Source organism: Solanum stenotomum, chromosome 11 (genome assembly GCF_019186545.1).
Source record: "Solanum stenotomum isolate F172 chromosome 11, ASM1918654v1, whole genome shotgun sequence".
Taxonomy (NCBI): Eukaryota; Viridiplantae; Streptophyta; class Magnoliopsida; order Solanales; family Solanaceae; genus Solanum; species Solanum stenotomum.
Genome location: NC_064292.1, coordinates 41,757,017 through 41,824,987, shown reverse-complemented (window position 1 = coordinate 41,824,987; position 67,971 = coordinate 41,757,017). Strand labels below are relative to the sequence as shown.

Sequence of the window (67,971 nt, the reverse complement as noted above, 5' to 3'; positions counted from 1 at the left end):
TTGATTTTTTCAACAATTTTTTTTTTAATTGGAAGTTGGAAGAGAGTTTTGGAAAATGTTTTCCTTAAGTTTTGAAGGGAAGTCATTTTCCTTAAATTTGAGGAAAATGAGTTGATTTGAAAAACATTTTCCGAAAAATGTTTTCCTTCATACCAAACACACCCTAGTCTCTCTCCGTTTTTATTGTTTGTAAAAGAATTAGCAATACACTTCTTTTTAAAAAAAGAATATAGTAGAATTTATTTCTTTCCAAATTTTCAAAAAGTCGTGATGTGCATGGGTTCCATGTTTGTTTATAAATTTATTTTTAAGTGATATTAAAAATGAAATTTAATTATCTCATTAAACATAAAATAAATACCTAATAAATATTATTAATATTAATAAATTTCAAGTGGTATCGATTAAATAATTTAAATTTTTTACTTTAAATATAAATTAGGGATAAGGGTCTGAAAAATATATACTTCAACTTTGGTCGAATTTGCTGTTGCGATACTAAACTTTTATGAGGACCTATTACCTCCCTAGACTATTTAATACCGTATTTTTTACCCCCTGAACTATTTAATAGTGTATTTTAAAGGTATATATGTGTCCACGTGGACACATTACTATTTATAATTTTGCACTATTTTTTATGTCCACGTGGTAAAATATATATGTTTAAAATACGGTATTAAATAGTCTAGGGAGTTAATAGGTCCTCATGAAAGTTTAGTATCACAACAGCAAATTCGACCAAAGTTGAGATATTTTTCAGACCCGTATCCCTATAAATTATAATATACATTTGTGTGATAGTAAATCATCTTATTCTTTTTTCGCGCAAATTTAATGTGAAGAGGTTCATTGAGATCGATGTTCATAATTAAATTATGATTCTTTATTGATCGTTGAATTTTACTCAAAATAGTTACAAAATATACACAAATATTACCAACATTCAAAATAATAAATCTATAACTAAAGAATATGAATTTAAAACTAAAATTCAAAGTTAAAGCGAGTCCATAATTGCGAAAAAATTGTACACTAATCAACTTAAAGTAAAACAGAAAAAAAACAATTTTAAAACATTTTAAAAAAAATGTCATTACTAAACCAGACACATTGACGGCCTCAAAACTCACTCTGATATAAAAAGAGAAAAAAGGATCATATTGCAACCGGAAGTAACTGCAGAGCACAAATTAAAGTGATCAAAATGAAACTGCAAAATATTAATTAATTCTGTTACTCAATACTTCTTTAATTTCCTTTGCAATAACATTTGACCTACAAATTATAGTCAAAATGAAACTTCTTATGTTAAAAGTTGCTTTAAATGAAACTTTATATAATATCACACTCCCATTTTTTACTCATCCATTTTAATTAATCCCTAAAAAATGGCTCAAGGAAAATACTTGTCATCAACAACACTTATATTTCTATTTTTAATTTCTCATAATTTTTTGTTTATTATAGCAGAAGTTGTACAACCAATTGTTTATTCTCCAAAAGATAAAAAAACTTATATTGTTTATACTAATAGTTCTGATTATGTCAAAATCTTAGCCTCAGTATTGGGAAGGTTCATTTTATATATATCTATATCATTTTCTTGTTAATTCTTCTTATTTTAATTAATGTCATTTTTAGTGTAAACTTACATTTTAAATATTTGTTTAGTGAGGAGGCAGCAGAACAGGCAATATTGTATACTTATCATCATGTAATAAGAGGATTTTCAGCTTCATTGACTCTTGCACAAGCTGCTCGTTTATTAGGTAAATTTGCATTTTTATATTTTGTGTCATTTTATTTAATACTTAATTTTGTTGAAAAGAGGAAATATATACTTACACTTTGTATAGATGGTTGTTATCAGTTGTATTGTATTGCTGATTTTAATATCATGGTTGTTTTGATTGTTAGTTAAATTTTATTGTAACATATTATTTAAATTCGTCGTTAGATAATCATGAAAAGTCTCATTTTGTGTAATGATCAATTTGGTATGATCGCATTCATGTTACCCTAATATTATTTTTCCTTATTTAGTCTTTACTTATTATTTAGATATTGAAAATGGTGCATGCACCAACTAAAGCAACATTTTAAATTTGCAGATCATGAAGATGTATTAAGTGTTAAAGAAAGCGCAACATATCACTTGCATAAGGGATTTGAAGGTCCAACCAGCAATTAACAAAGAGATTTGTCAAATGATCAATAAGTTTTTGAAAGAAAATTATAATCTTGTAATCTTCTAGACATTGACAAAATAAAGAAGAATTTTTCAATTTAATTTGAGACAGTCACCTCCCCTTTTTCTCAACTCTCAAAAGAATTTTTCAATTTAATTCAAACAAGATTTTCGAACCCCATAGAATTGTAAAAGAGGTGCTACTGGAGGCTCATGATTCCAGCTTCAGAGTAGCCCTCCTCCCTTCCCAATGTGCTTGCACATCTTAATTATGTCAATAAGTTGTTTGTTACCTTGAGGGCTAGGTCAATATTCCCTTCAAATTATCCTCTCTTTTTTCCGACTCCAAATATTTCGAAGCTATCTTAATTAAAGGCAAATACATAAATATGCCTTTTAACTTTACCTTAGTTTATATTTATGTCCTCCAACTTTGAGTGTGCACAAGTAGACACTTAAACTTGTATAAAATTGAACAAATAGACACACACGTCATATGTGACATCCTATATGACAATTTGCATCCTACGTGGTGTCCTATGTGTATTGTGCCACATAGGACTAATATGTCTACTTGTTCAACTTTATACAAGTTTAAGTGTCTATTTGTGCACACCCAAAGTTTGAGGGTATAAATATGAAATGAGGCCAAGTTAAAGGGCATATATATGTATTATGGCTATAAAATTACACCAACATAAGCATAACCACTAAAATAATTAACACTCACAAAAATAGTATACTATGAGGCAAATAATGTATGTAATTTAGGAACATCACCAGCGACCTATATTATATTGAAGAACCAAACAAGAAAAAAATGAAACGAACTAAATATATTATGACATGGCATTCAATATATACTATCGAAAAATCAAAAAATTGAAGAGCTAAATTAAATTTTTGAAGAACTAAACGTTGATCTCTTCAGGGACTGCACATCTGAAAAAATTAGGATGTATAATTTTAAGAAATTGATATAATAACATAATTAAGCGAAATGTAGAAAACAAAAAACTAAATACTTTTTCTATTTCAAAATAAGTGAATTATTGGGATATTGCACACCATTTAAGAAAGAAAATATTAAGGCACTAATTACATATTATTTTCCATTTTTACCCTTTTTAATCATTTTCAAATTACTCTTTGGAATGACTAAACATTAATTGTGATATCTACTCCCAATACTAACTAAAATTTTGATTTATTTCTAATACAAAATCCAATACGTGATTCTTAAAATAACTAAACAATTTAGTTAAACTAGTTTTTTGGGGGTAAAATCTTAACAAAAATTTAGACTCCTTCGTGATAATCTTTATTGATGACATCTTGATTTGTTCTTAAAATAAAGAGGAGCTTGAGTATCATTTGAGGATAGTGTTGGGTTTTCTCAAAGAGAAATAACTTTATGCAAAATATTTAAGTGTGAATTTTTGTTGCCTTCTGTGCCCTTTTTTGGCCTTGTAATTTTAAAAGAATGGGTTATGGTAGACTTGCAAAATATTGAGGCAGTTAATAAACGGACAAGGTCTACTTCTTGATTCAGATTCATAGCTTTATGGGGTTGGCTAGTTATTACTATACGTTCGTGAGAAGATTTACCTTTACTCTTTTCTCATTTAATCGACCTGACTCAGAAAGAGGCATCGTTCCTTTGGTCTGAGAACTTCTAATAGCTCAAGACATTGTTAACTACCACCTATATTCTTGCTTCGCCACTAAAGGGTGGGGATTTTATTATATACTTCATTTCTAGTTTAGGTATTGTTTTAATGCAAAAAAAAAAAACAGTTATCACATATGCTTCTAGACAATTGAAAGAATACGAAAACATTGTCCTACTAATGACTTGAAGTTGGTTGTCAAGATTTTGCACTTAAAATATGGAGGAATTATTTGTATTGAGTTTTTTGTGAAGTGTTTACTAACCATCGTAGCCTACAAATCTTCACGTAGAAGGAGTTGCACTTGAGGCAATGTAGATGGATGAAACTATTAAATGATTATGAAGTCACCATTCTCTATCATTCAGATAAGGAGTGGATTGAGTATAAAGGCTAAGAGCATGGTTGCTTGACTTGCTTCGCATTTACCAGACATCCATTGGCTAGGAAAGTGCAGGCTTTGACCAAAGTCTGATTCTACTTGAGATATCTGAAAGGGGTGGATTACTAGCTAGTATAGAAGCAAAGTCTATATTACTGGATCAAATTAAGGCTGCGCAATTTAAAAATGTAAAATTGAGTAAGATTTGTGACAAAGTTGTGCAAGGAGAGGCAAACGAGGCCATTTTTGATGGTGATATGTTTTGTGTATCAAGGGATGAGTTTGATTGCCCCATGTTGGAGATTTAATACCTACGATTCTTGTTGAGGCTCATAGATTGAGGTACTTTGTACATCCTCGTGTGTGTGATTTGAGGAAACATTATTAGTAGGGTCAAATGAAGCGAGACATAGTTGATTTTGTGGTCAAGTGTCAGAGCTGTCAGTAGGTTAGGTTAAATTCAAATATGAAAAGACTGATGATGCGCTTCAGTAGATGCCCTTTTCTGATTGAAAGTGGAAAATGATAGTTATGGACGTTGTTGTTGGATTTCTCAAGACCTTAGGGAAGTATGATTGGATATGAGTTATTATGGATAAGTTGACTAAGTCTGCACATTTCATTCCGGTACAGGTAACATATAACATGTAGAACTTAGCTAAGGTATATCATAAAGAGATGGTTAGGTTGCACGGGGTTCCTATTTTGATTGTTTCTGATAGAGGTACGTAATTTACCTTTAACCTTTGGGTAAAACTACATGAGAAGTTGGGAACTAAATTTAATCTTAGCTCAATAGTTTACCCTCAAACTGATGGTTACTTCAAGTGGATGATTCAGGTATTGGAAAACATGTCCCACTTGTGTCATGGATTTTAGGGATTTTTGACCAAACTAAGTCATTATTTAAAGTAATTCACCAAAATAATACGTTTTTAATTTTTTTTTACTAAACTAGTATAAACGTATTTCTCAATAACGTTTTAGGGTCAGCTATGTGGTATATTGTAAGTGACAGTGTTAAGTATAGAAACGTTACTCATAGTAACATTTTTATCCTAATATGTTACTTTGAGTAACGTTTTATAATACATTATTATGAGTAACGTTTTAGGTGTAAAACGTTACTCAGAGACACGTTTCTTAAGAATTCACTGGACCTGCAAATTTAAAATGTTACTCGTACTAACGTTTTACACCTAAAATGTTACTTACAAAAACGTTTCTTAAGAATCCAATCACGGGCCCTCGAATCCTGTAAAACATTTTTTTTGTCGAGCAGTTGAATAGGTTTAGCAATGTATCTACATAATGTGTTGAACTTGAGTCTAAGACATAACACAGCCAAAAAACCACTTTCCAAACACTTTTTCTCTCTAGGAGACAGACCTCTCCTAGGGATGGTCGTGCCACCACACCAAACCACTGGATCTCCGACCCCCCGACCACCAGATCCACCAGATGTCGATTCTTGCAAGAGAGAGGAAAACTACAACCCCCACTCCTTCAAGGAAATTCTGATCGATAAAAGCAAAAGTCTTAACCAAACATATGACATCCAAAAGAGCTCAGTACCCCAACATATGGATGAATGTCCCCAACAAGATGTCATACAACTAACTGAAGAAGATAAACAAAGGCTTTACCAACCTTGGTGCTCATCTGTCATAATCAAAGTTTTTGGGAAAAAGTTATCTTACGCATATCTCAAAAACAAATTGATAGACACATGGAAACCAACTGAGCCACTCATTCTAATCGATCTAGGAAGCGACTACCATATCGCAAAATTCAATATTTCGGCAAATACGAACAAAGTACTACATGTAGGGCCATGGTTTGTAGCTGGGAACTTTGTATCAGTAAGGAGATGGGAGCTGAACTTCGTCCCGTAAACATCCATGCTCACCTACACCACAATTTGGGCTAGGCTTACCACATCTACTAACAGAATTCTATGAAAAAATGATTTTGGAACAAGTTGGACAAAAATTGGGAGCCCTGCTCAAAATTAATGCATGTACCTCACCAACCCTAAGGGGACGATACGCTAGAATATGTGTACAAGTCCCGCTGGAGGTATCGATGAAGAGAGAAGTAACAATCGGCACACACAAACAAAATGTGGTGTACGAAGGGGAATGAATCATGTGCACTGGTTGTGGAATGCTAGGCCATATAACCAAAAATTGCCCACAAGTCCTACAATCTAAGCACACAAAACAAACAACGACCAAGGAAGGTGAGCGTAAAGAAAAGCACGCAAATAATGGCTGGCAAATCGTCAACTTTCCAAGAAGGACCAATGCGCAATCCAAAGACAAAGCGAAAGGCATAGGGAATAGACAACAGAGGAATCCACCCCAGCTAAAGGCGTACGACCCACATTCAGGTAAGTTTCTTGGCGCCACCACCCCAACCCAATCACATGGGGATGGATGGATTAACGGAAAAAATGGAAAAAAGGAAGGCCATATAAAAGAAAATAGGAGTTATAAGAGTGGACCCGGAGCTCAAGACCCTAAGCTCCAACGCTCAGTCGTTAATGCCATTAATAACATTAATATTCTTCCCACTAAGCTAGTTAGTGGCGGTAACCAGAAGATTGAATTTGGATTTGGAAAATCCATATACCCATTAGTCTTTAATGCCAAATCCTTCGGTGGCCCCATACCTCAACAATACGCAGCCACTCTCTCATTACCTCCATGGATACTCTTCCAATAACCTTCATCTCCCTCCTCCCCTCCTTCCCGAAAAAGATAATCATCACTCCTGCGCAGTTGATATGACTAAGACTGTCACATCAACTAACAATCACATTACTCACCCGCAAGGAAATGGGAAAACCTCCTTAAAGGAGGCATGAAAGACTCCACTTGAACCTCCAAACAACAACAATGGCGTCCACACCCACCTTCTCCCAAAACTCGGAAACTCGCCCACTAACCTTCACAACTGTACCACTTCCCCCCTTCCACATTCTATCATCCTGGCTGGAGCTAGCACTACAGGGCAAACAGCTAGCGTTCCACATGACGGTAGGAACACGACTAGTGACCTTAATAGTCCAACACCCAACATATCTGACTCAGATAGTCAAGGAGGAAATGAACCACGCGATAGAGAGCTTGGGTACAAATATGGATACAAACTCTGAAGAAAGCACAACAAATGGGATGCATCAAATCCATGCTGATGCACCAAGTTAGCAAACTGATGGAACAAACCTTCCAAATGCTACCCTTCTTTCCTTTCTTCCCATACCTCTCCAACACTCAAGGACTCAAGTTCATCCCTTTATACAACCCAGAGGAAAAGGGAAAGAAACACCCAGCAAGCGAGGGACCCTCAACCCACGAGTTCCTAATATAAAACATCATGAAAATGGAACAAATCCTAACAAGCTTAGGAGAACAATGTCATGAAGTAGTGACCCTGGAGAAACTGCTCCTAAAGGAATTCAAGAAGATGGACATTACGACATTCATTGTCCAATGCCCACAACACATAACTTCGTTTTCACTGAACTTGAGAAACAAAAAGAAGACAGTGCCGACTGCAGTAACATTGAACCCACCGAGGACATCCAAGAACCTACCCCCAACTGAGAAAGGGAAGGAACCACAAGAGACTCCAACCAACCCACTAATCATGATGAACTTCATCATCTGGTATGCACGATGAGCCAATAACACAAGCTTTAGGCGTCAATGTGACGCCATGGTGAAGGCCCACAAGCCTGCACTCCTAGTGTTGCTGGAAACAAAGATGACTAAGCACATACATCTTACTGATGAGCTTAAGTTTGATTCTCAAATCCAATCTGCTGGTAATGGGTTCTCTTGAAGAAATCGTGATCATGTGAAAGGAAGACATCCTAAAGCTTGAGAACATCAGTGTCACTCTTCAAGGAATTCATGTCATGGTCAAGGTGCTCTGAACTCCCAACCTTGGTTCTTTTCTGCTATTTATGCTAGTCCCGACTTCCCCACTGGGATACAACTCTGGAATGAACTCTGTAGCCTCTCTCATAGGGTTGGTGGAGAATGGCTCATTGAAGGGGACTTTAATGAAGTCCTCCATGCCAGAGAGAAGCTCGAATGCAGCAACATCAATAACTCAAGAGTTAGCCTTTTTTGGGATTGTCTCAATCAATGTAAAATGGTTGACCTAGGATTTAGGGGTTGTAAATATACTTGGACTAATAAGCGACACAGAAATAGAAGACAACTCATCATTGAGAGACTCGACAGGTATGTCGCTAATGACTCTTGGATAAAGCTCTTCCCCAACTCCCTCGTAACCCATCTCCCTAGGACCAAATCTGACCATTGTACTCTCTTTGTAGAACTAAATAGCCAAAGTGGTAGAAATCCAAAACCCTTCAGAATGGATCCTATGTGGTGTGGGCACCCATCCTTTCGAAATATTGTCAGCCAGTGTTTTGAAGGGACAAACAACCTGGTAGGTTCCATCCACCTTTTCCAGAAAAAAACCTCCACTTGGAACAAAACAACCTTTGGAAACATCTTCGTCCAAATGAGGAAAATCCTGAATAGACTGTTCGAAATCCAAAACTCCCTAAATTACCATCGCAACCTCTTCCTCCAAAATCTCGAGTCCAACCTCCTCGAAAGATACGACAGTCTCCTCAAAGCTAAAAATGACTTCGGAAAGGTCAAGTCTAGGATCAATTGGCTAAGCGAGGGTTATACAAACACCACATTCTTCCACACCTCGACCATTAATAGACTAAGAAGGAATAAGATCACCTCAATCAAAGATGAGGTAGGCAACTTATATGAGAACCATGAGAGCATTCAAAAACATATCTTTAACTTATTCGTGGAACTCTACACCACCAGTCACACCCACTCTAGCATGACTGACCGGATCATCCCTAATAGGCAAAACAATCTCCTTATCGTGGCTCTTAAAGCCCTGTCTGACCCGCTTCGTGATACTGAGATCACAAAAGCACTCCACTCCTTCAAGCCTCTCAAAGCCCCAGGGCCAGATGACTTACACCATATGTTCTACTAGAGGTACTAGGACATTGTGGGAGACAAGACAATAACCTTCTACAAGGGGGTCTTTGAACCCTCCACAAGAGCTTCAGACCCATTGGATTGTGCAATACTATCTATAAGCTTGTAACTAAGATTATAGTTAATCGCATTAAGTCCATCATTCCCACTATTATAGGTCCCAACCAATCTAGCTTTCTCTCAAACAGGAGAGCTTCAAACAATGTCATTATTGTACAAGAGTACATCACCCACTTTGGTAAAATAAAGGGAAAACAGGCCAACATGATTCTTAAGATTGACTTAGAAAAAACATTTGATAGAATTGAGTGGGCATACATTAGGGAAACTCTAACCTTCTTTAGTTTCCTTAAGAAATTGACCAAACTCATTATGTCTTACATCAACTCTAGCTCAATGACTATAATAGTAAGTGAGGGTCAAACCAATACTTTCTACCCCTCTAGAGGCATCAGACAAGGAGACCCCATGTCCCTTACCTCTTCATCATGTGTATGGAGAGGCTCTCAAGATCTATCGACAATGCAATGACATCTAGTGAGTGGACCCCAATCAGGACAACCCCTAGAAGACCCAAGATCTCCTACCTTTTCTTTGCGGACAACCTTACTCTCTTTGCTAGAGCAACACTCGGAAACTGCTTAACCATCACTGGAATTCTCCAAGAATTCAACTCCCTTTCAGGCCACAAGGTAAATCTTACCAAGTCTAAAGTTTTCTTTTCTAGGAATTGCCCCATCAATGTGGCAGCCCAATGCTCCAACCTACTCGGGATTGAGAGTTGCGAAACCTTCGGGAAATACCTTGGGTTCCCTTTTTTCCATAAAAGACCCACCAACGTAGACTTCCAATTCCTTATTGACAACATGAGGAAAAAGCTGGCTGGTTGGAAAGCCAAAACACTCAACATGAATGATAAGATTGTATTGGCTAAGGCCACCCTTTACAGCATCCCCTCTCCCATGTAATGCATTACATCATGCTTCCTGTTAAAATCATTGATACCATTGATAAGGTGCAAAGAGATTTTATATGGGGAACTACTGCTAAAAAAAGGAAGCTTCACCTGATAAACTGAGAAACAATCACCAATAAAAAAGAATAGGGTGGACTGGGAATCCATAAGGCCGAGATAAAAAATAGAGTCAGCCACACAGCTATCGCGTGGAGGCTATTCCAAAACCCCACCAAACTTTGGAGTAAGGTGCTCATTAGCAAGTACTATAGAGCAAACACACCAAGTAGCTCCATAAAAACTGTGTCGAAAACCTAGGGAAATATCCAAAAGGGATGGACAGATTGTGCTAAAGCCACTAGATGGGTAGTAGACAAGGGTGATAAGGTGAACTTCTTTGGAGACATCTGGATACCCCACTTTAATACCATCCGACAGAATATTCAAGGCCCCATCTTAAAAGAAGAAGAGGCCCTTAAGGTCAAAGATGTCCACTTCAATAGTCAATGAGATCTGGGGAAACTCTTCATCACCTTTCCATCGAGGCTGGAACACATCATCATGGGCATATCCTTCACTAACAGTGGAAACAAAGAGGACAACCTCATTTGTGGCCTAACCAACAATGGCCTCTTCTCCACAAGCTCCGCTTATGACCTCATCTCGGGGAGCAACTCCTAGAGCCACCATACTAACAATAGCAAAGGCTTCTCAATTCTTGGAAGGCTAAAACTCCCAACAAAATCAAAACCTTCATTTGGCTGTTTTGTCATGGTCGAACCCCCACCAGTCACCACATTCACAACATGGGCCTCCTTATCAACCTCGACTGTAACATCTGTGACTTCCCTAGGGAAGACACCAACCATATCTTCTTCCATTATCCCAATTCCTTCATTCTCTGGAATACACTCACAAGCATGAGTCTACAACCCATAAACGCTGACATTGGAAGTGTCAATATAGATAATTGGATTGAGATTTGTAAAAACTACGGAAAAACCAAGATCAATAATTGGGTCAATTGGGGGACACTCATCCCTTTTTGGAAACTCTTAAAATCCTGTGTGTATAATAGAGAGTCTTGGAAACTCTCCTCCAAGTTACTTCTTGTGGTTGCCATAAAGGGACGCCCACCACCATAGCCACCCTCAGCCAAGCTGAGGGATTGCTTTAACAGCTACTTAAATGCCACAAAGGGCCAGTCGTAGCGGTCAAGTGGCCGTCATAGCATACTTCGAAAATCACTTAAGCCCTTGTTTATGATTTTTTACCCTAGTTTCTCCCTAACATCCAAATATCTTTCCTTAGACTTGAGATATGCGATTTTCCACTTACTAGATTTTTTTCTATCGTCAAGTTAAATTCATTATTTGCTTCGAATATAGTTTAATCGTCTAACTCATATGATCATTAAAATGGAGAATTCTTGGATTCAGACTCTAGGTTCATGATTAATAAGAATTACTCATGGGTACTCCTAAATGGGTATAACAATAATCCTAGGTTGTTAAATTGTACTTTCTAGCATAATATTTCTTCTCTTTAACATGAAATATAGGGAAATTGATGAGTGAAAAATTCTAACTTGATGGTTTAAGTTATGAGGAAAAACTAGTAGGATTTATCCCTAAGGCCAAAAATTGTAGAATAAGTGATTGAATATTGTATTTTATTTATTTTAGACCGTAAATGATATGAAGCTTTGAGAAAAGACAAGACTTTTACGGAATAGGTTGCATCCAGGCTCTTCATTCAAAGTAGATTATGATTTAATTGGAGTTTAGACTATCCATATGTGCACTTAAGTGAATGCTTGTTAAATGGTCTTTACACATGACTGTAATTAACAACGTCAAAGCCTAAAGAACTAAGCACATCAACGGCTAGGGTTTGCAACGACGACAATGGTTAGACAACGGCTAGGGTTGTGAATTGTGAGCATTTGATATATTTTTACTACACTAAGTAGATTTTTTGTGCACAATGAGTAATTTGATTTCTCTCTTTTTTATTTCGCATCAAATTGTTGGACAAGTCATATATTTGTTGAAAGCATTTTCTTATTGGTTAAATCGAAACCAAACCGTTAAAGACTAAAAACCGATAAACCGAAAACCGATAACAAATATCTTATTGTTTGTTATCGGGTTAGCATATTTAAAAACCGAAAATCGATAAACCGAATCGATAATATTTAAAATTGAACCGAACCGAATCGACCAATACACACCCCTAAATGAGACCCTCTATTTTTTATTTAGCTTTGGACATTTCTATTAGACTTGGTTTACTTTAGAAGTTCTTGTACAATGACTTGTTGTTCCTAGGGATTTACTTAGATGTTGATTTATTTCTGTATCAAACTAAAATATCTGCGTTTATTTATAAACTTAATTGAATATAAATATTGTTTTATTTTTTTAATGATCTTAAATTGCCTAAATCTTGGATTTGATGGTTTTCTCCCACTAAAAGGTTAGTGTGGGAGCTACTCACGATCAGTTGAATCGTGAAAGTTTAATTTTTCTAGAAAAAATAATATATGAAAATTTGTTCAACCATTTTAATTAACAACAAAATATAAAAATATGAAATAATAAATTTAATAAATATAAAATTGGGCCAAATGTGAGTAATATAAGGGAGTTTAGAAGGAGGGTGGTCCCTAGATGACTGTAATTAGAGTGCACAATCTCCATCACCCAAATCAAGCGGTAGCGTACGTGTTTGATCGAAATCAGAAATAGTTAACACAAGAAAACAAGCCTTTGCAGCTTTTTAACAGTAGCTGAACTGTTAGGCTGAAACTCCAACTCTCTCTCGATCCCTCCGCCCAAACCTTAATAAAACCCCCAATACCAACACCTCTCTTTTCTCAATTTCTTCCATTCTTCTTCAAGGTATGCTTCCTCTTCTTCTTCTTCTTCGCTGCTCCACACATGGATGTATTCACCAGTAAATTGAATTATAACGGCTGCCTCCATTTCTTTTTTTTTCCAGTTATTGTTAATGGCAACTAATGTTTAATGTGTTGCTAATTGGAAGGCTAGAGATTTGATTTTCATTTTCTTCACCTGCATTTTATTCAATTTTTATTGAAGCAGTTTGAACTATCGGTTAAATTGTTTGAGCTTGCTAGATTGTGAGTGTTAAGTTGTCATGATTATTATTTTTTTTCTTGTAAAATTGGACTCGATACAATTTAGGAATTGTAGCTTAATTTGTTTTAGATTGTACTGCGCCATTTTTTTAAGTAATAAAAAAAGTGGAAAAAAGGAAAACAAATTAGGATTAGTAAATAACCACATCTCTCAACCATTAGGTAGTTTTTGTCTCAATTTGAGCACACCTGTTGATATGATGGTTATGTTTTTGCGGAGTATTTGTTAGATAGAGTTACTTGGTACTACTTGTTGTTGTTGGTAGGAGGTGACATGTATCCCGTCGAATTGCTGTTGTTTCTGGTGGGAGGTGATGGGTATCCCGTCGAATTGTTGTTGTTGCTGGTGGGAAGTGACAAGTATCCCGTTGAGGTGCACACAATTTGACCCAGACACTATACTTATAAAAAAAGAAGTCTAAAAAAGTTTCCTTTTTATTTTTCTTAATTTGTTCTTGCTTGCTACCAAATGCATATCTTTTGATGATTTCCCTTTAGAATATAAGAATGGAAAAGGAGGACAACAACAACAACAACTACATACTCAAGGTAATTCCACAAATGGAGTCTGAGGGGTAGAGTGTATGCAGACCTTAGAGAGGTACAGAGGCTGTTTCTGAAAGACCCCCTGCTCAAGTGCAGCAAATTAAAGTATTTACGAAAAAAGGGAATACGACAATGGGGAAAACATGTCAATTAGCAAAGGGAGCAATACAGAGCATCAAGGGAAAGGAAGCAGTAACACACCGAAATAATGTGGTAACGGAAAGAATGGAAACGGAGGAAGAACTCAAAATATGACAAAATATCTGACATTGTTGAATTGCAGATGTTCTTGGTCTTTCTTGTTCTTCCTTGTTGCAGGGGGAAGGAATTCATGTCTGTAGTATAATTACCATTGCGAACCTCTTTGTTGTCTTCCCTGTCTCCTTAGATGATACATATAATTCACTTCCAATTTTAGGGGCTAATTATTTTAGAAGTTATGTTGCATATTTTGGTAATCATTTTAATCTAATTTTTGATATTCTTGGTTTAATCACTCTCAAAAACATTAACCAATATCTGCAACCAGTCTGAGACAGTGTATTTTTTGCTTTTTTCAGGGTAAATTAGATGGGGCCTTATGTTGCTGGTGTTCTTGTTCCTCTGGTAGTAACTATTCTCCTTCAGAATAGAAGAAGTCGAAAAAAGCGAGGCTTGCCTGCTGATGTTGGTGGTGAACCTGGCTATGCTATCAGAAACAGTCGGTTCACTGCACCGGTAGAAACAGCATGGGATGGAATCACAACCCTGGCAGAGCTTTTTGAGTATTCATGCAAAAAGCACTATCACAAGAAGTTACTAGGAACTCGGAAACTGCTTTCCAGAGAGATGGAAGTATCTGCAGATGGAAGGTCATTCGAGAAACTACACTTGGGTGATTATGAGTGGTTGAGTTATGGTCAGGCATTTGAGATTGTGTGCAATTTCTCCTCTGGTTTGGCACTACTTGGGCACCAAAGAGAAGAACGTGTGGCCATTTTTGCTGATACATGTGAAGAATGGTTAATGGCATTACAGGTACATATCTGTTCTGTTCTAACTGAACAAAGAGGTTTCTTTTGCAGTCTTTGTTTGCACTGAGGACCATTTGTAGATTTGAGATATACTCCAAGAGACAATATTCTTTTTTACTAGTTTATAGACGACTAGGATTCTAGTAATATCCAAATCAAGTTTTTTTTTTTCCATGTCAATGAAATAACATTGAGTCACTTTGCTTACACCAGAGTTGCTTCAGACGCAATGTGACAGTGGTTACTATTTATGCATCACTTGGTGAAGAGGCCTTGTGTTACTCACTAAATCAGGTCAATTATCTCTCTTGCTCTATCTTTCTTCCTGCTTCTCTCTTTTTCTCTCACTCACGAATCAGTTCATGCATACAAAACAGGTTCAAGAATAGTGTTTAATGCATAAGAAAGAGATCATACTTGGAGACTTGTACTAGTGACACCACCATTTTGTGCCCAATCCTGGATCAGATGTAGTAATTGGAACTGTCTCAATTAATAAAGAACAAAGAATACTTTTATAATGTTGGCCTGAGGTGAATTTAAATGGAGAAACATGGTCTGCAAGGATTTATGCTAAAAATACTTTTCCTAGTTATGATAGAAATTGAAGATCTCGTCTCGTGAAGTGACATGCAATTTCAAGATTATCAATGTACAACTTTAGGATAAAAGATCAGGTATGGTAGAATGATAATCATATTCACTAAAACCTCGAAGTCAGTTATCAGATATGACCTTGATGTCATGTTAACTTGTTCTTTTAACTGATATCTGTTGTCAAGCACTGGTCTGACTTGCCTTCTCTACTTTCTTCAGTTTCTGTGGATTATTAGATCTTCATTTTCGACTGGTACTGTCCACTTAAGCGTGTGAAGCAGTTTGAAATGAAATATGTTTTCTTCCATACCCCCCATGTAGGTCAGAATCTGCTTTTACTTATATAACTTCGTTGAAGTTCTATAGGAGACAGTCACACAAGGAAAGCCTTAAAACATAGAAGATATTAAAATACTCTAGACAGTGGTATTGTAAAAAAGGTAAATTGATAAATGAAGTATTGTAAAACAGGTAAATTGATAAATGAAGTACCCACGCCGATGAAATTGTTTGTTTCTGGGTGAAACTGATAATCTCTGGCAGAGCCCCACATTAGATTTGTTCTTTTTGGATCTATTTGAGGGTGTCATAATCTCTTCAGTGAACCAATAGCATGCTTCTGGCTGAAATTAGAAAAGCACAGCATTCTACTTTTACAGCTAAACTCTGACTTATCCATGCAAGGTTTTTTCTTGTAAATCAGTAAAGGGTAAACTTTATTTAAAAAATGTTAGCCAGTACCAATATAGTACCGCAGCAACTCATCCATTCAAGACCTAAATTTCGAGAACTTGAAAATTGACAATTTGCCTCCATCATACTTCTATTTTAAATTCCTTTCTTTCAGATATTATTGCTGTGCTGGAAAACAAGCTATGGGAACCTTAATCTGATACCTATGTATTGCTCATTAGATATTTCTGTGTTTTCTTGTACTCTTTCAAATGTTCATTTCTGTTCTTTTCAAGTGTTGCTACATAGCTTGTTGTCAACTAGCTCTCTTCTCCAGACAGAGGTTACTACTGTCATTTGTGGGCAAAAGGAACTAAAGAAACTTGTAGACATTAGTGGACAACTTGATACCGTCAAACGTGTGATATGCATAGACAATGAGATTCCATCAAGTGCCATCGTTGCTGCAGGGAGCAACTGGGTATTGAAGACCTTTTCCGAGGTGGAAACTCTTGGCCGAGGAAACCCTGTTGACCCAGATTTACCTCTTGCAGCTGATATTGCAGTGATCATGTATACCAGCGGAAGTACTGGTCTGCCCAAGGTTAATTGCGACACTCTCAATCTTCTGCTTCAAATTGGTGAAAATAGTCTTATTTTTTTCTTGGTTGGAAAATTACGTTTGCGCCTTAGCCATTGGAGGAACAGGTGATTGCCAGTATACCCATAAAAGTAGATGAAAGAACTAAGATAATAGTATAAAAGAGAGAAAAACACATAGAAAACATGATAATTAAATATAATAGTGACTCGGGATTTTCTTACTCTTGTTTTAATTCAAGATCTTCATGGTAAAGGTGGAAATGCTTAAAACGTTTGCCACTGTGTAGTAGCAAAATTAGATTTTCCTAACTTTATTCCATCTTTTTCTTCCTCATGCACCTGGATGAGTCAAGAAATCTCTAGGAAGAAAAAATTACAGTCATTACAAAATCACTAACATTTTATCTGGTACACAGGGTGTGATGATGACACACAGGAATGTTCTAGCTACAGCTTCTGCTGTTCTGACAATTGTACCCGGTCTTGGAAGCAAGGATGTTTACTTAGCATACCTGCCGCTTGCTCATATTCTCGAGCTTGCAGCAGAGGTAATGTACCAATTTTGACCAAATTTGTTGGGTGTATGATTTATTCATGTCTTTACTTTCTTTCTATTAAATTAAAAATCTGATATTTTCTGCAGACCATAGTACCTGGGATTGGTGGTTCTATAGGATATGGTTCTCCTCTGACCCTTACTGATACTTCAAATAAGATAAAGAAAGGAACAAAAGGAGATGCCTCTGCGTTAAGCCCAACTGTGATGGCAGCTGTCCCTGCCATTCTTGATCGGGTTCGAGATGGCGTGCGTAAAAAGGTTTAGCTGAGGACTCAAAATATATATTTTTTTAGTTCATTTGGTTGCTTCTGCATACATATTACATGTTGTTGGTACGTAAAACTAACATTGGTAAAACTCAGGTAGATGCTGCAGGTGGATTATCCAAAAAACTGTTTGATTTGGCATATTCTCGTAGACTGTCTGCAATTAATGGTAATTGGCTTGGAGCTTGGGGCTTAGAAAGACATTTCTGGAACCTTTTAGTGTTTAAGAAGGTTCAAGCAATTCTTGGCGGACGTATCCGTTTTATCCTGTCAGGAGGAGCTCCTCTCTCAGGTGATACTCAGAGATTTATCAACATATGCCTTGGGTGAGTAACTCTGAAATTATTCCCCCATTTCTGATTGTGGTAATTTTGACCTCTCACCCCAGAAGATGATGATCTAAGGGATTCACTAGTTTAATATCACATGAAACTAATATATAAAGTTCGAATTGACCTCTTAGCATGATCCATAAGCCATTGAGTTGATGGTCTAAAGTGTTTTGTTGATATACACAATGTATAATGAGTTACCCACTTCTGGAGATGAGATTTCAGCAAGAGTAACCTTCTCAACTTCAATACCACCTGCTTCTTATAGTCTCCAGGTTGATCTGGCTGCACATAGTATCTCTTTCAACAATCTAATGCATACATGAAATCTCACCACTTTGCACTTTTTTACCAACTGTCTATAAACAACGTACTAAAGAGTTGGGTAGTTATTGTGGTGGAAATAGGAACTCTTGTTGCTGTCTTGCCGATGAGAGTTTTATTCCTCTCCTTAGGTTGTAGTTGTCACTAACTGTCCTAATATAAAGTGCCCAAAGAACACTTGTTGATGTTCCTCAGGGGTTTGTTCTACCGCTTAAGTTCTCTTTGCCATTGTTTCTGAAATAATGTCCAATTTATAAAAACTTCAACGTAACGATTGTTCATGTTTGTCTATCTGCTGTTCTAATGATGTAAATCTAGAAGCTGATGACTTGAAAATATATATCTGCCTTACCTGTTTGCTGGATTGTAGGAAGAGAATCCTGAGAAAACCTAACCTTTAGACTTTTAGAGTGGCCATTTATTTTCTTGTGTTCACCCTTTGTTCTAATTAATAACTAGCATAGTGAATTACTTGAATGAAGAAATTCAATGGTAATTAACAAAAAGTGTGATGCTTTAATAAAGGAATCCACTTCCATCAAAATAGACATGTTCTGGTGTGGGTTAAATTGATACTTAACTAAATTATTGTCAACAATAACAGTGGCAAATAATATGCAGCTTTACATTGTTTTCTCTTCTTGCTAGCATCTTTTTTATTTCTGCAGACTTCTCATCTTACTTGGTTTATTTTCCTTAGTGCTCCAATAGGCCAAGGTTATGGTCTTACCGAGACCTGTGCTGGTGGAACATTTAGTGATTATGATGATACTTCTGTTGGACGTGTTGGTCCTCCACTTCCTTGCTCGTACATCAAGGTAAAGAAGAATAAGCAGAGTCAAAGCGTAACATTCCTCTATATCCGTGTATACTGCTATAGTTATTACTTCATTTGTCTAACCAATTATGAGAATTACCCCATTTTCAGGTCAAGAATTATGCATTTCAAACTTTAAGAAAGCATTGTAGTAATCTTATTACTTACATCTCTCACATTTATTTGTTAAATCCTGTGGTTTGCATTTTATCTTTTATGTAATGCTCTTGTTCCTGTGCCTATCCTTATATGGTTTAAGTTTCAGATGGTTCCATTGTAAGTTGACAAAGTAGTAGATAATTATGCAACTAGGAAAAAATTACCCCATTTTCAGGTCAAGAATTATGCATTTCGAACTTTCAGAGAGCATTGTAGAAATCTTGTTACATTCATTTCTCACATTTATTTGTTAAATCCTGTTGTTTTCTTTTCATCTTTTATGTAATGCTCTTGTTCCTGTGCCCATCTTTATATGGTTTAAGTTTGAGATGGTTCTATTGTAAGTTGATAGAGTACTTGATCATGATCCATCACAACATCTATCACAATGTTTGTACTTCAAGGGTGTGTTTGGTACGAAGGAAAATGTTTTCTTGAAAAATGTTCTCCGGGAAAATAAGTGGTTTCTTACTTGTTCTCTTGTGTTCGGTATGTAACAAAAAGATAATTATCCTAAAAGCATTTGTCTATAATCTAGACAAATACTATGAGGGGTGGGTAGTTTTGGGGATGGGGGCTACTTGGGTGGGGGTGAAAATGAGGTGTGTCACAATCAATGTGGAATGCCATTGGTGGAGCTTGTTTTCTTACTTCCACTTGGGAAGTCATTTTCCTCATTTTTAAGGTACTTGTTTTTCCTAGAGAAGGTGTTCTCCAAAACTTTGACCAACCGAACATGAGAAAATTGAAAAATATTTTCCTCCATACCGAACACACCCCAAATATCTGTTCTTCCACCCCCCTCTCATTACATTATAATCATCTTGCTTTCCAAACTTTTTTTGCTGTTCAAGTCATGAGAAACTGTAACAGCTCTCTAATTGCTTCTGAATCAATTTTTTTTAGCTTTCACCAGATAATACTCTTAATTAATGTAGTACTTTCATCTGTAGTTGATAGATTGGGCTGAGGGCGGATATCTAACAAGTGATTCCCCAATGCCTCGAGGTGAAATTGTTATTGGTGGACCAAATGTTACCGTTGGATATTTTAAAAATGAGGAGAAGACGAAAGAAGTGTACAAGGTACTTACTGCTCTAAAACTGTATGCTCCGATGAGTATTTATGTTACAAATGTGACTGGTCGATAAATTACAGTTTTTTTGCTGTACTAAGGTTGACGAGAGAGGAATGAGCTGGTTCTACACAGGTGACGTAGGGCAATTTCATGCAGATGGTTGCCTTGAGATAATTGACCGTAAAAAAGACATTGTTAAACTTCAACACGGGGAATATGTTTCCTTGGGGAAGGTGCGATCTAGTATTTTATATGGTATCTTTATTCTAGCATATGAATTATATGCACATTGTTAGATGAATTTGTCCTGGTTTCACTACCGCAACTCCCCACTTTTCTTTTTTCGTTTACTCATGTGGGAGTTGATATGTCATGTGCAGGTTGAGGCTGTTCTTATTGTCAGTCCCTATGTTGACAATATAATGTTACATGCCGATCCTTTCCATAGTTATTGTGTAGCTATAGTGGTGGCCGCTCAAGCTGCTGTGGAAGACTGGGCTAGGAAGCACGGAATTAACTTTGTCGATTTTCAAGAGTTATGTCAGAAGGAAGAAACTATCAAGGAGGTGTATGCTTCCTTAGTGAAGGTATTTCTCATACATGCAAAGTTATTGAGCTTCTTTCTGTTTTCAGTTGTCATAAGCGAAGATGTATTTTCCTAATTAACCATTTGTCTGCTAACCTTCACATTTGTTGGATTAACTGGTTTTGGCATATTTCCGGAGTTAAATCCTTTGTTGTGTAGACTGCAGTTTGGTGAATATTATGGTTTCTCTAATTCATTGAACATGTGTCTTGTACAGGCAGCGAAAGGTGCTCGTTTGGAGAAGTTTGAGATCCCAGCGAAGATCAAGTTGTTATCGGAAGCATGGACACCAGAATCTGGGCTTGTGACTGCAGCCTTGAAGCTGAAGAGGGATGTCATTAAGAAGGCCTTCTCACAGGAACTAGCTCAGTTATATTCTTCATGAATGATTGATTTTACAGAGATAGCAGCTCTTTTCTTTTAACTAGACCCCCACCCCCAAGTTTCTTCAATAAATATTTGTAAAACTATTATAGCCTTTTTGATATTCGTTTGTTTTTGTTTCAAGTATTCTTTTGAGCAAATGCTCCATCAGTTTAGTGAGTGAATGTAGTAACTGATATAGCAAAAAAGGTGAAGGTTTGTTTTTTGTCCATCGCACAATCTGGGAAGATACAACTATAGCATGGCAAATGAATTCCAATTTGAGGAGAAGATCACACCCAAGTTGTCAAGTCAACGAAAAGTATCAAAATGACACAATTCAATCTTACTTTAGGTATTCAAAATATACAAGACTTAAAAGATATTTCTCAAAGTGAAAAGTATTGCCAACTTTAGAAAATTACCCATGAATTCCTCCAATTTTTATTTTTAATCTGAAATTAGTTGAGTCAATGAATAGGATTATTGAATGGTTTAGTAAGCAAATACTCCCTCTGTCTCTTTTTAGTTGTTCACTTTAGAAATGACACACAAATTAAGGCAACAATGATTAGCACAGTGAAGTTACAATTTTACCCTTATGACAACTTTTCACTTTAAAATTATAACCACTTCTTTGAATTCAAGTGAAATAAATTGGAGGGAAACAACATACACTTTTACAATTTTCAAGAAGTGTAAATAAGGGTATAATAGGAAAATTATTGTCCTTTCTTGATTTGTCAAAATGGACAACTAAATAGGAACAATTAAAAAAGGAAATATGGACAACTAAATAGGGACGGAGGGAGTATGAATTAATGGGATGATTAAACAAAAAAACTGACCATTTCTTATTTCACATTTTGGCAAAATGCCAAAACCGAACTGGTAAAGCAGGCATGCAACCAACGCGTGGCAAAGTCCTCCAGCTGTAGCCTGCAGCAGAGACAGGGCCATTGTTTTTCTTTTCTGTTAAATAAAAAAGTTTCAAGTGCCTCACTTTGCTAAGATTAATTATAACCTTGTTAATTATTATCAAGAAAAGCAAAGTGATGCAGAAAATCCAAATCATTTTCTTGGTTTACTTTTTTGTTGCAGCAATGACAGATTCTGAACCACCATCCACAGAAGCAAAAGTGTATATTGTTCATACTGAAAATCCTCAAGATCAACAACCTGAGGAGTTTCATATCAAGACCTTAGCTTCTGTTCTTGGCAGGCAGGTTTTTGTTTTCTGTCATTTTCTTGCTTGTGTAGATTTTGATTCTTACTAATTTCATGTTTGGACTTGTCTTTCTTCTTGTACTTTCATTTGCATAAACCTTTTTGGGCATAGACAAACACATTCCCCATTAATCTTGTTAATTTTGGCATGTTGTAAGTGGTAGAAAAGAAAGTGGATACACACTTATTCTTGTTAATTGTGTTAAATATTGCATTTTTGTTGTTCTGACGCTTCAATTCTTGATATCTTTAAAGTTTTGGAATTCTACGGCCAAATCACACACACACACACACATATATATATTGGTGTGAGATATAAGGTATAATTATCCCAGGTATAAATGCAAGACTATTTTATCATGCGTTTGCGTTTGGTTGGAAGTATTAGGCAGTCCTAGAATAATTTATCCCACCATTTATACCTAGTGTGATGACTTGTTTCGGGATAATTAATCCCGGATAACTTGTTCCCAACCGAATAACCTTCTGATGTGGACTTTTGATAAGTTAGGTTGTACAGTATGATACCTATTGAAAACTAATATACTATAGTAATATAAAAAAATCATCTATCTAGATAGAGGTATTCTTTCCTGTAGAGGTTCCCCCACCCCCCAAAAAAAGAACACAGTTTGTGCAATTTGAGCTGAGGGTCTTTTGGAAACAACTTTCTACCTCCACGAGTTAGTGGTAAGGTCTGCATATACTCTACCCTCTCCGACCCCACTTTGTGGGATTTCACTAGGTATGTTGTTGTTGTCAAATAGTACGAGACCGTCGATAACTAATATATTAGTACCATCAAAATTCCTGTAACTAGATATGTATATTTTTTCCTGTAAAGACTAAAATCTGTTGGGTTTTAAAAGGTGTGAATGAAAAATGAAGAGTTGCGACTTTTATGAAGAGTTGCGATTTTGATGAAAAGTTGCGACTTTTATGAAGAGTTGTGATTTTTATGAAAAGTTGCAACTTTTATGAAAAAATTGTGACTTTTATGAAAGGTGGTGACCTTTCCGAAAGATTGTGACTTTTCCAAAGGTTTGTGACCTTTCCGGTAAGGCACAATAAGAACCTTTTCACACTACCCTTTGTTTTCTATAAATTGAGGAATTTCCTCTCATTTTAAATATAGATTTTTTCTGGACTTCTTCTACTACTAAATCTAGTATCCTAAGTGTACTTTACTGTCGTTGTTCAACGGCTCGCTGACACCAGTGTTTTGGGTATCAATACACTGGTGATTGAGATCATTCTATCCTGGGAGGACATATTCCAAATCAAACCTCGGATACTAGAGGGGAATAATTTCCTTAAGGGGACACTGTGCATTCAGTGGGCTTGATCTTCTTTCTGTTTTTCTAGATTCTGGTATGTGTTACAGATTTTAGATTTGTGAATTAATTTATGTTCTTCACTGGTTCATTAAACTTTGGTAACTTCGTGTTTCTGCAAAGTTTGTTGGAATCAGTAAGATTTTTTAAACACAGATTGACAACAATTCTTCTTTAAGAAAAAATATTTCGTATATTTTTTCTAATCTGTTTCTGATTCTAGTTTCTCTACTAGTTTTAATTTTCTAGTTGTGAAAATGTTCTTAAACTTTATTGTGTCTTACCAAGTTCTTCAAAATTTTGTTCTAAGTATCTTGGGAATACAAGATGAACAACAATCTTAAGGAAATTACTATACTGTTGGTATTTCTTGTAATCTACTAATTGAGAGAAATAGATCATGGAAGTAGAAGATTAACGCAGTACTACTCCAGAATTCGGTGCTTTGTTTAGCAAGGTCGAAGTGAGAATATACAGAAAAAGTGGTGGTATTTCGGTTAAAGATTACACCAGGTAACCTTCTTATTATTCTGTCTAAGGAGGAAAACAGTTTCTAAGAGTTAACAACTTTGATTTTTTATCATGTGTATCTTTGGAAAAAGATCTGCAAACCATATATTGTGGAATGAATTTTGCTTGGCAAATAGTGTTGCCTTTAAAATTATTTAGTTTGCAAAATGAGAGATGCACATTATTGTTTGATAAAATAGTATGTCAAAATGTTATAATTGGAAGACTATTTGAAAAGAAAAACATTTCTATGTGATAAAGAATATGTTTAATTATGTTTGGAGACTAAAAAAAAAAAACTTTTGTAGTTTTGTACTCCACGTGAAATTTGATTGTGTCTGATTTTTGTAGGCTAAAAACTTTTGTAGTTTATTACTCTGGATAAATCAGACTATGCAATTGGTTTGAAAAATTATGAAAACTTCACATAATAAGTCAATGTTGTACTTTTGACTTTCTATAAACTCACTGTTATATAGAAACAAATTGTACAATTTTTTTTGTCTTTATTGTTAGTATTCTAAATACTAAGTGGTATGTCTATTTGTGATAGATGGAAAAATACCAGTGACTTAGAGTTTGTGATTTTGTGCCTCTATGAATGAACTTTGACACTATGTAAATATTGTCAAAGAGAATTGAAGCAATATAATTCTTTTGTAGAATAATATTTCCAAAAGAGGTTTCATAGTGCCAATGACATTTTGATAGTCTGGGAAAATATGTGAAAAAATTATTTTCAAATACTTGAAAAATATTTTTGAGATCATATTTAAAATGTGGGGGTTCTTTGCTTATGATAAAGATAAAATTAGACTTGGTGTCTAATTTAATTTTGGAGCAAAAGATATGAAATTCAATGATACTTTTGTATTATGTTAGACCCACAAAATTCTTGGAGTATATTCGGTATTGTGGTTGTTGAGTTTCTCTATTACTAGTATATGATGTGACTAGTGTGAAACTACCAAATTATATATACACTTGTTCAAAATAATTGTGTTCTTTTATGAAAAAGTGTCACTTAAAATGTTGTGATTTTTCATGAAAATATATGTCTATTATAATAAAAGTATTTGCATAGACATGAATATTGGTGAATAGTTATTCGTTATGTTTTGTAAATGAAACATTTGGATTATATTGCCTTTATTGGACCTGATGAAACTTTGTTCACGGGTCGTTCTATAACAATCAAATTGAAAGTCATGAAAAAGTCCTGCTGAAAAGGACATTTATATTGCCTTTATTGGAACTGATGAAACTTTATTCACGGGTAGTTCTATAACAATCAAATTGAAAGTCATGGAAAGGTCCTGCTGAAAAGGACATTTGACAAGGTGATGACTGTAAACAATGTTTGTGTCATACATAATTGTAAAAAATAGGAACAAATATCTATGAGAAAAAGCTACCTCGCGGAGAGCTTTTCAAACTCAATATTTTTATTTGTTCTTACTTGCTTGAGTCAAACTGTTTGTGACATGAACACTTGGGACATGTCAATTACAAAACCTTGTAAGGAAAATTGATCAACTTAGAAGTTTTGTCTAACTTTGAGTACAATAAATAAAAAATGTCAAGTTTGGTGAAATCTAAGTATGCTGATCATTCTTATAAATCTGTTGAAAGGAATTCTAATCCCTTAGAATTGATTTACACTGACATTTGTGATATGAAGTCAACACCATCTCATGGTGGAAAAAAGTATTTCGTAACTTTCATTGACAATTGCATTAGAAATGACTATGTCTATTTGTTGAATGGTAAGGATGAAGCAATAGAAACATCTAGACAATATAATATTGAAGTTGAAAATCAGTTGGGAAAAAGATAAGAAGTAATAGGGATGGAGAGTATAAATCTCATTTTGCAGAAATATGTTTGAAAAGTGGAATTATCCATCAAACTGCTGCCCTATTCACCTCAATCTAATGGGGAAAAAAAAACTGAACTTTGAAGGAAATGATCAATGCATTACTTATAAGTTTTGGTTTACCACAAAACTTGTGCGGAGGAACTATCCTTACTGCCAAAGGAAACAACAAAAAGTTTTGCCTTTTCATAAAGAAAGCAATGGAAAATTTTGTTTTTCTAGGACACAATCTATTCCATATGAGAAATGGAAATGAAGGAAATCCAACTTGAAATATTTCAAAGTGTGGGGGTGTGTAGCCAAAGTCCAAGTTCCTATTTCTAAAAGGATTAAAATAGGACCTAAGACAGTGGACTCTAATATTAGACTTGAGTAGTCTAGTGAAAGGTCTAAACGACCTTGGAAAGAATAAAAGGAGAATGTACTTAATAAAGATATTTCGAGGTGTAGTAAATGTCAAAGGACATCTACTTTCTTCGAATATGATTTTGTAACATTTCTTGTGTCTTCTGTAGACTCATCCTTTTGGACAGATGGTGTTAATAGTGAGATTGGTTCAATCTTGAGCAATCCTATTGGAAGTTGGTTGATCTCCCCCAGGAAATAAACTTTTGGGTTCAAAGTGAATCCTCAAAAGGAAAATGAAAGTCGATGGAATTGTTGACAGATATAAAGCAAGACAAAAACAAGGTCTTGATCTTTTCGACACATACTCGCCACCAGTAACTAGAATTACATTCATTTAGATGTTAATTGTGTTAGTTGTGGTATATGACCTTCAAATTCATCAAATGAATGTAAAAACAACTCTCTTAAATGGAGAATTGGAGGAAGAAATTTACATGGAACAACCCAATTTGTGGTTCCTGGTAAAGAAAAGAAAGTGTGCGAATTTGTTAAGTCACTTTATGGACTAAAACAAGTGCCCAAACAATGACATAAGATATTTGACCAAACTATGTTGGTAAATGGATTTAAGAATGATGGAAGTAAAAAATGTGTTTACATTAAAATCACTAGGTCATTGTTTGTTTGTATAATTGGTGATATGTTGACACTAAATGCTACTAAACGTATGCTAGAAAGCAAGTTTGGAATGAATTTTTTTGGAGTTGCTGATGCGATCTTAGGTGTAAGAATCCTTAGAACTCCATAATGTTTAGCATATTCGCAGTCTCATTGCATTGAAACGGTATTTGACTAGTTCAAATATTTGGATTTCAATATTGTCAAGTCTCCAATAAATGTGAGCTTTGCATTTCAAAAGAGTGAAGGCAAAAGTGACTCACAATTGAATTGTGTTAAAGTATTGAGAAGTATGATGTATATCACGAAGTGTACGCGATCAGATATAACATTTGCTATTAATAAACTAAGTCGGTGCACGAGTGATCCCAATTGAACTCATTATATGACAATGAAAAGAGTTTTGGAGTATTTACAAAATACTTAAAACTATGTCTTGCATTTTAACAATATCTAACAGTATTGAAAGGCTATAGTAATGCGAATTGGATCACTAGACAAATGAAGTGAAATCCACGAGTGGATATGTATTTACTCTTGGTAGAGGAGCAATCTCTTGGAAATATTTTAAAAAAAAAAAAAAAAAAAAAAAGACATGTATCGTAGCTCTACAATGATCTCTGAGCTAGGTGCTCTAGATAAGGTCGGTGAATAAATTGAAAGACTCCGGAATTTCTTGATAGATATTCTTTTTGGCCCAAACCTTTGGCATCAGTATGCATACACTTTGATAGTCAAGATGCAATAGGTAGGGCATGGAGAATGATGTATAACGGAAAGTCTAGTCATATAGGACATAGACAAGATACCGTTAGAAAACTACTCTCTAGTGGAATTATCAGAATTGACTATGTAAAGTCAAAGGATAAAGTGTCGGATCCACTTACAAAAAGGCCTAACTAGAGAGAAAGTTTAAAGATCATCTAAGGGAATGTGTTTACGGCTTAGGACAAGTCATCATGGCGGTAACTCTATCTAGCAGACTGGAGATCCTAAGAGCTAGATTCAAGGAGAAAACAAAGTTGTGATTGATGGTTTGGCGTTGTCAACAAACTCAATCCATTCTCATGATGGATACAACATTAAGGCTTGTTAATGAGTTACTAAAGCTTAATGTTTTTAATGATTTGCTAAGTTTGGCAGATTTGACCAAATAGTGTATCTACGCGATAACACGGTTAGAAATCACCTATGTGGGTGTGAAGTGTAAGCCGCTTCAAAGAGAATTATTGTCAAAAGTTTATTCTCTATACACTCATGAAATCAGGAGGTGTTCATGGCTGAAACGAACACAACCGTAAGAACCATAAACGGTAAAGGGTTAATTGTGTGACATATGGTTGTCTAGGTATACACCAAAGCTCGACGGTTCAAAGATATCACATCTACCGATTGACCGAGTATATCCGACATATGTTCACTACGGAAAGTCCAAGGGGAAACCTACTTATTCGGATGCAATTAATTCTTGCTTGTAAAGTACACATATTTGTCTGTTTCTTTGTCTTGGAGTCATTCCCCATTCATGCGGGGGATTGTTGGGTTTTAAAAGGGGTGAATGAAAAATGAAGAGTTGCGACTTTTATGAAGAGTTGTGACTTTGATGAAAAGTTGCGACTTTTATGAAGAGTTGTGACTTTTATGAAAAGTTGCAACTTTTATGAAAAAATTGTGACTTTTATGAAAAGTTGTGACTTTTATGAAAGGTGGTGACCTTTCCGAAAGATTGTGACTTTTCCAAAGGTTTGTGACCTTTCCGGTAAGGCACAATAAGAACCTTTTCACACTACCCTTTGTTTTCTATAAATTGAGAAATTTCCTCTCATTTTAAATATAGATTTTTTCTGGACTTCTTCTACTACTAAATCTAGTATCCTAAGTGTACTTTACTCTTTACTGTCGTTGTTCAATGGCTTGCTGACACCAGTGTTTTGGGTATCAATACACTGGTGATTGAGATCATTCTATCCTGGGAGGACATATTCCAAATCAAACCTCAGATACTAGAGAGGAATAATTTCCTTAAGGGGACACTGTGCATTCAGTGGGCTTGATCTTCTTTCTGTTTTTCTAGATTCTGGTATGTGTTACAGATTTTAGATTTGTGAATTAATTTATGTTCTTCACTGGTTCATTAAACTTTGGTAACTTCGTGTTTCTGCAAAGTTTGTTGGAATCAGTAAGATTTTTTAAACACAGATTGACAACAATTCTTCTTTAAGAAAAAATATTTCGTATATTTTTTCTAATCTGTTTCTGATTCTAGTTTCTCTACTAGATTTAATTTTCTAGTTGTGAAAATGTTCTTAAACTTTATTGTGTCTTACCAAGTTCTTCAAAATTTTCTTCTAAGTATCTTGGGAATACAAGACGAATAACAAAATCAATGCTGAACTTTACCAAAACTTTATAAGTGAGTACCAGATAAAAGTAAATCATAATTATGCATGCTTGGTTAAAGGGCTCCGATCAGCTGATAAGTTGTTGAGTTTCCAGATTCCCCTTTTTTTTACGGTACAGGTGCATTTCTATTATTCGGTATACGTAAAGATTGAAGTATTTACTGACTGATCTTTGTGTAAAAAAGTGAGGATGCTGCAAAGGAGGCTTTGATTTACAGTTACAAGCATGCGGCTAGTGGGTTCGCTGCCAAGCTGACTCCTGAGCAGGTTTCTGAGCTTGCAAGTAAGTTTTATTGATTCAGTTGAACCCCCTTGCACCCTCGTAGTTCCACCCCTGTCCTCAATACCACATGATTCAATGATTTGTTTTGGAATGAATAAGAAGTGATGAGTTCACGAACTTGTGATAGGCCCTAGACCCCCTCTTCTCTGTATCTTTTTAGATCTTACAAAAAAAATGATCAAGCTTATACCCTTATATTTCCTATCAAAATGCTTAATGCCTACGTATTTTGATAACATGAGGTTATTCAGTTCCTTCAGGATGATTATTACATGTAGTTGTAATGAGAGTTGAGAAGGATTTTTAAGCATCTTCCATTCGTTTATTCGGTTTGAGAAACCTTATAACTGGTTTCGGAGACGGTATGCATATCCAGATTTTCTCTTTTCCTGACTAAGATTATGAACTTGTTCGAAATTTAGTCATTGGTGGCTTGGAGGACATTCATCTTCTTATCATAGCCCAATACAACAGCATATATTATGGCTTTATAGCATAACTAAATTGTCTTTTTTCTTTGGCAGAAAAACCTGGGGTCTTGCAAATTGTCCCAAGCAAAACCCTCCATTTACATGGACCGGAGCGTATGTGAAAACCAACTCTTGCAACTCCATCACAAAACCAATCTACCTTGATATGTGTGTGTATACGTTCGTGATCTATGTTTTAACAGTCGGAAAACTTGGTGATGTGAATCGTGCTTAAATAAATGAAAGTAGAATGTGTTTAACATGTGATACGAAACATAATACATAGACTGTGTCTTTTAAACTTGACCTTCTGACATCTATGCCCTCCGACTTTGGATAGTAGACACTTAAACTTAGAACAAATAGACGCACATATTCTACTCATAAAGTACATAGAGAAATGTATGACTAACTACCTCTATTCTTTTCTTCAGTCATTGTATATAAAACTCATTTGACTAAAAGCTGAAGTGTAACCCCCATCAATAACTAGATTATGTCCAGTTACAAAGCCAGATTCATCACTAGCTAGAAACAACACAGCTTGTGCTACATCTTCTAATCTTCCACCTCTCCCACGTAGAAGACTTCCTCTTTCCCCTACAATTGAACTCACTTCATTAGGCCTTAGTTCTGTATTACCAAGAAACTTTTGAAACTCACTCACAAGCATCTCAGAAGGAACACCATGAGGTGAAATACAGTTTACTCGAATCCCGTGAACCCCTAACTCACAAGCTGTGCTTCTTGCAAGTCCTAAGATTGCCTCTTTAGACATTGTGTAGGAATGAGATGCCAATCCTCCCATAATAGCAGCAGAACTTGATGAACATATGATCGTGCCTCCGCGCTTGCCTGCACAAACAACATGTACTCTCTCAGTTTCAATTTGTTTGTCCGATTTTGACTTGACACAGAGTTATGTGGATGAGTTAAAAAGTAGACAGGTTATTGACTCGTTCAAAAGTTACTTGCCTGCTATCATTGTCCGTGCAGCATGTTTGATGCCATGTACAACTCCATGAAGATTTATAGCAAGGAGTGTCATCATCTGATCCATTTTGATGTTTGTAATGCTTCCTCCAAAGCCTGCAATTCCAGCATTGTTGAACATGATGTCTAATCTTCCTTTCCATTCTACTGCAACTTTCACAGCTGAATCAACTTCTTCTTCTTTCGAAACATCGCATCGCACGTAACGACCTCCAATAGATTCAGCTAAACTTGTACCTACTTCATTCAGTATATCTGCAATCACAACATGAGCTCCATTTTCAGCAAAAACTCTTGCTGTTGCTGCTCCTATTCCTCTTGCACCGCCCGTTATAACCGCAACTTTTCCCCTCAACCTGACACATTCCGAAGAGTTTAAGTTCTATACACTGACTGAAAGACGATTAGTAATATAATTTAAATTCAATGAAATGCCAATAAGTATAGGTTCAAAGTTTGTATTGAATATCAAAATACTAACCTTTGGGGGGACAATATTTGTACTAAAGTATCCTTTGTTTCACTATTATTGTGATCCATTTTAATCCAAGTACAAGATAACAACAATTGAAATTTAACAAAATGATCAAAGATATTAACTATGTATAAATAGTAAATAATTCCAGTGAAGAGAATGTGACCAAGTATATTAATAGCAAACGGAAAATAGGTTTGTCATATATTTTTTGTTTTACAACTATATCCTACCAGAAATATTTTTTGTTATACATGAGGGGAAAAAAATGCATTTCACGCCTGGATTTTCCATTAGCAAAATATTAGTTTTAAGAGGACATTAATTATTTTTTAAATCTGATTATAATCTTTAATTTATATGAACTTTCAAGTTTAACATTTTGAGATTTAACAGAATGATCAATATGAAATCTGAATAGTGATATGTTCCATTTTAACTTTAGAAATTACTAAATCAGCTGTAGGAGTGTACATGACCGGGTTGGTTCAGGTTTTTCAAATATCAAATCAAACCATTTGTGTCGGATTTTTAAATTTATAAACCAAACCAATAAAACTCGGGTTTTTCAACCTCGGGTTTTTTCGGGGTTTTTCGGGTTGTTTCGGATTTTTCCGGTAAAGTATTGATACAAACATATAATTGACTTGTACTTTAAATATTTCTTTAGTCCTACCAAAATATAACTATCTAAGATGTTTCTTAAAAATATAACACAATATGATATGATTAATGACACTAAAATATCCAACAAAAATAATAATAATGAAATCGCGTAAAACAAATATTGCAAATTAACAAATCATAATGAAAATGATCATAATTTAAAAGTACTAAATCATGCTAAAATTAAGTTTAATAAGTATTAGTTACATGATTAAATATTAAAGGAAATTAAAATTAGATTATGTATTTTAGTTGTCTAAACCAATGTAAAACAAAAGAACAAATATTCAATATTATTGTCATTCTTAGTGTTGAATTGATTTTCTTTTTACATTAGTATTAATTTGATTTTGATTTAAGCTTTATTATAATTATCAACATCTGTGGACTATAATCTTTATTGGCCCATTCATAATTCTAAGTTTCAAACTTGAAATAGTATATTAAAAGATAAAAACTATGAAAAAGTATAAGAAATATTTAAAAATTATATCAAAGTAAATATTTTTATGTATAAAATAAAATTTTAAAATTATATATATAATGTCGGGTTGGTTTGGTCTCGGGTTGGTTTTTTTTAGTTAAAACCAAACCAACCCAAATATAGTCGGGTTTTTTTTTCAAAATCAAACCAAGTCAAAGCAAACCACTAGTCGGGTTGACTCAGGTTGCGGTTTGGTTCGATTTTTGATTTGGTTTTGTACACCCCTAATCAGTTGTATGCGTTTGGTTGATTCAATACGGTTCACTTTTAGTTAGGGGTGTATACGACCGGTTTGATTCAGGTTTTCAAATATCAAATTAAATTATTTGTGTCAAATTTATAAACCAAACCAAACTAATAAAACTCGGACTTTTTTGGGTTTTTCAACCTCAGGTTTTTTCGAGTTGGTTCGGGTTTTTCAAATGCCAAACCAAACCATTTGTGTCAAATTTTTAATTTTTTAAATCAAACCAAACTAATAAACCTCAATTTTTTTTGGGTTTTTGGACTTTTCTGGTAAAGTATTCATACAAACATATAATTAATTGTGCTCCAAATATTTCTTTAGTCTAACCAAAATACAACTATCTAAGGTGTTCTAAAGAAAATAGCACAAAATATAAGATGAGTGATGACACTGAAATATTCAATAAAAAATAATAATAAAATCGTTATAAAACAAATATTGCAAATTGATAAGTTATAATGAAAATGATCATAATTTAAAAGTACTAAATCATGCTAAAATAAGTCTAATAAGTATTAATTACATGATTAAACGCTAAGGAAAAATTAAAATTAGATTATGTATCTTAAATGTCTAAACCAATGTAAAACTAAAGAACAAATATTCAACATTATTGTCATTCTTAGTGTATAATTAATTTATTTTGTTAGCATTAGAATTGATTTGATTTTGAATTGAGTTTTATTAGAGTTACTAATATCTATGGACTATAACCTTTATTAGACCATTAAAAATTCTAAGTCTAAAAAGTCTTGAAAAAATATGTTAAAAGATAAAAATTATGAAAATGTATAAGGAATAGTTAGAAATTACATCAAAGTAAATACTTTTATATAAAATAAATTTTAAAAATTATATATATAAGGTCGGTTGGTTTAGTCTCGGGTTGACCTTTTTTAGTTACAACCAAACCAACCCAAGTATAGTCGGGTTTTTTTTCTCAATACCAAATCAAGTCAAACAAAATCATTAGTCGGATTTTTTTTCGGTTTGACTCGATTTGCGGTATGATTCGATTTTCGGTTCGGTTTTATACACCTCTACTTTTACTTGTCACTTATTCTTCAAATAGATTTTCAATTTTACTTGTCATTTTGACATATCAAGAAAATACAATTTATTTTTTTCATATTTTACCATCAACATTAAATACTTATTCTTCAAATCATTTTCCAAGACTTAATACTAAACAACATTATTTAATAGAAATAGTTTGATAACATACATATATCAATAATTATTTTCTTAATGATTATGCCAAATCAAACAATGACGAGTAAAATTGGACGGAGGAAATATAAGTTTTATCATTCCTATAAAAAAAAAAAGATGAATAGAAGAAAAATTCAAAGAATATCTTTCCACTTAATTATGTCAAGTATACGTTATCGTGGATACACTACCAAAAGTATACAGCTGCATATGAGTTCTCCTTTAGTTTTCCACCAAAAAGGTTGACAAAAACTGAAAATGCCCCACTTTAAAATATTCTAAGGACTATAAATGCATCATTTAATATTAATATAACACATAAATGCCTTATTTAATTTCGTCTAAATACATACACTTAAATTTGGTATAATACATAAACATGACTCTTAACTTGATTTCAACAAATAACTATGTCCTCCAATTTTGAGTGTGCATAAGTAGACACTTAAACTTACATAAAATTGAATAACTAGACATATGTGTCCTACATGACATAATACACATAGGATGTCACGTAGGACACAAAATTGTCATGTAGGACGAATGTGTCTATTTGTTCAATTTTATACAAATTTAAGTGTCTACTTGTACACACTCAAAGTTAAAGATAATAGTTGTAGGTTGAGGCCAACTTAAAAGTCATATTGATGTATTATGCCCTTAATTTGTATAAGGCCAAACACATATACAACCCCTCTAACTTGTCCGCATTTTTCATTTTGGCACTTTATCTTAGCCTTGTTCCATTTTAACCCTTAAACTTCATTTTTTATGTATCATTTTAACACGAAATACTATTTTTATGATTTCTTTATTTTTATATATATTCTTCAATTGCAACTTCTTATTTTAAATCGACATGTGTCAGTTAATTTTAGTTTTAAAAAAAATTCTTTTTAAAAAATAATAATTTCTTTTTAAGAGTTTTATGTATTTTTGTGTGAAAAATAACCGGCGAAATTGTGTTGGTTTTCTTTCTTAAAAATCACCGACAATCTAACAAAGTTAGTCGAGTTTTAACATTTTTTAGTAGTGTTATTAGTAATGAACAAGAGTCTTTTTTACCGTATTGAAGATGAGTTTTTTTATTCGTATTGATTTATATTAAAAATAAAAAGTGAGTATTTGCATTATTTTTAGATAGCCTAGATGATAAGAAAAAATAAATAAGTAGTGTTATTTAATTTAATTGAATGTTTAAGAAAGAAAATAAAAAAAAAATTTCGTCAATTTACTTTCATGCAAAAATACAGAGAAATCTCAAAAAATAATATTATTGTTTCAAAAACTTTATGTTCGTTCGCGAATGTTTAATTTTTTTTATGAAAATTAACAGACACACGTCTATTTTTTAAAATAAGAAATTGCAATTGAAGAACATAAATAAATAAAAAATCATAAAAAATAGTATTAGTGTTTAAAGTTGGACTGTCAAAATGAAAAATGAGAGCAAGTTTGAGGGGTTGTTTATGTGTTTGGCCTATTATTTCTTTAAGGGAAAAAAGTTAAAATATGTTATCTGACTTTGAAAAAAGACTTATTTATGTTATCCATTAAAAGTTTGGTTCATCTTTGCTATTTTAGTTTGACAAAAGATTCATTCACACCATTATTTGTTAACCGAAAATAATTTCAATTTTGCAGAACCATTTTTTTGGCCACGTCATTAATTAAATCATATTTTTATATCGAATTTTGAGAAAAAAAACTCATTTATGTCATCGATTAAAAATTTGACTCATCTGATGAACAAAACTCTTAACGACTGACATAGATGTGCCTTCCCTCGAAATTCGTTGACGAGATCTTTCACTTTCTTTAATATTCATGAAAAACATTGATTCAAAGTGGAAAGTTAAGGATGAGTTGGACATTTTCACTTAAATAATGCAACGTGACTCCCTTCATTTACCCCAAACGCAAGTCCAAGTCAACTTGAGACACCATATTCCCCGCCAGATAATCATGAAACAAGAATCAACATTAACAACAAACATAAATTCATAAAATTTCCTGAAAATCAACAAACAACATACCTTTTCCTTCCCAAGAATTTTTTTTTTTTTAAAAGATTAGACAATAGAAGAAAGCATTATCAAGAAAAAGAAGAAAAAAAAAGAATCTTGATTTCAAGAATAGCAAAAATGGAGATCCCTAAATCTGAAAATAGCAAACCCCCAACAGTTTCATCATCAACAAAATCATGTATGAATGTTCTTCCTTACCAAACCCCAAGAATAGGTGAGCACTATACTCTTGGGAAGAAACTAGGGCAAGGTCAATTTGGTACAACTTATTTATGCACAGAGAATGCAACAGGTCTTGAATATGCCTGCAAAACAATCCCAAAAAGGAAGCTTTTTTGTAAGGAAGATTATGAGGATGTGTGGAGAGAGATTCAGATAATGCATCATTTGTCTGAACACCCTTATGTTGTTAGGATTAAAGGGACTTATGAGGATAATCTTTTTGTACATATTGTTATGGAGGTTTGTAAAGGGGGTGAGCTTTTTGATAGGATTGTTCAAAAGGGGCATTTTACTGAGAAGAAAGCTGCACAATTGATGAAAACTATTGTCAAAGTTGTGGAGGCTTGTCATTCTCTTGGGGTTATGCATAGAGATCTCAAACCTGAGAATTTCCTTTTTGATAGCTCTGATGAAGATGCTAAGCTTAAGGCTACTGATTTTGGTCTCTCTATTTTCTATAAGCCAGGTTTGCTTTCTTCTTGAATTTGCTCATGGGGTTGGTGTAATTTCATCATTTGGTTAAAATTTAATGATTTTCATTGCTTCTTGTTGATGACATTCTTGAAAACCATCCTTTTTCTATATTATTGTTTTAGCTTTTTCTGTGTTAGTTTCTTTTGAAGATACCTTCTTTTTCTGCATTGATTGACATTTGCATCCTACGTGACATCCTACATGACAATTTATGTCCTACGTGGAGTTCTACATGTATTATGTCACGTAGGACACATGTGTACTTGTTGAATTTTATACAAATTTAAATGTCTACTTGTGCACACTCAAAGTTGAAGGGTATGGATGTTAGCTGAAGTCAAGTTAAAGCACATATTTATGTATTATGCCTTTTGTTGATATGTCCTTTTTTTACCTCCATCTTAGAGTCAGATTCTTCTTCTTGACTTGTTAAATGCAATTGTTTCATCTCTCAACAGTGATCTTAGACAAATTAAGGAAAAAAAAACTTGGGTAAAACAAAGCGTGGCAGTAAAAACAATCTGGTAAAAAGACTCCTTTAGTGAGTTAAAGGAAGGGACATAAAAGCTTCCGTACAGACATAACATTGAACCAAATATAAATTTCCATTATGCACTTCGTGTAAAGCATAGTCGCATCTTAAGCATGGTAATTCCTGATTGCTCTATGATCAAAATTTTCAATGATCTGCTGTGCTTGTGATGAAGTATTGGACAATTTGAGTGTGCTTAATAATGTAACCAACTATCTTCCTCCTTCCTATTTTGCCTTTCAGGGCAGTATTTCTCAGATGTTGTTGGAAGTCCATATTATGTTGCTCCTGAAGTGTTGCACAAATACTATGGGCCTGAAATAGACGTCTGGAGTGCTGGAGTCATCCTTTATATCTTGTTATGTGGGGTTCCACCTTTCTGGGCTGGTAAAATTTTTACTTCTGATTATTTTGTAGCATCTTTCTTTTTAAACAGGAAGATCAAAGACTAATTCTACTTCTGTCTCTCATGCTTAGTTTTCTTTTCTCAATTTTTGACTCGCAGAGACAGACAATGGTATCTTCAAACAGATATTGAAAGGAAAGATAGACTTTGAATCAGAACCTTGGCCTCAGATTTCTGATAGTGCAAAAGATTTGGTAAAGAAGATGCTCACCAGGGATCCTAGAGCACGATTAACTGCGCATCAAGTTCTCTGTGTGTTAAGCTTTTGAAGTTGGTCGCAAAATCAATTATTTCATCTTCGGCTTGGTAGTTAATTTGTTCATTTTTTCAGGTCATCCTTGGATTGTGGATGATAATGTTGCTCCAGACAGACCCTTGGGTTCTGCAGTTTTGTCGCGCCTAAAGCAGTTCTATGATATGAACAAACTTAAAAAGATGGCTTTACGAGTGAGTACTCTTTTATAAGCTTACCTGCTTTTCTTTTAATTAGCTTTTTAGCTGTATCTTTGTTTTGATGTTTGGTATATGATATGCCTCACATAAGTATTTCTGCACTAGCTGTTATGAAGATATGATGCAGTTTCAACTTGGCCTCTTATGTTCAAACATGTTTAGAATGTTGTCAAGATAATTTCACTCGTAGAAGGATCAACATGCTTACTTTATGTTATGATCTGATATCGTTGCACGATGCCGTTCACTGAGTACCTAAAAGCAGTTTTATCATTTGCTGTTTCCCTAGTGCTTTGCCATTTGGGAATCTGAACTTGGTGTATTTCAAGATGACTGAAAAATGTTTGTTTTCATAAGAGAATCATGAAAACTTTTGGACTTAATGTGTATTTTGATATTGTTGAAGAGGTAATGAGATCTAAATATGCGCAATGACATTCTTAGTTTCTTACTAACGTCATGCTATCAAGTTCCATTTCCTCTAAAAAAAACTTGGTACTGTCGAAGTATATTTAGCCTATTTCTGTACAGTTCAGCAAGAATTTACTTGAGAAAGGCTGATTCTTGGACCAAAAAAAATTAAAAAACTATCTTTTCTGATCCTCCATCTATAATACAAGATTTTACCTAGTTCAAACTTTGGATGCTTGCGTTGATTTTATACTTGAATTACTATCTAAACAGGTCATAGCAGAAAGGCTTTCGGAGGAAGAAATAGGCGGCCTAAGGCAATTATTCAAAATGATTGACACAGATAACAGCGGAACAATCACATATGAGGAACTAAAACATGGTTTGAAAAGAGTAGGATCTGACTTAACAGAGTCTGAAATCAAGGCCTTGATGAGCGCGGTACTTGTTCTTTATTCCATCTCTTTATATAAGTTCCTGATTGGCTATTCGTGAAATGTTCAGTTTGGATTGTGACCTCTTTGGACAACTGGTAGTAGGATTTGTTCAGTAGATAAGGATAGGACCGTAGGGGTTATAGACTTATAGTCCATTCCACACAAGCAGCAAAATAACATGGCCAGTATGTTTTCTGTAGGCTGACTTTGACAACAATGGGACTATCGACTATGGTGAATTCATCGCTGCAACATTGCATTTGAACAAGATGGAGAGGGAGGAGAATCTGCTTGCTGCATTTTCCTACTTCGACAAGGATGGTAGTGGTTATATCACCATTGATGAGCTTCAACAAGCTTGCCAAGAGTTTGGCTTAGGTGATGTTAAATTGGAAGATATTATCAAAGAAATTGATATCGACAATGTAAGTCCCCATAACTTTAAATTAATGTTCCAGGAGAATTACAGATGTTAGTTGGTTTGTCTCAACGTACTCCTCACACGTGAACGTAGTTCTTTTTCTTTTCATCAACCAAACACGTGAAAATATATTTTGGTTTCTTTGAAAGGCCGTGAAATTTGTACTCAAGATCTCCGAGTTAATAATCTTTTTCGTTTGGCAGGATGGACGCATAGATTATGGGGAATTTGCAACTATGATGAAGAAGGGAAATACAGGACTGGCAGCCAGAACAATGAGAGGCAATCTGACCTTCAATTTGGCAGATGCTCTTGGTGCCAGTGACAGTGACAATGGTCAATAGGAGATTGTTTTCCATTTGTATAGCATCATCAATGTTAAATCCAATTTATCAATGTAACTTTTTTTTAAAAAAAATTCTTGTGATTCAGAAGCCTACATAGTTGGCTTAAGGACATAGTTATACAGATATTGTATTTTTACCAACTTTAACTAAATTATTACACTTTTTTATTAAGGTAAATTATAGTGGTTGTTCCTTTTTTCAATTAGAGGACCTGTCCTTCAATTTGGAGAAGTTAGAATTCCTTTTCATGAACGTCTATGTAATGATGATTCACACACATTTTATATGTGCAAACAACTATAGCTGCCTTTAAAAAATCAACTGTGTAACATGTTTTGCATGTTTTCTGCAGAAAATAGACGAAAACAGCCATAAAATGAGCACTTGGGTAAATTCTTTCACTAATTTTTTAGAGCACAAAAGGAGAACAATGAGTTCCTTGACCATTCACTATATTTCCCAGCTACGAGTTTTTGACCAAATTTTGTAGATGAACTTGACGAAAAACAATTCATTAGAATAGCTCGCGACATTGCATTCATCTATGAAGGGAATTGCAATGACAATATTATCGTATTACAATCATAATCTTTTTACTGTGAGTTACTTTTCGCATTACATTAAATACTATAGCCTATCACCTTTGGTTTCAACCGATTACAGGGAGTAATCCAGTTAATATAAGAAAAGGGCAAAGAACACAGTATGGAATACTTATCAGCACTTGTGATTGCCGCAGGCAAATCTGTCTGTCACTTGAAAATGCCTTCTCCGCTGTGATTCAGGTACTGGAAAATGAAAGGCTGTTACCTGAGTCCTGCCGGCTGCCACTCCAATTTGTGGTGAAGTCATAATAAAGAAATCTTCAAGTCCCTTTACAAGGTACAATCTGTTGGTCCGTCAAGAAATCTCTATTCATATATCCGCTTCCTCTTCAAGATAGTTGGCAAAATTATGAGAGCACCAATGAGGAAAAGCACAGACAAGGTCTTGAAATCATATAGATCTTTGACGGACTTCAGTTCCCCAAGGGTTAGGCCAGCCTAGAAAATTGAAGAATGACAGTAGCACTTATGAGGTCAGAATGATGCAAAAGAATGATCGGTTGGATAGCACAAGCAATATTGACACATTCGAGATATCAACCAAAATGTGCCAGCTCAGCCTCGAGTCCTGCCCAAAGCTAAGTTGGCTGCAAATTGTTGGGATCTTTGGTGTGGGTGGGACTTGAGAGACACAAAAAATAATCCCTCAGAAGGTTTAGGTACAAGCTCACAAGGCAGATCAATCACCAAATTATTCAACTACAGATAGGGGTGTGTATTGGTCGATTCGGTTCGGTTTTAAGTATTATCAGTTCGGTTTATCGGTTTTCGGTTTTTAAATATACTAAACCGATAACAACACCAATAAGATATTTGTTATCGGTTTTCAGTTTATCAGTTTTAGGTCTTTAACGGTTCGATTTTCGGTTTAATCAATAAGAAAATGCTTTCAAAACAAATATATGACTTATCCAATAATTTGACGTGATACGCATACATCGAAATAATCATCCCAAATGGGACAACAAGGACCAACTTTCTGTATTTTGGCCATCACAACAAAGTCTTGGTCAATTTTTTATCACCATAATATATAAAACGAGGTCCCCTTTATGCAATAAAGAGAATCAAATAAAACCAAATCATAGACAAAAGTCAAAACAATAGCAAATGAGGTCATGCTTATGGTAAATCATATATAAAGAAAAGACCCAACTAGATGAAGTTCTTACGTTATTTTAAAACAAAAACACAAACTGAAGTAATACTAAAAAGTAAAACCTAAAGGTTAAATAATTAAAAGCAGAGAGGAGAGTTAACTATTAAGTAGTGTTAATTATTGTGTAGGGTCTTTATATTTTTAATATAATATACTCCCAATTATATTAATTTTTTTGTTTAATATATTATATATATGTATAACTAAAAATTAAAATAGTAAATTATTATATTCTTAATGGGTCATCGGTTAACCCAATAACCCAATATGAAAAAACCAATAACGAACCAATAACCCAATAGGTTTTTTTTGTAAAACCATTAAATAACCGTTAACTCAATAATTCAGTAACAATAAACCAATAACATTTTTTTCGGTTCGATTTATCGGTCGGTTCGGTTTTTGGACACCCCTAACTACAGAGTATTTCAACATACTATTCTGCCCAACATTTCTCAGTTCACTAGTCCACTGTATTTTCCTTTTTCTTTTACTGGAGTTAAACAAAGAATGCTCTTGATAAAACCGCCCCATCACTCCCACAAATTCGCAACTTATCTGTGGTAGCTAACTCTCCTGCTAACCAACAGATTAATCATGGTTTATTTTATACTATACGAATAACACTAGCATTGTTGAAGATGAACCATGCAAGTTATTCTAGAACTTCTTTACCAGATGTATCAATAATCGATTCAAGGATACAACAGTCTAAAACAGACTTCAAGAAGCAGAAAATACAGACAAGCAAGATGAAGAGAAAGCGGGGAAGGGAAAATAAAAACAAAAGGAAGAAAGAAACCGCTACTATTAACAGAAAAAGACTTACCTTCACTGTAATATAAGCAGCTGGGATGAGACCAATCACGGTGGCCAAAAAGAAAATATGGAATGGTATATCCACAATAGGAGATGCCAAATTGATGAAAAGATTTGGCAATGTTGGAGTTATTCTCAAAAACAGCATGTAGTTGAGCAACTTATCGCGACGTTTGGCTATCTAAAACCAAAACATTTCACATTAGTGTGCGGTGTGCACCAGAAAGAAAGCTACGATGAATATAGTAGATAAAGAGGCAGCACATCACTAGCAATCGCTTTAAGAAGATTACAGACCTCTGCCTGGAAAAATCTCAACTTTTCAGGCCACATCCAGTTAACTATAGGCCTGCCGATCAATTTAGACAGAAAATAGCAGGATGATGCACCAGCTGTTGCATTAAAGACAACCAAGAGAAGCCCTCTGAAAACGCCAAAAAGTGCTCCAGCAAGTAAGGACATGAAAATTGTCCCAGGAATCATAAATGTCTGCATGAATATGTATGTTGAGCAGTAACCAAGAATAAATTTTGTGGGGTAGACTTCAGCGTACATTCCGAGATTATCCCTGGAAAAAAAGCCTAATATTAACATTGAAACAAAACAGAACCAGCTGAGAAAATAAGAAACAAAACAGAACCAGCTGAGAAAATAAGGACACACCTCATAAAGCAAGAGATATAGTGTCAAACCCAAATTAAGAAAAGTATAACATCATTAGCAGAAATTACATGAAAATTTTCAATCATAGAGCAGCAATACATTCAGGTGGGGACCACCAGTGAGAAAGACTGCTAATATTAGACGTGTACTTACTTTACTTTTCTTTCCTTTTGACAAACAAGAAATCCCTGAAAGCCAGTAGCGCAAGGTTCGAAACTCAGTGGATAATGGGCCATCCCTCTATCCTTTCCACTTAAATATTAGGTTTTTTACTTGGGAAGAATTTGAACCCACAACGCGCACCTAACCCACATATCACGCATTGCGCTCTTACCACCAAACCAAAATCCTGCAGGTGATGCCTAGTTACTATACTTGCACCGTACCTGAAACTTTTTGTAATTGCTACTATCGGTGTTCCCAAGCCAAATGTTTGGGGTCAATGTGTATCATGTCTGTTTAATTTTCTCAATGTTACTTTCGCATATTTCTCGCGTCAGATATTTCCATAAGAAAATTAAAGATGATCTAATTGTCTCCAAATATTTCTGATAAAGTCCAAGCTTTTGAAAATAAAGATGTGGGCTTTACTCATTTTGAACAAAATGACAAACACAAAACATAGCATATGAATAATGTGCTACCCTGAACATCTTCAACAGGAAAAAGGGGTAAAATCTGTTGCCTCCTCATACTTGCTTCTGTTAAGATTATGATCATCACTTATTGAGGGGGCAGTGCACATCCATGCTCACAAGAGTTTGAATCAATGATCAAGCCACAACCCTTCACAAATATCAAGGGAGGGGAATCTAAAGTGAATGAGAAAGTCACAATCCATCCAGGAGGGCACGAATATTGGTTAAGGGGTTACAAGAAACAAGTAGAAAAATTTGTGACATCCGCAAGAACTACTTCCTAATACATAAAGTTAAAATCAACAAACCTCAGGAACATTTGAGGCCTAAAATGCATAGACTGGTCACACCACTGAAGGAGGGCATGAATATTGGTTAAAAGGTTACAAGAAGCAAGTAGAAAAATTTGTGACATCCACAAGAACAACTTCCTAATACAAAAAGTTATAATCAACAAACCTCAGGAACATTTGAGGCCTAAAAATGCATAGACTCATAATGCAGCTGTAGGAGGTTGGCCACATGAGCCACTGCAAACAGTTAGTGCTTTTCTGAGAAGTAACTAAGAGTTGGAATATCCAATTACTAACTGAACCCCTGCCATAACCACTAAATGACAAATTCAGGGGCGGAGCCAAGTAGGGTCAAGGAAGTACATCCGAACCCCCTTCAGTGGAAAGTTACAGTATTTATACAACATTAACCCAGTAAAATCCCACAAAGTGGGCATAATTACACTATTTATACATGGTTAAAATTATTTTTATGCATAGTAGATGTTGAAACCCCTTTGCTTTTTCATGTGTTCACTTTTCATATTTTGAACCACCTTATTGAAAATGCTGACTCCGCCACTAATGGCAACACCATTCCTTGAAGAATCTATAAAGTTGACTAAAAGAACCACCAACTTGAGACAAGGCATATGTACAACAAAACTACCTGAAGTATGAAAAGAATTTGCCCTAAATACAAATATATAGTAGTATCTAAGTCAAAACAGGAGCTTATCCATCCCAGAAATGCAGTATCATTACACAAAAAAAAAAAAAAAACTAGTTTATCAACTTCAACTCATAATTTCCAATACATTACCTAAAGATCACAAAAATACCAAAAGTAAGGGAATATAAGTACAAAAAAAGCAATGTCAAAAGTGAGCCTACTTGAGAATCCGTAGATCGGAGATGGTACGAGGCAGCTTCGATTTACCATACTCAGCAGCTGGCATTGACAAGTATAAGCAAAACAATCCTGTTGAGAACACCAAAATAACCCCAAAAGCTGCTGCAAATTCCCAACTTGACAATGGAAACCTCCCTTCCTTAAACCTCTTAGCTGTTGGCGAATCCAATTCAGCTGCACACGACATATCCATACTCTTCTTCTCTTCTTCATCCCTTGTAACCAACCGACTTGTGTCCACCACTATATTTCTCGGTGCAGCCATTGAAATTAACAACAATGGTCTCTAATCTTCAATCATATTGATCCAATCACAAACTTCAAATTTCCAAGTGTTGTTCAGCTCACAAATCTAGCTAAAGAAAAATCCCAATAAATTACTCAAAATCTATCAAACTAAAGCTAAATCAAGAACACAACAAACCCAGATTTTTTTTTTTTTTGAAAAATCCGAATGGAAATGAATGAAATTAGCCGGAAACAGAGAATTGGGAGTTGGGTTTACAGCACAGTATACACAAAGAAGAAAGAAAAAAAAAACTGCTAACGAGAAAGGAGAAATATATAAGTTAGGGATTTGGATATTTTCTTATATTGTTTTATTTATTATAGAATTTTTTTGTTTGGGATATTTCCTTTTTTTATAAAGTATATGCTTTTCTTGATTTGGTGGAGATTGAAAGAAAGTGAGAGCTAAGATGGGAAGTGGTGCACGAGGGGAGGATATTTTAATTTGTGTAATTTAGAAAATCTGCATAATTAATATTTTCTAAATTTATTAATAATTGTTTATTATTAACTTGACATATGAATTAAGAAGCATTAAAAATGATAGGAGTAATTTTACCAAATTACATTTACTAAATACTTTCTCTGTCTCTAATTAGTTGTCAATTTTCATTTTATAGTTGTTCTTAATTACTTGTCCATTTTGACAAATCAAGAAAGGACACATTCTTTTTACCTATTATATCCTCAATTAAATGACTTAAAAAATGTAGAGCATTTCATCTACTTCATAATTAATAAGGGTAAAATGGTAAACTCACTATGTCATTAATTATTTTCTTAATAGGTGTGTCAATTCAAAAGTGGACAAGTAATTAGGAAAAGAGGGAGTATACGTCATCTAAACATTGAAAAATGAATAATGTTAAATAGCAAGAATAAAACAGATTGTTCATTAAATTTAAGAAAAATTAGCTAACTAGTTAAAATTCCTAATATAATTGATAAAAATATCTATCCTTTAAAATAATTATTAAAAATATCAATATTTTAGTTATATAACAAATTAAATGTATCCAAATGTAATTCCTTATTTTTCTCTAATAAGGCCCACAACTGGCCAAAATTAACTAGATAATCTCCATATTACTCTGTCACGCTTTCCAACCAAATTCTCTCACTTCAAATTACTTCCATCTTCCTTCTTAAAATACTTTCTTCTTAAAGTCGAAATCCCGATTCTCTCTTTCATATTCAATATATTTTTTAGAAATCTTATCAATCAAGCAAAAGATTTAAATCACAAAGAGTTTCTTTGAGATTTTTCGTGATATTGTCTATTTATGATTTTTCAGAATTTTTACCGTTTTGATTTGGATTTTAGTGAATTTTATTTGGTATTCGAGATTGATTAGTAATCATCATTAATATTCATATATCATATATTTTGTTTGATTTTATATACATAATGTGTATTTAGTAATTTCGTCATTTTTTCCTAGGGTTTTAGGAAGGGGAAAGCATGTGATTTTCACTTTAATGTATGATTTAAAGAGGATTACAAGAGGTATCTCATATAATCACCAGCTTTTTGGGAATTTTTCCTCTTTTGATATATGCATTACGCAAGAATTGTTCAAAAATATAGATTCTGCGACTAAAATGATTGAAAAGAGCATATCTAAATTTCGACATGATCTTATACCCACAAGAGTAATAAATCCGACCGTCCAAAAAAAAAATAAAAAATTGTGGGTACTGAAAAAGTTGATGAACTTGATGAAAATCAAAGTGATGAAGAACAACTTTCCGAACATCAAATCAATGAATTGGTATTTAATAATGTTTCGCAAAATTTTTAGTAAATATTTTGAATGTGTTGTCATAATAGTTAAGTATGTGTATGGCCATCAATATGCAGAGGCGTAAGTACATGAAGGGGAGTGGGTTCATTCTAAATCTTGTTGTGTTGGATTTTGGATGATTTATTGAGATCAAAGTGAGTGTTTTAAGGGATGTACTGAGTAGATTGGAGTGTACTTATGTTAAGTAATCAATTCTAAGTGATTAGGGAAGAAATCGTTCGATTCTAGGCGAGTTAGGGTGAGAAAAGCAAAGAAATTCGTCGGGTTTTCTGGGTTGGGGCCTGGCGTGTTGCGCCAGCCAGAGCGCCCCAAAGTAGGCTCTGAATTTCAAGGGCTGGCGCTCCGCGCCACCAATAGCCCCAGGGTCACCTGCCCCGTCCAGTTTGCAATCGGTTGCTCCGTTTGAGTTATTTCAAAGGGTACCTGCACTCCTTTTTTATTCTAACTATTTTAAGCTACTTCTAAACACCTAAAATCATTCCTAACATGTTCATAACCTTGAATTCATAATTCAAATTCAAGGTAGAGTTGAGAGTTAAGTTTTGAGAATTCTTTCGAACATTCTAAGAAAGTCCCCTTGAGTCATTTTATGGAGTTTTCTACAACTTCTAGTAACTTGTTTCAAGACTCGAGCAAGTGAGTATGAGAATAAGGATAATGTATTCATGAGTCTACTTTTTCATCACAAGATCCTTCATATCATGAACCATAACTTTTGAATTCATAATTCACATTCAAGAGAGAGTTAAGAGTAGAGTTCAAGCTAAGTTTTGAGTTTAATTGTGAATCCTTTGAGATCAACTATCGATTTGAACTAGGTTCTGAGAAAGTAAGTATGAGAATGAGAAGAGTTGTATTCACGAGTTCCATATAACGGCAAAGTATAGGGCAGTCTGGCAGTGTGATGGTAAAAATGTTGTATCACCACTTAGGCTCATAGTGGTGGTTATCGGTTAGAGAATCCCCCACAAAAACTATATTACTTCATTATATAAGTAAAATTGAGTTTGTTATTGTATTTTCCTTAACGAACAAAGATGTTTTCACTGTTTTATAAAGCTTTCTATATATTACATATGTATTGTTGCTTTATATTGAGTTGAGTACCTAGAGTCGAATATGTTATGTTTGAGTTGAGTAAGTTTGAGTAGTTTTGAGTAGCCTTGAGTATTCCTTGAGTTGAGTAAGTTTGAAAAGAGGTAAGTATGTTTCTTTTTTATCAAGTTTGAATCTTATGTTTATGCTTTAGAATTCCTCTTACATGCTCGTACATTTCACGTACCGAGCCATTTGGCCTGCATCTTCTCATAATGCAGACACAGGTATTCATGATCATCAACATGAGATTCGTTGATACATCCGGGAGCTCGAGTTAGCTATGGTGAGCCTCCTTATTTCCAGAGGATTTTATTTACTTTTCAGTTTCGTCGGGATGTCATGGGTATTGTACCGACTTCCATCTTTATCAGTTAGAGGCTTCATAGATAGTCAGTATAGTTGAGAAGTTTGTATTATTCATTTTATTAAATGTTTTAAAGACTTAAGTTGCCTATTTTATGGCAAGTTGAATATTATTTTTATATTAAGAGTTTTTCATTTGAGTTACAGTTTTGTATTTCAGTATTTAAGCTTTTGTATCCTTGAGTTAGTCTTTCGCTTGTAGTCGGTCAGGATGAGGGTTCGCTTGGGGACCAACAATGGTCTCGAGTGCCGACCATGTCCAGGGTGTAGGCACGGGTCGTGACAAACTTGGTATCATAGCACATAGTTCAAGTGTCCTAGGGTGTCTATGAAGCCGTGACAAGTAGGATCTTGTTTATGGTTGTGAGGGCCCCACTTCTATAAACGAGGGACTACAGGCATTTAAGAAAAGTTTCCCTTCTTCCATACTCTTAATCTTGCAATAGAGCTATGTCATAGAAATTTATTCATACTCATTCCTTTCTCAGATTCATTCGACTACCCGTCATACTAGAGGTGGTTGAAAAGTAAAGTTAGTCCTTAGTGGATAAGTTGTTCTTAGCAAGAGTCTTGAGAAATTCATGAGACTCCAGAGGGGCTTAAGAGAAGTCCAAAAGTAAGTTAAGTGTTCAGTTTCAGAGGAATGCACCCATATTCATTTGAATCGTGCATTTGAGCTGAGAGCAAGTTGTACTCTTTTCCCTAAGCCTTGTTTCAGCTGAGATCTTTTTTAAGAAGTATGTTTAGAGCATGGGTAAGATTTTCACCTGAAAAGGTAGCATGAGTTATGAGATCATGAGCAGTAGTAGTGAAAGAGCCCAGAGTTAGAGGAAAGTATGCAGATGTTTAGTGATTTAAGAAAGGGAGATAGTGTTTTGAAAAGCTATATTACTATAGATGCACCCAGCAAGTTATTGATGAAGTTTTTTCCCTTATGGGTAGACTAAGAAGTGATGAGTTGTGAAGATTGCATCATAGAAGGTAGAATGTGTTTTAGCTAGAAAGAAGTTTGCGATGAAGTGTCATTGTGTTGGTAATGACCAAGTGTATGTGTTGAATAGAAGCACAAAGTATTCATGAAGGGATAGATATAAACTAGGCTTATGATATGTTTGAGAGGGTCATGATGTACAAAAGGTTATAGAATTGATTGAGTAATGAGGTATAGTATAGTAGGCGAGCAATCGTATTGATATTCGGGTTTAGTAATAAACATTAAGCTTGAATTTGAGATGAGCATCGTGGTTAAAAGAATGGCAACATGAGGGTGATGATGTTAGTCTTTATATTTGATCTGGAAGACTTGACATAGAGTAGGTGAGGAATTGAGATGGTTGTTGCAATGAATGTGAGTAGTACAAGGGAGAGACCCTAACCTTCAGATAAGGGCAGTGAAGTATGGCTGTCACAAAAGTAACTAAAGCGTTAAGAGGTGTACAGAGAGGGTATGTAATTAGAAGAGGTTAAGAGAAACACCGTAGAAAGAGGTCTTAGTACCTGCTTATGGAGAGTTCCGTATTCATGAGATAAACCTCTCCCGAGTGTTAGAGTAAAAGAGGATGTAGACCAGTTTAGAGATGACGGGATAGGTCCATAGCTTTTAAGTGTCAGCTTTAGACCTAAGGGGGAGATGATAAGATGAGAAATCAAGTCAAGTGTTGAGAATTTCTTAAGGAGCTGGTTAGTAGGATTTCATGGAGTTGTTAGAGTACTAAGCTTGAATGTGGTGTTGTTAAACATTATGTGGCTCTTGATATAAGCCCAATGTGGTGTTAAAGAGTATTAATGTTGGGATGAGATTCCATATAGAGAGGTATAGAACCTGAACCTAAGGATTTGGGTTAAGATTGAATATAGTAAGAGTATACCATTATGCTTAGACCTTAGTAAGAGTAACCCCATTCCATACCTAGTCCAGTCGTCATGCGAGGACGAATGATCCCAAGGGGGAGATATTATAACACCTCAAAAAAAATTTCGAACCAAGACTCGAACCGTCCTTCGTAGTGAGTGAGATTTTTGCAAGGAATTAAAAATTTCTTAAGTATTAAGGTCAGGTCACTAGATGTAGCACATTGAGTTCCAAAAAGAACTAAATTGGAAATAGCAAAATCTGAAATTTTGCAAGTTATGCTTAAGTTATGAGTTTTGGGTCAATTTGAAATGATCATAACTTCTAGCTCAAGATGAATAAGGTGTGATACCAGATACCGTAGGAAAGATCTTCGAATTATCTTTCCAACACCACCGAGTTTGCTCAGTTTCTAGTTTGGATGAGTGAGATATGGCCTTTTGAAGTTAGGTTGTCTAGTTAAGGAAAGTTAGCCGAAAATAGTGAAGGGTATTTTGGTCTTTTCCTTAGCCAATCAGATTTAATTCATTTTTAATAATATTTTAGGAGTCTAATCCTATTAGGTTCAGTTTTGTAATCCTAATATACGCCTAGGGTTTTAGTTGAGAGTTCAAGAAGAGAAAAAAAGAGAAAAGAGGAGAAAAGAGGAGAGGATCAAGCGTTCGTTGAGATTCTTGCGTTTGATTGCGGGTTTTCGCCATGGGTTTAATCCCTAAGAGGTATGTAAGCTTCCATAGTATTGGGTTTGTTCACCCACACGCCAAACATGTTATTTTCAGCGCAAATTTCATTTTTGAAGTTGAAAGATTTGAGTTCTTGATGAGTTCTTGACAGGTGTTGTTGAAGTTCATTCTAAATCTTATTGTGTTGGGTTTTGGATGATTTACTGAGATCAAAGTGAGTGTTTTAAGGGATGTACTGAGTAGATTAGAGTGTACTTATGTTAAGTAATCAATTCTAAGTGATTGAGGAAGAAACCGTTCGATTCTAGGCGAGTTAGGGTGAGAAAACGAGCAAAGAAATTCGTCGGGTTTCTGGGTTGGGGCTTGGCGTGTCGCGCCGTCCAGAGCGCCCCAAAGTAGGTTCTGAATTTTAGGGGCTGACGCTCCGTGCCACCCATAGCCCCAGGGTCGCCTGCCCCGTCCTGTTTGCAATCGGTTGCTCCGTTTGAGTTCTTTCGAAGGGTACCTTCACTCTTTTTCGATTCTAACTACTCTAAACTACTTCTAAACACCTAAAATCATTCCTAACATGATTATAGCCTTGAATTCATAATTCAAATTCAAGGTAGAGTTGAGAGTTAAGTTTTGAGAATTCTTTCGAACAATCTAAGAAAGTTCCCCTTGAGTCATTTTGTGGAGTCTTCTACAACTTCTAGTAACTTGTTTTAAGACTCGAGAAAGTGAGTATGATAATAAGGAGAATTTATTCATGAGTGTACTTTTTCATCACAATATCCTTCGTATCATGAACCATAACTCTTGAATTCGTAATTCACATTCAAGAGAGAGTTAAGAGTAGAGTTCAAGCAAGACTTTGAGTTTAATTGTGAATCCTTTGAGATCAACTATTGATTTGAACTAGGTTCCGAGAAAGTAAGTACGAGAATGAGAAGATTTGTATTAACGAGTCCCATATTATTATGTAGACCCTCGATTCGAGTCGTTCATGCCCATAACTTCCGCTTGAACTCCATTAGATGAGTACTTTTTAGAGGAGTAGTATCTTCAAGTTCTAAGTCTTTAGTATTGAATTCCTAATACCCTTTGAAATTATATTTCTAATCATAGGACTATTACATGTTACCCATGAAGTCTTTGAGTTGAATTGTTCATCCCCATAATTCCGCATGAACCCTATAAGTCGAACAGTCTTGAGATGAGAAGTATCTTTGAGTCCTTGAGTTGAGTAGTTCATGCTCATAATTCTGCATGAACCCTTTGAGTTGAGTATTCTTGAAATGAGTAGTATCAGTGAAGTTCTTGAGTTCCAAGTATTGAGATCTACCTATGGTTATTGAAAACTTTGCATCGAGTCGTTCACGTCCATAATTCGACATGAACCATATTTTTAGAAGTCTTTTACAAATGTTTTAACTTTGTTTTAAGACTTAAGTTTTGAGTTCAGTAAAGAGTAAAGTTGAAGTTCATTTCTTTAAAAGTATATGGGGACTATGTGTTCCCAAAAGAGTTTTAAAATGTTTTCACATTTAAATTAGAACAAAAAACTGAGATTTTCAAAAGAGCCTTTGAGCTAGTGTTTCAGTAAAGAGCCTTTGGGCTAGTTTTCAGTTAAAGAGTAAATGCTTTCACAATGTAGCCATCATAGGTAGAAAATGGTCAAACTTTTTAGATGAATTCTTTTCGCATAGACTAGTGGATCCACTAAGTTAAGTAGTTCTATATGACATCAAAGTATAGGACAGTCTGGCAGCGTGATGGTAAAAATGATGTATCACCACTTAGACTCATAGTGATGGTTGTCGGTTAGAGAATCTCCCATAAAAACTATATTACTTTATTATATAAGTAAAGTTAAGTTTGTTATTGCATTTTCCTTAACGAACTAAGTTGTTTTTACTGTTTTATAAAGCTTTCCATATATTGCGTGCGTATTGTTGCTTTCTATTGAGTTGAGTATCCAGAGTTGAGTACCTAGAGTCGAATATGTTATGTTTGAGTTGAGTATCTAATCTTCTGAGTTGAGTAAGTTTGAGTAGCCTTGAGTATTCCTTGAGTTGAGTAAGTTTGAAAGGAGGTAAGTATGTTTCTTTTTTATCTAGTTTCAAGCTTATGTTTATGCTTTAGAATTCCTCTTACATGCTCGTACATTCCACGTACTGAGTTATTTGTCTTGCATCTTCTCATGATGTAGACACATGTATTCAGGATCATTAACAAGAGATTCGTTGATACATCTGAGAGCTCGAGTTAGCTATGGTGAGCCTCCTTGTTTCCGGAAGATTTCATTTACTTTTCAGTTTAGTCAGGATGTCATGGGTATTGACCGACTTCCATCTTTATCAGTTAGAGGCTTCATAGATAGTCAGTATCGTTGAGAAGTCTGAATTATTCATTTTATTAAATGTTTTAAAGACTTAAGTTGCCTATTTTATGGCAAGTTGAATATTATTTTTATATTCAGAGTTTTTCATTTGAGTTAAAGTTTTGTATTTCAGTTTTTAATCTTTTGTATGCTTGAGTTAGTCTTCTGCTTTTAGTCAGCAGGATGAGGGTTCGCTTGGGGACCAACAATGGTTTTCGGGTGCCGGCCACGTCGAACAGGGTGTAGGCTCGGCTTGTGATACTTGGTTTAAGAGAAGATTTCATTGGTTGGATATAGCATTAAAGCAGATGTGGAATTTTGTTTGTGTTGTTATCTGTTCAAGAATGAACTTGAAAGCCATGGAAATGCTGGAGATTTATTTACAAGAGATGGTTTTAGGTGTTGGAACAAAGGTTTAGAAAGATTCAAAAAACATGTTGGTAAGGTAAATAGTATCCATCATAAATGCTTTAATAGGATGCAAGATTTGATAAACCAACGGCAATCGATCTAATCTTCTTTTGACAAGCAAAGTGAAAAGGCAAGAAGCGATTATCGGTTACGTTTAAATGCCTCAATTGATGTAGCAAGATTTCTCTTGACATCGGGATTTTCATTTCGTGGACATGATGAAAGTGAAGGTTTTGAATATAAGGGTGCTTTTCTTGAACTTTTGAAATGGTATGGGGATAGAAGTTTTGATGTGGGAAGAGTGATATTAGGTAATGCTCCACAAAATGATATGATGATTTGTCCAACAATTCAAAAAGATATTGTGGAGGCTTGTGCTAAAGAAACAACTAAGGCTTTGATTGAAGACTTGGACGGTGATTATTTTGGAATATTAGTTGATGAATAAAATGATGTCTCTCATAAGGAGCAAATGGCCCTAATTTTGAGATATGTCAACAAAAGTGGAATAGTGATAGAGCGATTGTTGGGTATTGTCTGCGTAAATGATACATCTTCTCAATCATTAAAAAAGGTAGTTTATTCTTTGCTTTTGGATCACTCATTATGTACATCCAAAATTCGTGGTCAAGGTTATGATGAGGCTAGTAATATGCAAAGGGAAATAAATGGTCTCAAGTCTTTGATTTTACAATATATGTCATCTGCATATTCTATTCACTCTTTTGCTCACTAATTGTAATTGGCACTTGTAGGTGTTTCCAAAAAGAATTCGGATGTGGATAATATTTTTTATGTTTTCACTAATATTTTTAATACTATTGGAGCTTCATTTAAACACAGAGATTCACTTCGACAACATCAAGAAGATAAGTAGGAAGAGTTGCTTAAATTTGGAGAAGTTCATACAGGGCAAGGTTTGAATCAAGATTGTGGCCTCCAACGACCGGGTGATACTTGTTGGGGGTCTCATTTTAAAACCTTGGAGAATTTCTTGATTCATTTTTCTTCAATTGTTAATGTGCTTAAGGACATGAAACGTGATTGTCCATATCATCTTGATAGATTTGCGGCGGAAAATCTTTTGAGCAAGATTCATGAATTTGAATTTGTCTTTATGTTGTACTTGATGTTTTAGGTGTTGTCGTTGACGAATGAGTTAAATAAAGTTTTAGAAAAGAAGGATCAAGATATTGTTAATGCTATGGGATTGCTTGACCTTTCAAAGAAACGATTGTAAATGATGAAAGAGGATGAATGGGACTCTATGAGGGATGATGTTAGCTTATTTTGTGGTAAACATGGTATTTCAATTCCCAAAATGAATGAAGACTACTCTAATGGGAAGTCGAAGCGTAAGAGTTCCAATATTTCATATTTGCATCACTTTCGTGTGGAAGTATTTTATGTCGTCATTGATTTGGCACTTTAAGAACTCAATAATTGTTCTGATGTGGTGACTAGTGACTTGCTTCTCGGTATGACTAGTTTGAGTCCGGTTGATTCATTTGCTAATTTTTACAAGGATAGGATAATGAAACTAGCCGAGTACTATCCAAGTGAGTTTGGTGATAAAGAGCTTCAAGAACTCAATTTTCAACTCAATGATTTTATTGTCTATGCTCAAAAGTGTGATAGCAAGTTTCTCAACTTGAACGGAATCAAGGATCTTGCAAGAATGATGATAGAGACAAAACTAGATCAAACTTGGTCACTTGTGCATCTACTTGTGAAGCTAACTTTGATTATTCTTGTTGCTACCGCAAGTGTGGAAAGAGCATTCTCATCAATGAAGTTCATAAAGAATGATTTGCGTAATAAGATGGATGAAGATCTTTTGAATGGTTGTTTAGTTTGCTATATAGAGCGTAGTATATTTAAAAATGTAAGTAATGATGCCATTATTGACCGTTTTCAAAATATGAAAACTCGTCACCATTGTAAGTGAGTGATGTTTTTTGCTAATATATTACTATATAAAGATTGCTACTTGCTCGTCAACTTGTTCTCACCGTAAATTTTATATAATTGAATTAATTGTGTATTTTGAAGATAATTGTTCCCCCCATGTTCTTGAGATCTTGGATACGCCTCTATCAATATGGGCAAGGCCCGTTGGGTCGATCCGGTCTAACCCGTGATTTGATAGGGTTGTGCTATGATTTTTGGAGCCCATTTAAGAAAAAGACTTTTTAGCCCGGCCTGAATACGCCTGCCAATTTGTGGGGCTTGAGAAATATGGATAGGGCTGGCCCGTGGGCCAAATAAAAATTAATTAAAAAATAAAAATAAAATAGAGTTTTAAAAATAACAAGAGTCTAAACTCATAATCTGTTTAAAGTTTGAAATATTAAAATTTAAATACAAATTATGTTTTGTCACGACTCGATTTCTCTAGTCATGATGACACCTACTAAACCTTACCAGTAGGTAAGCCAACCCGTAACCTAGAACATCAAGCAATGAGCGTCAGGGCAGAAACTAGCGAAAACAATAATCTAAACAAGGACAACAAGGCGGAAGCAAATCAAAATAAATATATACAGAAATCTCTCCCAGAACCTCGAAGTCACTAGTACAGAGCTATCTAATAGAGAGTATATGTCCCAAAAGTGGACCACAACAAAGGGTGTCTCAAAGGCAACAAGACTAGCTAAAACAAAAGAAAGAGACAAAAAACAAACCCAAAACGCCAATTGCTCACCCTCGTCTCCGAGTCACAACTGCAAAAGAAGGCTGGAACTAATCACCGCTGGTAACTGGTATTGTGACCTGCATCACGAAGTAGATGCAGAGTGTAGCATGAGTACCAAAACAACAGGTACTTAATAGGCATCAAAGGCTGACTGAGCAAAAAGGGTAAAAACAATAAGAAATGATAGAACCTAGACACAGAAAGGTCAAAGCGGATAAGAAAAGAAAGCACACGAGCATATCCGAAATAAACTAAATACGACTAAACTAAACCTAACTGGACCCCCATAAGCCCAAAAAGTACACTCATGCGCAAGTTTAAATAAAACCTAAAAGAACCCCTATAAGCCCGAAAGGTACACATAATAGCTAAGTCTATTGAGAAAGAAGAAAATCGAGCTCCCAACCCCAAAGTAACCAAGATAACCCATCAAACTCCACCCAGCCAACAGTGCACTCCCAGCCCAGCTAGAAAGAGTGATCCCAGGGGGCACCCAACCAAATAGTCCACTCCCAGCCCAGGTAGAAATAGGGACCCGATGGTGAGGTTGATATCGCGAGTCGTCCTACCATGCAGTCAGTTCCCATCCCAGCTAGAAAGAGTGACCCGGGGACAACCAGCCAGCAGCACACTCCTAGCCCAGCTAGAAAGAGAACCCTGGGGGCGATCGCCAAAATCACCAAGTCTACCCAGCCAACTATATGCTCTCAGCCCAGCTAGAAAGAACGACCCCGGGGGTGTGGTATCTCCAATAGGATCCAATCCAACAACAACAATCGTGGAACGCCATCCACTCTAAGAAATCACAAAAAAGGTTCCAAGCCTATACTATCTCAATTCCATACCTCTAGTGATGCATCGAACTTTCGAGAATGCGTCGAAACCGCAAAATGAGATGGAGAAGATACGGAAGTGCAGCAAGCAACGAGCGCCTAATCTAAGGCTCAAACTATCATATTCAAGTCTGCTACTCCAGTCTACAAGGAGCTAAGTTATCTGAACGACGTCGATAGAAAGTCAAGGTTGTCCAGCCTACACAAGTCATAAGTCTAAGGAAATGCTAGCCTAACCTAGACTAAGGACATCATGTTTACAGTTAAGGATAAACAAAGCATACACCACATAGCATACAAGCATACAATAACATTTAGCACATAAGTATGCAACTCTACTAAATTGGTTAACATGGTACTACACCCGAATATGGCCATTCAATCCTAACATAAGGTATCTAATCAAAGTAAAGTAGGAAACTGGTCCACGCCCCCAATTCACTCCAATCGACATGGTTTTACACAATTAAGCTCAATTTAATAGAAAAGAAGTCGTAACCTACCTTAAGGCCGACCGCTCGCGCTCCAAATCATTTTGTCGGAGCTTTTCCTTCCCGAACGATCCTTGAACGCTGTCACTCTATCAAATATAGGATCACAATGTTAGTACGGTCGTTTAGACACCAAAATCACAACAAACGAAAACGGGTCAATTTTGGAGTCAAACTGGGAATTATGGGACCCGCACCAAGCTATTTGGATTTGATTCCGTCAAGAGACCCAAAATAGTACCCCGAACTTGTGTTCCAAAATGGAACACAATTTTGGGCTCAAAATGCAGCAAAACCCAACATGCAAGGAAAATCACACTTTAATCAACTTAAAATAAAACATGCAGCAATCTAAACTCAAAATTTACAAGAATCGAATGATTCCCATCATTCTTGGAACACTTCACAATTTAGTCACCATAATACTCGACACGTGGGTCTTCGAATCACCCAATACCGAGCTAAAATGAGTAAGTTATGACCAAAACAAGGATGCCAAAAACAAAAGCTCGAAAAAGGGCCTAATAGTCAGGTTTATCACCAAATTTACCTCGAACGACGCACACCCAACAACTTCCGAACACTCTATATCAAAGCCACCAAAAATACGACTCCTGCACTTTGAATCGCCTTATTTGGTTGAGAGATGAGAGAGATGTAAGGTTTTTAAGTTTTTGAAAGGCTGCTGAATTTTCTGCATTATATACCAGAATTTCAGCATAAATTTCAAAAACTTAAAAACTTCGACGGGGTGCTCCGAACTCATTCGGAACCCCATGCACGCAAACGAGATATGCAACCATACCAAATTCGATATTCCGGACTCAATGGCGCAATCAAAATTTCCATATGAGGTCATCTTTATAAGAAGTGGATCCCACAACCAAATGTCATTTTAAGTCAAAAATCACAAAAGAGTTCGGAAAAATATCGGAAACCTCGGGACACAAAAGAAGGGTCAATCTAGACCAAACTCGACATTTCGGAGCTAACTGCGCTGACAAAATTCTCATCCGAGCGCGTTTACTCAGAATGTTGACTAAAGTCAAACTTAAGCTTAAACTTAAAGTTAAAACGCCTTATCGCACCGACTCACACTGAAAATCTCGAGAGTCATGCCGACCATACTACCATTTTAAAATGACCCTTTTGGAGCTGATGGAATCGTCAGAATTGGATTCTGATGTCATCTTCTTGAACTTTTGATCGAAAATGATCATTCAAGGTTCATAAGCTCCAAAAACACCAAAAGTCGCACAATAACCAAATGAACGATCAGGTGACTGAACTGTCAGTCCCAACAAGTCATAAATGACTTGGGGTCACTACAGGAACGCTCTAAATGACACATAGAAGGAAAAACACAGAAATGACCAAGAGGGTCATTACAATATCCACTACTAAAAAGGACTTTCGTTCGCGAAAGTAAGGGTCATGAAGTACCTAAAGGCTCAAACAAGTCGAAAAACTGCTCTCACATCTCCTGCTCGGTCTCCCAGGTTGCCTCCTGGACTAGACGATGCCTCCAACGGACCTTAACAACATGAATGGCTCTTGAGCGCAATCTCCTCACATCTCTGACTAGAATGGCAATTGGCTCTTCTACAAATGTCAAACGGTCATCCAACTTAACTTTATCATACTGGAGTACATGGGACTGATCAGAAACATAGCGGCGCAACATTGAGACATGGAAAATCGGGTGGATGGTTGAAAATGCTAGAGGTAGTGCCAACTCATATGCAACCTCCCCAACTGTCCGGAGTATCTCAGAAGGCCCATGTACCTAGGGCTAAACTTGCCCCGCCTCCAAAACCTCATCACGCCCTTCATGGGCTACACACGGAGAAGTACCCGATCACCAACAGAGAATCTCAAAGGTCGACGCCTCCGATTCGCATAACTCTGGTGCCTACTCTGAGCCGTCCTGAGTCTATCCTGAATCACTCTCACCTGGTCCAAAGCCTCCTGAATCAAACTCATACCCAGCGGCGTAGGCTCTATAGACTCAAACCAGCCCACCGGAGAGCGACAATGCCTATCATACCATGCCTCAAACGGGGCCATTTGAATGCTAGAATGGTAGTTGTTGTTATACGCAAACTCCGCCAAAGGCAAGAACTGGTCCCAATGACCACCAAGCTCCAAAACACAAATCCGCAGCATGTCCTCAATGACCTGAATAGTACGCTCCGACTGACCATAAGTCTGCGGGTGGAAAGCTATGCTAAGGTCAACCCGAGTGCCCAACTCATCTTGAAAGCTAGACGTGAACTAAGAACCCCAATATGGTATAATAGAAACTGGCACCCCATGAATCGAACCACCTCCCGAATGTAGATACGAGCCAACCTCTCGACGCTAAATGAAGACTAAACAGGAAGGAAATATGCTGACTTGGTCAATCGATCAACAATGACCTAAATGCTATCAACACCTCTAGAAGTCCGCGGTAGGCTAGCCACAAAATCCATTATAATGCGATCCCACTCTGGATTGGGTAATCTCTGAAACTCACCACCAAGCCTCAAATGCTCGGCCTTTACCTGCTGGCAGAACAAGAAACGGGAAACAAAATCAGCAATATCTCTCCTCATGCCACGCCACCAGTAATGATGCCTCAAATCACGATACATCTTTGTTGTGTCTGGATGGATAGAGTATCTAGACTCATGGGCCTCAAAAAGTATCAGTTGTATCAAGTCTCCAACTCTCGAAACACAAATGCGGCCGATGAATCTCAACAATCCATTAGGATCTAAGGTAGTCTGACCACCACCACCCACTAACATTCGATCTCTAAGGGCCACTAAGGCCTCATCCTCAAACTGACAACCACAGATCCTATCAAGCAAAGAAGACTGAACTCCCATATATGCCAAGACGCGTCTAGAATATTAGATATCCAACCGAACCATGCTATTAGCTAAGAACTGAATGTCCAAAGCCAAGGGTAGCTCCTCAACAGATAAGAAGGCTAGACTACCCATACTCACCGCCTTCCGGCTCAATGCGTCTTCTACCACATTCCCCTTGCCTGGATAATAGAGAATAGAGAGGTCGTAGTCCTTCAGGATCTCAATCCAACGACGCTGCCTCAACTTAAGGTCCCTCTGGCTCATGATGTACTGAAGACTCCTATGATCGGTAATAGATCTCGCATCGAACTCCATACAAGTAGTGCCTCCAAATCTTAAGCACGAAAACTACCGCCGCCAACTCCAAGTCATGGGTGGGATAGTTACGCTCATGGATCTTAAGCTGCCTCGACGCATAAGCAATAACCCGACCCTGCTGCATCAATACACAACCCAAACCAACGCTGGATGTGTCACAATAAACTGTGAAGGCCTCGCCCTCAACTGGAAGAGTCAATGTAAGAGTGGTGGTCAATAACTCCTTGAGCCTCAAAAAGCTCACCTCACACTCATCTGACCAAACAAAGGGAACATCAACACTTGTCAACCGGGTCAGAGGTGCTGCCAAGGTAGAGAAACCCTCCTCAAATCTTCTGTGGTAGCCTGCTAGTCTGATGAAGTTCTGAGTCTCAGTAACTGAGGTGGGCCTAGCCCAATCACAAATAACCTCGATCTTCATCGGATCTACCATAATGCCCTCTTTGGACACAACGTGCCCCAAGAATGCTACAGAGTCTAACCAACACTGGCACTTTGAGAACTTGGCATAAAGTCGCTGATCTCTCAATGTCTGGAACACAACTCTCAAATGCTGCTCATGATCACCCCTACTCCGTGAGTATATCAAAATGTCATCAATGAAGACTATGATGAAGGAATCAATATAAGGCCTGAACACGCGCGTAATCAAGTCCATAAAGGCAGCATGGGCATTAGTCAACCCAAATGACATCACCAAGAACTCATAATGGCCACAACGGGTCCTAAATGCAGTCTTAGGGATGTCTGCTGCCCTAATCCTCAACTGGTGGTGATCAGACCTCAAATCAATCTTAAAGAACACTGAGGCTCTCTATAGCTAGTCAAATAGGTCATCAATCCTAGGTAGAGGATATCGATCCTTCACCGCCACCTTATCCAACTGCATATAGTTAATGCACATGCGCATCGTACCGTCCTTCTTATTTACAAAAAGAACGGGAGCTCTCCAAGGTGATACACTAGGTCTGATAAATCCCTTACCCAAGATATCCTAAAGCTGACCACTGAGCTCTGCAGGAGCCATCCGATATGGCAGAATAGAAATAGGTCGAGTACCCGACTAAAGCTCAATCGAAAAATCAATATCACACTCTGAGGTAGGCCAGGTAGGTCGGTAGGAAACACATCTAAGAAGTCACGAACAACAGGAACTGACTCAACCTGAGGGACCTCTCTACTCACATCACGCACATAGGCCAAATATGATAAGCATCCTCTAGCCACTAGCCTCCTAGCCCGAATAAAAGAGATAACCCCAACTGGTGTGGTACTATGAGATAACCACCAGTCCATGCCCAGAGTCACGTCGAAATCAACCATACCAGGCAATATAAGGTCAGCTTGGGTGTCACACCCCTGGATAGTAACTAAGTAAGATCGAAATACCTGATCCACTACTAAAGACTCACCCACGGGGGTCGACAAACGCAATGACGCTACTAGAGGCTCAGAAATCATACTCAAGCGAGAGGCATAGTAAACAGAAACGTACGAAAAAGTAGAGCCCGGATCAAATAAAGCCAATACGGGCCGCTGGCACAAAAAATCGTACTTGTGATCACATCGTCTGATATCTTAGCCTCCGCCCTCACTGGAAATACATAGAAATGGTTATGTCTGCCTCTGCCCTGACCATCAAACCTACCACCTGACCTGCCTCCTCGGGGACCACCCCGTATACCTTAATTACCACCTCTACAGTCCTGACCCTGACCACGGGCTCTAGCTGGAGGTGCTGGTAAAGTTGGGGGAGCTGCTTGATGAGCGGGAGTGATTCGACTATGCTGAGGGCAGACCCTGACCCAATGACCCATCTCACCACACTCATAGTAACCCTGCCAAGGGCGACTCCCAGATGAACGACCATTATGGCCTGAAGAAACCGACCGAAACACCTCACGGCCCTGACTCGAACTAGCCTCTCTCCGACCACCATCCGATGCCTGAAGAGAGGCCTGGGTAGGCCTGCTAGACTGACCCTGTCGAAACCGTAGTCCGATCGTGTCATGATAATCCCTAAACCTGGGGCGGGAGTCACTGTAGCTACCCTCATGCCTAGTATTCTTCTCGCTGCCCCCTTGGGCCTCGCAACGAAGATGCTCCATTGTACTAGCATGGTCAACTACGTCTAAAAAAGATCGATCCGCAGAAACTAAGGATTGGGTCTCAAGTCGAAGCTGTAATCTCAGCCCACAGACAAAACACCTAACCCTCTCCTCCTCTGTAGGTAATATCATTTCTGCATGACAGGAAAGCTTATGGAACCTAGTCTCGTACTCTGCCACTGACATGGAGCCCTGCTCCAACCTACAAAACGGATCCCTAAGGTGATCTTTGACGATACGAGGGATAAACCCGGCCAAAAAGGCCTTAGGAAACTCATCCCATGACAGCGGTGGAGATCCAACTGGCCTGGTTTGCATGAACGTGCGCCACCACTGCCTAGCGAGCCCATCTAGCTGGTAAGCGATGAAGTCGGCCCCTATAGACTCCATTAGACCCAAAGTGCGAAGCCTCTCACGGAAAGTAGTAAGAAACTCGTGGGTATCCTCATCCACAGCCCTAGAAAACCTTGGTGGTGTCAACCTGTGAAGCACAACAAGAATCTTCTGGTCCTCGAGCGGCATAGGTCTGTTCGCTGCCAAGGGTTGTACTCCCTCAGGTGGTACTTAGACCTGAGGTGCCCTCACAGTAGGCTGATCATGCTGTACTGGTACTGGCAACAAGACTAGCTAAAACAAAAGAAGGAGACAAGACTAACCCAAAACGCCAAGTGCTCACCCTCATCTCCGAGTCACAACTGCAAAAGAAGACTGGAACTAATCACCGCTGGTAACTGGTACTGGAACCTGCATCACGAAGTAGATGCAGAGTGTAGAATGAGTACCAAACAACAGGTACTCAGTAGGCATAAAAGGCCGATTGAGCAAAAAAGGTAAAAACAATAAAAAATGATAGAATCTAAACACAGAAAGGTCAAAGTGGATAAGAAAAGAAAGCATGAGCATATCAGAAATAAACTAAGTACTACTGAACTAAACCTAACTGGACCCCCATAAGCCCAGAAGGTACACTCATGTGCAAGTTTAAATAAAACCTGAATGAACCCCCATAAGCTCGACAGGTATACAAAATAGCTAAGTCTATTGAGAAAGAAGAAAATCGGGCTCCCAACCCCAAAGTAACCAAGATAACCCATCAGACTTCACCCAGCCAGCAGTGCGCTCCCAGCCCAGCTAGAAAGAGTGACCCTAGGGGGCACACAACTAAACAGTCCACTCCCACCCCAGGTAGAAAGATGGATCCGAGGGTGAGGCTGATATCGCGAGTCGTCCTACCATGCAGTCAGCTCCTAGCCCAGCTAAAAAGAGCGACTCGGGGACGCCCAACCTGCATCACACTCCCAGCCCAGCTAGAAAGTGATCCCCAGAGGCGATCGCCGAAATCACCGAGTCTACCCAGCCAACGATACGCTCTCAGCCCAGCTAGAAAGAACGACCTCGGGGGTAATGGTATCTCCAATAGGATCCAATCCAACAACAACCATCGTGGAATGCCGTCCACTCTAAGAAATCACAAAAAAGGCTCCAAGCCTATACTATCTCAATTCCACGCCTCTAGTGATGCACCGAACCTTTGAGAATGCGTCGGAATCGCAGAATGAGAGAGAGAAGATACAGAAGTGCAGCAAGCAATGAAAACGCCTAATCTAAGGCTCAAACTATCAGATTCAAGTCTGTTACTCCAGTCTACAAGGAGCTAAGTCATCCGAATGACGTCGGTAGAAAGTCAACGTTGTCCAGCCCACACGGGTCATAAGTCTAAGGCAATGCTAGCCTAACCTAGACTAAGGACATCATGCTTACATGTAAGGATGAACAAAGCATACAACACGTAACATACAAGCATACAATAACATTTAGCACATAAGCATGCAACTCTACTAAACCGGTTAACATGGTACTACACCCGAATATGGCCATTCGATCCTAACATAAGGTATTTAATCAAAGTAAAGTAGGAAACTGGTACCCACCCTTAATTCACTCCAATCGACATGCTTTTATACAATTTAGCTCACTCTAATAGAAAAGAAATCATAGCCTACCTTAAGGCCGACCTCTTGCGCTCCAAATCACTTTGCCAGAGTTTTCCTTCTCGAACGACCCTTGAACGCTGTCACTCTATCAAATATAGGATCACAACGTTAGTACGGTCATTTAGACACCAAAATAGCAACAAACAGAGACGGCTCAAGTTTGGAGTCAAAATGGGAATCGTGGGACCCGCACCAAACTGTTCGGATTGGACTCCATCAAGAGACCCAAAATAGTACCTCGAACTTGTGTTCTATTATGGAACCCAATTCGGGGCTCAAAATGCAGCAAAACCCAACATGCAAGGAAAATCACACTTTAATCAACTTAAAATAAAACATGTAGCAATCTAAACTCAAAATTTACGAGAATCGAATGGTGCCCAGCACTCTTAGAACTATCCAAGACGTAGCTACGATAATACCCGACACGTGAGTCTTCGAATCACCAAAAATTGAGCTAAAATAAGTGAGATATGACCAAAACAAGGATGCCAAAAACAAAATCTCGAAAAAGGGCCTAACAGTCAAATTTATAACCAAATTTACCTCGAACGATGCGCACCCGACAACTTTCGAACACTTTACAGTGAAGCCACCGAAAATACGAAATTCTCACACTTCGAATCGGCTAATTGGGTTGAGAGATGAGAGAGATAAAAGTTTTTTAAGTTTTTGAAAGGCTGCTGATTTTTCTGCATTATATAGCAGATTTTCAGTATAAATTTTGAAAACTTAACAACTCCAACGGGGTGTTCCGAACTCGTTCGGAATCCCGTACATACAAACGAAATATGCAACCATACTAAATTTGATATTCCGGACTCAATGGCGCAGTCGAAATTTTCATACGAGGTCATCTTGACAAAAAGTGGGTCCCACACCCAAATGTCATTTTAAGTCAAAAACCACGAAAGGGCTCGAAAAATATCAGAAACCTCGGGACACAAAAAAAGGGTCAATCTAGACCAAACTCGACATTCCGGAGCTAACCGCGCTGACGAAATTCTCATCCGAGCGCGTTTACTCAGAATGTTGACTAAAGTCAAACTAAGGCTTAAACTTAAAGTTAAAACACCTAATCGCACCGACTCACACTGAAAACCTTGGGAGTCATGCCGACCATGCTACTAACCTAAAATGACCCTTCCGGAGCTGATAGAATCGTCAGAATTGGATTCTGATGTCATCTTCTTGAACTTTTGATCGAAAATGATCATTCAAGGTTCATAAAACATCAAAACTCGCACAATAACCAAATGAACAACCAGGTGACTGAACTGTCAGTCCCAACAAGTCATAAATGACTTGGGGTCACTACAGGAACGCTCTAAATGACACATAGAAGGAAAAACACAGAAATGACCAAGAGGGTCATTACATGTTTATACAATATGAAATACATAAAATAAAAATTCCCTAAAATTTTTAGGGATTCACTACATAGGTCATAGCCTATGGAATATTGTCATAGTTTTTGTGCTTTTTTATGGTCATTGGAAAACAATTAGGTTAATATTTTTATTTAACTATTTATGCTTTTACTTTGAAATCAAACTTAATAAATATTATAAAGATAATTTTATTTGTGTATTTGATTAGCAAGTAGTAACACTAACACCATGTAATATTGTCATGTCGATATTTATGATAATATTGTTAAATTATAATTTAATTTAAAAATTTATAAAAAAAATATACTTTTAAGAAAAGAGGGCTAGCCCGGCGAAGCCCGTAACCCACGTACTTGTGTGCTGGACCGACCATTTTCTGGCCCACGCAAAAAATGGGATAGCCCTCCCTGACCCGTCAAATTTTAAAGCATGTATGGGTTAGCCCGGATGGGGTGGCCCAACCCATATTGACAACTCTAAGTATGTGAATGCATGTCTATTTCGATGAGTGATAAGTACTTTAAAACGTAATTTATATTTTTATTGAATAAAACAAAGTTTAAAGTTCAAGATTGATGGAATTGTTTTTCCATATTTGCCCTTTATTCACATTTTCTAGTTGATAAGTTTAAGAGAGTTAACTGCTCATATTTATGATTTTAATTTGACTTATTTCTATTTTAAAGAATAATTTGAGAATAACTAAAACGGAATAATTTTAAATTGCTCATAATTATGTTTTTAATTTGAACTATTTCTATTTTCAAGAATAATTTGAGAATAACTAAAAGAGGAAAGTTGGAAAGTGATGTTCAATTTATATATCCTAAAGTATTTTTCTTAATGATATGCCAAATCCCAAGATTCACTTAATATGGACTAGAGGGAGTAATTATTAACATTTCCTCGTTATTAAAGAAGTCACATTAATATTTTCATGTTATATTATTAATGGTTTTTGACCATAATTATATCAAGGAATTTGTGAACATTTTTTTTATTATTTAAAGGTTTCACAAAGTGCAAAAATAATATCATATATCTAATTTTAAAAAAAATATCAAAACAATAATTCTCATGATGAAGGTTG

General features: G+C 36.1%; 5 protein-coding genes across 5 annotated transcripts; 3 read left to right on the top strand and 2 right to left on the bottom strand.

Moving 5' to 3' along the window:
- The first annotated feature begins 12,997 nt into the window (after nucleotides 1-12,997).
- On the top strand, nucleotides 12,998-21,435 carry LOC125843607 (long chain acyl-CoA synthetase 9, chloroplastic). The gene is made up of 12 exons (XM_049522746.1): nucleotides 12,998-13,152; nucleotides 14,519-14,975; nucleotides 15,185-15,265; nucleotides 16,578-16,844; nucleotides 17,260-17,391; nucleotides 17,487-17,660; nucleotides 17,765-17,994; nucleotides 19,025-19,142; nucleotides 20,254-20,385; nucleotides 20,477-20,611; nucleotides 20,759-20,965; nucleotides 21,182-21,435. The coding sequence occupies exons 2-12, from the start codon at nucleotides 14,529-14,531 to the stop codon at nucleotides 21,347-21,349; spliced, it is 2,091 nt and encodes a 696-aa protein (XP_049378703.1). The 5' UTR covers nucleotides 12,998-13,152; nucleotides 14,519-14,528; the 3' UTR covers nucleotides 21,350-21,435.
- Nucleotides 21,436-22,353: 918 nt separating this feature from the next.
- Nucleotides 22,354-30,680, top strand: LOC125843631 (subtilisin-like protease SBT3.17). The gene is made up of 3 exons (XM_049522784.1): nucleotides 22,354-22,553; nucleotides 29,892-29,985; nucleotides 30,510-30,680. The coding sequence occupies exons 1-3, from the start codon at nucleotides 22,383-22,385 to the stop codon at nucleotides 30,575-30,577; spliced, it is 333 nt and encodes a 110-aa protein (XP_049378741.1). The 5' UTR covers nucleotides 22,354-22,382; the 3' UTR covers nucleotides 30,578-30,680.
- Nucleotides 30,681-30,868: 188 nt separating this feature from the next.
- On the bottom strand, nucleotides 30,869-32,059 carry LOC125843632 (short-chain dehydrogenase reductase ATA1). Its single transcript, XM_049522785.1, has 3 exons — nucleotides 31,930-32,059; nucleotides 31,431-31,804; nucleotides 30,869-31,310 (listed from the first exon to the last, which is right to left on the bottom strand). Exons 1-3 carry the CDS (start codon nucleotides 31,986-31,988, stop codon nucleotides 30,886-30,888), a joined length of 858 nt encoding a protein of 285 aa, XP_049378742.1. The 5' UTR covers nucleotides 31,989-32,059; the 3' UTR covers nucleotides 30,869-30,885.
- Nucleotides 32,060-36,523: 4,464 nt separating this feature from the next.
- On the top strand, nucleotides 36,524-40,464 carry LOC125843611 (calcium-dependent protein kinase 11-like). Its single transcript, XM_049522754.1, has 7 exons — nucleotides 36,524-37,247; nucleotides 38,031-38,174; nucleotides 38,293-38,445; nucleotides 38,525-38,640; nucleotides 39,331-39,498; nucleotides 39,695-39,919; nucleotides 40,119-40,464. The coding sequence occupies exons 1-7, from the start codon at nucleotides 36,677-36,679 to the stop codon at nucleotides 40,257-40,259; spliced, it is 1,518 nt and encodes a 505-aa protein (XP_049378711.1). The 5' UTR covers nucleotides 36,524-36,676; the 3' UTR covers nucleotides 40,260-40,464.
- Nucleotides 40,465-40,895: 431 nt separating this feature from the next.
- On the bottom strand, nucleotides 40,896-45,828 carry LOC125843621 (uncharacterized membrane protein At4g09580-like). Its single transcript, XM_049522771.1, has 4 exons — nucleotides 45,313-45,828; nucleotides 43,143-43,413; nucleotides 42,856-43,026; nucleotides 40,896-41,305 (listed from the first exon to the last, which is right to left on the bottom strand). The coding sequence occupies exons 1-4, from the start codon at nucleotides 45,594-45,596 to the stop codon at nucleotides 41,174-41,176; spliced, it is 858 nt and encodes a 285-aa protein (XP_049378728.1). The 5' UTR covers nucleotides 45,597-45,828; the 3' UTR covers nucleotides 40,896-41,173.
- Between the last annotated feature and the right edge of the window lie 22,143 nt (nucleotides 45,829-67,971).

Excerpts from the sequence above, each read along its gene's own strand:
- LOC125843607 (XM_049522746.1), top strand. The coding sequence starts at position 14,529 with ATGGGGCCTTATGTTGCTGGTGTTCTTGTTCCTCTGGTAGTAACTATT. Across the intron at positions 14,976-15,184 it reads AATGGTTAATGGCATTACAG|AGTTGCTTCAGACGCAATGT; the intron begins GTACATATCTGT and ends TGCTTACACCAG. Across the intron at positions 15,266-16,577 it reads TGTGTTACTCACTAAATCAG|ACAGAGGTTACTACTGTCAT; the intron begins GTCAATTATCTC and ends TCTCTTCTCCAG.
- LOC125843631 (XM_049522784.1), top strand. The coding sequence starts at position 22,383 with ATGCAGAAAATCCAAATCATTTTCTTGGTTTACTTTTTTGTTGCAGCA. Across the intron at positions 22,554-29,891 it reads CTTCTGTTCTTGGCAGGCAG|GATGCTGCAAAGGAGGCTTT; the intron begins GTTTTTGTTTTC and ends TAAAAAAGTGAG. Across the intron at positions 29,986-30,509 it reads GCAGGTTTCTGAGCTTGCAA|AAAAACCTGGGGTCTTGCAA; the intron begins GTAAGTTTTATT and ends TTTCTTTGGCAG.
- LOC125843632 (XM_049522785.1), bottom strand. The coding sequence starts at position 31,988 with ATGGATCACAATAATAGTGAAACAAAGGATACTTTAGTACAAATATTG. Across the intron at positions 31,805-31,929 it reads CAAATATTGTCCCCCCAAAG|GTTGAGGGGAAAAGTTGCGG; the intron begins GTTAGTATTTTG and ends GGAATGTGTCAG. Across the intron at positions 31,311-31,430 it reads TGCACGGACAATGATAGCAG|GCAAGCGCGGAGGCACGATC; the intron begins GCAAGTAACTTT and ends TTGTTTGTGCAG.
- LOC125843611 (XM_049522754.1), top strand. The coding sequence starts at position 36,677 with ATGGAGATCCCTAAATCTGAAAATAGCAAACCCCCAACAGTTTCATCA. Across the intron at positions 37,248-38,030 it reads CTCTATTTTCTATAAGCCAG|GGCAGTATTTCTCAGATGTT; the intron begins GTTTGCTTTCTT and ends TTTGCCTTTCAG. Across the intron at positions 38,175-38,292 it reads GGTTCCACCTTTCTGGGCTG|AGACAGACAATGGTATCTTC; the intron begins GTAAAATTTTTA and ends TTTGACTCGCAG.
- LOC125843621 (XM_049522771.1), bottom strand. The coding sequence starts at position 45,596 with ATGGCTGCACCGAGAAATATAGTGGTGGACACAAGTCGGTTGGTTACA. Across the intron at positions 43,027-43,142 it reads TGAGATTTTTCCAGGCAGAG|ATAGCCAAACGTCGCGATAA; the intron begins GTCTGTAATCTT and ends TTTTGGTTTTAG. Across the intron at positions 41,306-42,855 it reads CTGCTTATATTACAGTGAAG|GCTGGCCTAACCCTTGGGGA; the intron begins GTAAGTCTTTTT and ends TCAATTTTCTAG.